The following is a 68,390-nucleotide window of genomic DNA, read 5'->3' on the forward strand; positions in this document are numbered from 1 at the left end:
TTAAAAATATTTTATTTATTTATGAGAGACACACAGAGAGAGGCAGAGACATGGGCAGAGGGAGAAGCAGGTTCCCTGCTGGAAGCTCGATGTAGAACTCGATCCCAGCACCCCAAGATCACAACCTGAGTGGAAGGCAGATGGCCAACCACTGAGCCACCCAGGTGCTCCAAATATGTAAATTTTAATGAAAACATGCAAAGAAATGCCCTGTGAGGGAAAGCATGGAGAGCCATTAGATGATAAAAGCAAATGAAGGGAAGAGGGAAATAAGGTTGGATAGAAACATCCTGCATTACCATGTAGTCTAATGAAGGTTGGACAAAATAGAGGGGGAGTCATGGAACCAAAATCCATGATCAGGAGAGACTTGTCTTGGGTGCCTGGGTGGCTCAGTCAGTTAGGAGTCCAGCCAACTCTTGATTTCTACTTGGGTTATGATCTAAGGTTGTGAGATTGAGCCCCATGTCAGACTCCGCCCTGGGTAGGGAGCCTGCCTAAGATTTTCTCTTTCTCCCTCTCCCTCTGCTTCTCACTGCACCCCCCCCCCCCGCCATCCCTTTCTTAAAACAAAACAAAACAAACAAAAACAAAAACAAAACAAAAAACAGAAGAAAAATAAAAAGAAAAGAACAGTCTTTCAGGAACAAATGTATGTTAAGTAACCCTGCCACAAGACACTGGCTGGGAGCAGCTGGTGGGAGGTGTGGTCTCTGCAAATGCAAGCTGGATTTTAAAGCCAGAAGCTGGGGCATTATTTGGTCAGTTATGCTCCCTGTGGTTGGAAGCTGGTCAGGCCCCCATTTCCATGGCTGCCACACCACACTAGAAAGCTTTCTGAAGAGTTGCTTTCTGTTTTGTTTTACCTCTTCTATTGTATACATGTGAACACTGAATTTCTGTAAAGCCCTACCACCTTTGGTATCACCTACCAAACCCCAGTAGAATGGAGTGTAAACAAATAAATATGATTATTTATTTATTTATTTGAGTCAGAGGGTGTGTGCAAGTGGAAGGAGGGGCAAAGGGAAAGAATCTTCAAGCAAACTCCTCACAGACTGTGGAACCCGACCCAGGCCATGATGATCCCATGACCCATGAGATCATGACCTAGGCTGAAACCAAAAGTCAGAGGCTTAACCAGCTGTACCACCTGGGCACCTCTAAATATGATCTTTTAAAATCTTTTCTTCTTCTATGTAGACAAGATGCTTCCCATTATTGTGCTTTCTTGAGCATTGTGCTTTCTTGAGCATCAGTGCTCAAAGCCTGGACTCTTTGGACTGATTTCTCTTCAGTGCTTTGGTGGCAGTATATATGTACTGATTATTATGTTTATCAAATGTACTCAAAAATTCTATTTTAAGGTCTATTTTTTTTTTAAGATTTATTCATGAGAGACAGAGAGCGAGAGAGCGAGAGTGAGAGTGAGAGAGAGAGAGAGAGAGAGAGGCAGAGACACAGGCAGAGGGAGAAGCAGGCTCTATGCAGGGAGCCTGATGTGGGACTTGATCCCAAATCCCGGGATCACACCCTGGGCCGAAGGCAGAAGCTAAACTGCTGAGCCACCCAGGGATCCCCTTAAGGTCTATTTTGAACAGACTCTTGTATAGCCATAAAAAACAGAATTAGTGCTTTTACTCACTAAAACCTTAAATCACTCTTGAAGTAAAAGTTTAGTCTTACTGTTCTTCTAGAAACAAGAGGCATGTCATGCAGGGCCATGGGGAAAATACCAGTGTCAAGAGGCAAAAAGAAATGAGAGGAGAGCACGGGCTAGAGTCTTTATTGGTGTTTCCATGAGAAAGTCAAGGCAGGGCAGGTTATACATTTAGGATTGGCTAGTTTTAATAATTCTGGCAGGCTTCACGACAGAGGAGCTTCCTTATTGCCTGGTTACCTGGCCCTGGAGTGATTGAGGGGCAGAGGGAATATTGGCTTGGTATGTGAGAGTTAAAGGAGGTGGTTGGGGGTTATGGAGAAAGATTGGTTTATATATGAAAGGTAGGCTCACTGACAAGTTCTAATTCCTAGAAACCTACTGTTTTTTAGGAATTAGCTAGTTTTAGGAAGGGCAGTCTCTCCCAGCAAAGTCCCCCCAAGATGTCAAAACATCATAAAATATAAACAAGAAATAAATAAAAAGGCCCCAAGAAAATTAGGAGGAAAACCATGCCTTTTAATTTTCTAAATGATCATCAATAGAATCAGAAAAGCAGAAGGTAGGTTTAGCCCATTTTTTCTCCATTCTATTAAGAGTGCAGGTAATTTTTTTTTTTTTTTTTTTTTAAGTAAGCTCTACATTCAATGTGAGGTTTGAAGTCATGACCCTGAGATAAAGAGTCACATGCTCTACTGATCAACCCAGCCAGGTGCCAGAATGTGCAAAGGATTTTATTTTTTCAATTTTTTAAAAATGCACTTTTTTCCTTAGATTTTATTTATTCATGAGAGAGAGAGAGAGAGAGAGAGAGAGAGAGAGGCAGAGACACAGGCAGAGGGAGAAGCAGGCACCATACAGAGAGCCTGATGTGGGACTCGATCCCGGGTCTCCAGGATCACGCCCTGGGCTGAAGGCGGCACTAAACCGCTGAGCCACCCGGGCTGCCCGCAAGCGATTTCTTTTTTTTTAAAGAGAAAACTTAAGTTACCAGAGGCTTCTATTCTTTACCCCATTATCTATGGTTTTCCAATCATAAGCTAATAATTTTAATTTTTTCAACTCCTTCTCTGCTTTTACATATTGCATTTTTGTCCTGAACTAGCTGCATGGACAAGGAACCAACATTTATGTTCCCATTAGCTCATCTCCTTACAATAAGCCTGTGAGGGGAGTATCCTGATCTTTCTTAAAATAAGGAAAATATGGATCAAAAGTTAAATAGCTTTATGATGGAGCACTGGTTGGAATCACGTCTGATGAAGCCCAAGTACTTTCCAGGGGTGGCTACCAAGGAAGCGAGTCAAGGAAAAATCATTAACATTTACGATTCAAGAAGCACTCTAACATGCCATTTTATTTTGATGGCATGATTTAAAAACTAAGCATAAAAAGCTAGCATTGCATATACTTCTGTAACATATTTTATATCTCTTCAAAATTTTACTTTTGTTAACATAAAATTAGACATTGCCTCTCCAATAAATAATATGCCCTCTCTTTGACATCTGAAAGAAAATTTCTTAAGTCCTTTACTTTTTTTTTTTTAATTTTTTTTTTAATTTTTATTTATTTATGATAGTCACACAGAGAGAGAGAGAGAGAGGCAGAGACACAGGCAGAGGGAGAAGCAGGCTCCATGCACCGGGAGCCTGACGTGGGATTCGATCCTGGGTCTCCAGGATCGCGCCCTGGGCCAAAGGCAGGCGCCAAACCGCCGCGCCACCCAGGGATCCCAAGTCCTTTACTCTTAATATTACTACAAGGGTACTTTTGAGAGTCAAAGAACACTAGAGTAAACATGTTATGAGTAACTTTCTGGTAATTAAAAATTTTTTTTAGATAGGTAACACTTCCATGTGCTTCAGACAAAAATATCGATTATATGCACATTTATACATAATTACATAACATTACATATGAGTACAGAGTGGCATTTCCTTTTTACTTGTTCCTCAGGCACTACCTCCCTTCTTCATATACACTAATGCTTTATTTATTCTTCTAGTTACTTTATGGACATACCAGTACATATTCACATATATTAATATGAATTTTCCTCCATCCTTTTTTTTGCATAACCATTTGGATGTATTTAAAATAAAACAAAAACAAGTTTTTGGTAAACAAAATTTAATACAACTGTATAGTCAAATAATAATGGTTAAAGGACATTTTATTAGATACAACTTTTAAAAAATTAAACTATGCACAAAGTATATTTAAACAAGGCATATTAGTATTAATGTGCTACAATCAAATTGAGAGCAAAGAAGTACAAAGCATTTTTCACTGTGAAGATACTGGAACCTCTCACTGAAAGCAAATGACATTTGGCTGCCATCGGTTTGTACAAGTTGTAAAGCATATCATGCTTTTTTTCAACACTGTAATTGTTGTCTTAGCTCCAGAAATTCTCAAAACTTTAAATAAAAGAAACTGGGGGAGGGATGATGGGGAAAGCAAGAGTAAGAACTTTTTCAAGAAATATAAATGAAAAAGCCCGTAGAAGGAAAAAAAATAGTACATAAGAATGGAACAAAAATAAGTACATTTACTTTTTTGACATTAGATGTAGACTTTGCAAATGATGTTTTCAAAAGTTTAATCAATGTTAGATGTTTGAATATCTTAAAAAGCACCTTGGTTACAAGACAAACAAAATCCCCGAATATAATAAAACTCCAAACACTCAACATTTCTTAACATTCTCATTCTGCCAAGCAACCACATGGTGCTTATTAAAAAATTTAAGAAGGGAAGTTTACTTACTCTGTAGGAAACAAATATGAAACTCACCTAAGGTAAGCTTTATTTAGAATGAAAAAAAAGTTGAAATAGCACTAGAGAACTTAAGGCACATAAACAAATTCAGATGTAGTTATTATGAAAACATTAAGTTCTTTTCTTTGGAACATTATATAAAATAAGTTATGACTACTGCTGTTTTAAAAAATTATTTATGATGATCATCTTTAGCACTAAGTAAATTTAATATCTAAGGCAATCACACACATGTAAAACATTCATAAAAAACATTAAAAAATGTCTGAAGTATGTTGAAAATGTCTCTGGAATTATCAATTCACACTCTGGCTCAAGTGGTTTCTGATGTCTAGCATTAGATGTGACAATAAGTAGAGCTACCTAGTCAAACCTACTTAAAAGCCAACCAAATTGCCCCCATTCTGGTTACTTGATATGGCGAATTTATTTACTTAGCTAGAAAGAATAATGGGGTGAGGTGATGTAAACCTGGCTTTCAATATAATGCACAAGAAATTCTAATAAGGCCAAAATTATGTTGAGGTTAACTGGTGTCTTGAGTTTAGTAAAATAAAGGCTTCCATAGGAAGCTTTTAAGAGACATTATCTTATCACTTGGCACCACATAAATAGCTATCTCTTCTCTTTGAAAATATAGTCTGGAGATGTCTTTTCCACATGTAAATCTCAAGACACAAAAGGCACACACAATTATTCAAACCCTCTACTCTTTTCATGAATGGGTTCTCACAGCAATTCTTAAAAAAAAAAAAAAATCTATTGCCATATCCAGACAACAGGAAAAAAAACCACACACACACACCTGGGTTGCGTATTGACAAAAGTAGTATAACTGAACCTTTGTCTTTCCTGAGTTTCAAAAGGGTATATGACAGTAGAGATACATAAACAATTTGTAATCACTAAGAGAAAATGTATCAGTCCACAAAACATTTTCATCTTTCTAAATATAAAAGAATGAATGTTCAACCACGGCCTGTGTGAAGCCCCTTTACCAAATTAGATTTACTCTAGGATCATGAACTGAACGTTATATAGTTATGGCACTTTAAACACCCCAAATAGGCAAAAATGACAAGTTAATACCCTCCCTGAGTATTTACATCATTTTTTTTAACACCTGGTTTAAATGGAGTAAATATCTATATTTCAGTCATCCAGGGAAACAAAGGTTACTGAAGATTGAGTAAGCTACTATTTCATACCTGTGCAGTAGTCAGTGGGAAGATTAAGGCTGAAAACAAAGAAGGTCCACTGTTGTAAAAATTAGACCACTTTATAGCTCACTCATACATAGGAAAACACACATTCATGAACAAAAAGACTATACTTTCCTATTAATTCAACAAAACATATGTTTGAACTGCTTTTCCCACTGAGGTATCAACAGTTGGGTTTAGCAAACTTGTCTCTACCTCCAATTTGTTTTCTGATTTTGTGAAACTTTATGTACTACATAGATTTTGACTGTACACAAGTCATTATACTAACACTCATCAGGTACTTTCAAACTTTTTAAAAGAAATCTCTACACCCAACGTGGGACTCCAGTGCACCACCCAAGATCAAGAGTCCCATGCTCTACTGACTGAGCCAGCCAGGTGCCCCTCAACATGTACTTTCAAATGTAAAAAACTATTATAAAAATACCCAAATAAAAAATCTTCTGGAATTGAATTTAAGAAAGTCAACCAATTTTTACTTTATGTGCTTTTTTCTGATCATCACAAACTGATCAAATTCTTGGTGTTTGTATATATGTGTGTACATGACCATACTATCTATCTACACATGTGTATAAATATATATATATATACTAATCCCAAAGGGTATATGAGCATCTCCTATCAAGAGAAAATCTGTCAACTATGTAATGACAGTATGAATATAATCTGACACAATTTGGTTGATGAATCCCTTTTGATATACTAATTATACCCTAAAATTATTTTATCAATGCTAACTCCTTTATTTATCAATATTCAGTAAAGGAAGATAAATAGTTAAAGGCTATTAAAAAAATCAGTTGACTAATTTCAAAAATTATTAATGTCATGGGACTTAAGCTAAGTTCTTGGTGGCCTACTTAATTTATGCAGTTTTAAGTTATGTAGAAAGAAATTAAACAATATTGACATGAGGTCTATGTTTATGCAAATTGTTTTATAGGATTTCATTTCAAATTTAGTACAATAAACACATGGATTTTAAAAATAAATGTATAAAGAAATACAGGTAAATAGTTATTACTTTTACAATAGACAAAGTACTACAATACAAGTGATCTTGAGAAAGTATTTTTTGTGTGTGAAATGTCTGTATTTATGTATGGGCATGATCTTACAGATACACATGAAAATAACAAGTATCATTTGTATACTCCTCAACATTTACAAAATACTTTTCTCATACATTATCACATCTACTGCAAAGAATTTCTGAACTAAATAGGTTCCATTATCTACAAAAGGTATATTGCAGGAGTAGATACTGACAGTAGGGATACTGTTTAATTTGCTTTAGAATTAAAACCAGTATCCCAATTGTTTTTGCAATTGTCTTTCAACAAAAATGATAGAAAATTGTTTCCTGAATTGCTTTTATAATTATCAGAAGAGTATATATCATTTCAAATTAAAATTTGGAAAATTAAAATTCCCTCAAAATTTATAAGATTTTTAGAGTTTTCCTCAGAATTCAGATTCCAGCTAAGCATTGATGTTGATGCCATACAGTTTATTAGAAATCTCTGTATCATTCGAAGATGAGAAAACAAATGGTCTATGTAAGGTTTTGATTACTAACTTGGTTTTAAGAGAAATATGGTGGCACTAAAATCACACATTTGCATCATCTCTCCTGTGACAAGGAATATGTATTATGATGTGAGATGACAATAGTGCCTGGGAAGTTGAAATCCAGCAGGCTACCTGAATATCCCTGGAATATCCCTAAAATGTTGTAAATTTTACCTGTTCACCCAGGAATGACAGTAATCACTTGGGCTACAGTTCCTGCCATTCCATTTGCCTTAAAAACAACTGTATATTCCTTTCTGAAAACTAGTAAGCTTATAAACTGGAGTTGAAAAATCTAGACAAAGCAATTTGTTGTAGAGAAGCTTGAGAATGTTGACTAGTATTTTCCACAATGGGTACCAAATGAAAGATTTCTCTTAAAAGACTGCAAATACTGCAGTTAGTTTTTTTGGGATTTTAAAATTTTAAAAGAAAAATGGACCCACTGAAAAGTGGTCCCTCTTTTATCCTTTAAAGGCAACTCAAGAGTGGAGACTCCAGGAGTTTTACCTGTTCACAGGAAAGGAGGATAACCAGGGAAGAGGTCCTCACCCAAAGCACCATACTAATGAAGCCAAACCCTACTGGGTTAGGGAGAAAAATCTGTCCTTGTTTTCCACAAAATAATATTGCAAAATGGATTTCAACTCTTTTGTCAGATTCAAGAAAAGGTGCTTCCTTAGAGAATTTAGAGATGATACATAAGTACTTTGAGAGCCACAGTGGGTCATTTTCCCTTCAATGGTCTTACATAATTTTTTTCTTAGGAATTAACCTATAATTTTAATCCCCATTTTAGGGGCACTTGCTTTTCTATCTCCTATCCAATGGTTTTCCAAAAATATGTTTAGTAGAAGACAGTTCTAAGAAGTAATGATAATTCAGTATAATACTCAAATTGTTGTCATTATATTTTTATCAATTACTGAAAAAAAAACCCTTCAATACAATTAATCCGTTTGAATATATTTTTAGTGAAAAAGATTTTTTAAACTGATTTCCCGCCCTTTGTAAGCACTCTAAGCATTATGTGATTCAAACTAAATGAAGCCTAAGTCATGCAATTTTCTATACATATATGACAAAATAAGGAATATATAGGGTTACAGATAAACATATACAAATGGAAAAACCATTCACAAATTCCTAAAAATTACACAGGCAGACATTATTTCCTACTCCACATGAGTTTCTTACAATACTTACAAAGGTACACTCTCAAAACCCAAGCAATAACCACTATTACTTTCAACAACAACATATTTTTTTTCTCCAATTATAGGAAAGGTTTTATTACAGTTTGAAAGATTGAATTTCAGGGGAAAAGGCACCACAATTATTATCTTTACTTTTTTGTGTACATGGCACAAAGGAGATATGTCAAGTTCCCACTCTGGAGCTCTTAAAACCTCTCATCTTGGATCAGTGTGGCTTCTTGGGTGAGGTATCCTGGCATTAGAGCTTAAAGCATTTTTCATTGTATCTATGTATAGTCACACAGCCGTGATAGGAGACTGGCCTGGGCATTGCAGCTACCCCTGTGATGATACTTGTTGCAGGATCATAACAGAGAATAGTGTCTGTGGCTTCTCCATTTTCCCGTCTTCCACCCAGGATATATATTTTACCATTACACACAGACATACCACAGTTTTCCTGTTGAACCAAATAAAAAAAAAAATTAACTCTTTGAGGGGATTTGCTAGCAAACTGAAAAGTAAAATATGCTTTAACAGACAAAAAAAGACGGCATGAAACAAGCTCCCTTTTGCCCAACTCCTGCTCTATGTGTGAGTGCTAGGTAATTTTGCATGAATGAAATGTTAAAATAAAATCTATACTATTGATTGGGGTCCAGACGTGGGAGTGAAGTGAGGGTAGTGGACTAAAACAAGTTTTAACTTAATAGCAGTTGAATGAAAATATTTTTGAACAGTATGACTTGCTTCTCCTCTTAAAAGGAGGTCCCTTAGTATAGCAAGTGGCTATTACATGACCAAGGAGTAGGAACATTATTCATTATGTGGAATTACCCACAAGTTCAATGAATGAATGAGAGCAAGATTTATAAACAAATTGACAAAGCACTGTTATCAGGGGCTTTGGCTGGGACGTAGAAACTCCTCAAATATTTTAACTTTGCACACAATAGGATTCTTAGCTGAATTTCCTCTGTCAATAACATAATTACTATAAAAAACAAATATTCTTGCAAGGATGAGAGTGATTCTTCAAATAAAGAAATTACACTAAAATTGTCCATTTCATGGATCTCATTATGCTGCAGGTCGAATATTCTATTTACATTTTACTTTAATTCAGAAAGTTATTGCACATTACTATCATCCTGTTTCATATAACTAACAATGGGATGGATTTTACCAATTGGTACAATAAACATCTTTAACTTGACTAGATTTACTGTGTATGTAAGTTTGCTCTTTTTTTGTAGAAGATTTTATTTACTTACTTGAGAGAGAGCAAGCGAGAGCGAGCATGAGGGGTGGAGGAGAGCAGAGGGAGAGAGAGAAGCAGACTCTCTGCTGAGCAGGAAACCCCATGTGGGTCTCTGATCCCAAGATCCTGAGATCATGACCTGAGCTGAAGGTAGGTGCTTAAATGGACTAAACTACCCAGGCCCCCTAAGTTTTGCATTTACAGAAGAAATTAAATCTTGGTAGAAATTAAATCTTTCTTCAGGTCTAAAAGAATTTGTGAGCACTTAAAAATATTTATATTAGAGTTTACACATACCCAGAATAATCTGGCTCGTTATCATTTATGAATGACAAACTTTTATCCAGAATATCACCCATGAATTGTACCAATTATGTGCCAAACTACAACATTTTTCTTTTTCTTTAATTTTATTTTTATTTGGCAGAGAGAGAGCAAGAGAGAGAGAAATCAAGAGAGATCGTGCACAAGCAAGGGGAGCAGCAGACAGAAGGAGAGAGAGAAGCCAGCTCCCCACCGAGCAGGGAGCCCAATGTGCAGGGCTTGATTCCAGGACCCCAGAATCATAACCCAAGCCGAAGACAGATACCTAACTGACTGAGCCACCCAGGCACTCCCCAGCATTTTTCATCTAAAGCACAGTAAACTTTTTAAATAAATTCTAAAAGTTCTGAATACAATAAAAAACAGTATCATCAGTTTCCAGATAGAACCTAGCCTGTAGAACTGAACCTTACAGTTACTTTAATGATGATTCTTAAACTATATAATTATAGGATCTTATTAATGTAATTTCAGATAATAATGCTCAGAAATAAATGAAGCAAGTAATCTTTAAATCAGTTTTTCTTTCATATCAGGAAATTGCTTTTATCAGATATAGTAGCTTATTTCACTGTATTAGAATGTAAGGAGTAATGACAGCTGGTAAGAAAATAGTTTATCAATACATGAAGGTTTCTTTTTTTTAAAGATTTAATTCTTGTTTAAGTAATCTCTACATCCAACACGGGGCTTGAACTCACAAACATGAGATCAAGAATTGCACTCAGTTGCAAACATCTGAGTCTCCTGACTCAGCCAGCTAGGTGTCCTAAAACATGAAGCTTTATTTTTTTTATTTTTTTTATTTTTAAAAAAAAATTTTTTTTTTTTTAATTTTTATTTATTTATGATAGTCACAGAGAGATAGAGAGAGGCAGAGACACAGGCAGAGGGAGAAGCAGGCTCCATGCACCGAGAGCCCGACGTGGGATTCGATCCCGGGTCTCCAGGATCGCGCCCTGGGCCAAAGGCAGGCGCCAAACCGCTACGCCACCCAGGGATCCCAACATGAAGCTTTAATGTTATTTTTCAAGACTGGAACAAAACATGATCCTAATAAAAAAAAAAAAAGTTGTCCCCTTAATTATAATTTTTAAAAAAGATTTTATTTATTTATTCGAGAGAGAGAGAGATGCAGAGAAGCAGGCTCCATGCAGGGAGCCCGACATGGGACTTGATCCCAGGTCTCCAGGATCACACCCTGGGCTGAAGGCAGCGCTAAACCGCTGAGCCACCGGGGCTTCCTTATAGTCTATTATCTCTTATAACACATGTTGCATATAAGACTCTTAAGATTAGGTCCCTTGTTACTACACTGTCTCATTTGTTTACTTACTCAATAAATACTTACTGAGCACCAACTAATGCAAGATACATAGAAAAGGAGTTAGAAAAAACAGTATTCTTAAGAAGACAGAATTCCAGTATGGAAATAAACATTTATACCCATAACAGAATATATGACTGCCATAATAGAGGTGTAAGTACAGTGACCGATTAGAAAAGGAGGAAATTAATTTTGAACAGGGGAAACTTCAGTTTGTTTTAACTATGAAGTGGTCCTGGAAAGTGTAGTAGAATTACAAGTAGAGATGATAGAAAGGGCATTAGAGCCTCACAGGACAGCATGAACTAAGGCAGGAACACATATGATGTATACAGCAAATGCAAATTCACAGGTACTTAATATAATTGTGATAAAGTTGCAGAAAGTGAAGCTGAAAAGGCAAGCAGAGGTCAGAATGCCTAGAACGAAGTAGGAAAACTTTTGGATTTTATTTAGTATGTTTCCAATCAGAGGAGAGACATAAGATTTGTTGGAAAATAGTGGCAAAATGGGTGAGAGAAGAGACATTAAAGAACACTAATTAGAATATTATTGCTTTTGTTTAGGAAGAACTGATAAGAATTGAACAAAAGCAGGAACCACAGGTATGGAAAAGAATAGGAGAAACTCTGAGGACACAGAACTGATATGCTAGATTGATTCAATTTAGGAGAAAGTGAGGAAAACCTAAGAAATTAAATCTAGGTATGAAATAATAGAAAAATATATATTGGTCCCTGCCCCCAGTTCCTGACAGAGTTCCTAAATTCCTTAGAATTTCCTGAGTGATAGGAAAATCTTTTTTTTTTTTTTTTAAAGGTTTTATTTATTCATGAGAGACACAGAGAGAGAGAAAAGCAGAGACACAGGCAGAGGGATAAACAGGCTCCATGCAGGGAGCCCGATGTAAGACTTGATCATGTCCTGAGCCAAAGGCAGATGCTCAACCACTGAGCCACCCAGGCGTCCCGAAAATCTTTTTTTTTTTAAATTTTTTTAAAGATTTATTTTTATTTATTTATTCATTTATGATAGACAGAGAGAGAGAGAGAGAGGGTGGGGGGGCAGAGACACAGGAGGAGGGAGAAGCAGGCTCCATGCTGGGAGTCTGACGCGGGACTCGATCCCGGGACTCCAGGATTGCGCCCTGGGCCAAAGGCAGGTGCTAAACCTCTGAGCCACCCAGGGATCCCCTCTTTTTTGTTTTAATGAGACAACCATTGGCAGGCTTCTGGAAGGAAGCTGGTCAACAAGATCAGGCCAAAATTAGAATCTTAAAATTTTTATCCCCACTTCCCATTCTCTGGAGAGGGGAAAGGGGCTGGATATTTAATTAAAACTACATGATGAAGCCTCCATAAAAAATTCCAAAATATAGGATTTGAACAGCTTTTGGGTTAGTGAACACATCCATGTGCCGGGAGGGTGGTGCACTTCAACCTGAGGACAGAAGCTCCTATGCTTGGGACCCTTTTGGACTTTATCCTATATGCCTCTTCATCTGCATCCTTTATAATATCCCTTATTATGTAATAAATCAATAAATCTAAGTGTTTCCCTGAGTTCCACGAGCTGTTCTAGCAAATTATGAACTCAAGGAGGGGGCTGTGAAAATGTTAATTTATATTCAGTCAAAAGTCCTGGGGACAAACTGGAACTAGCATTTGGCGTCTGAATCAGTGGCAGTTTTATGGGACTGAGCCCTTAACTTATGGAATGGGACACTAACTCCAGGTAGATAGTGTCAGAACTAAATTAAATTGCAAGACACTCAGCTGAAGACGGAAGATTGGTTAATGTTGGAATGAACCCACATATTTGGTGCCAGAAGTGCTGTGAATGTGAGTAAGGAAGAGATAGTTTTTCCATTCACTAGGCTGTTCGGAAACAGAAAAAGTATGCTTGGGGAAGACAGTATATTCTTTTTTTTTTTTTAAGTTTGAACTCTTGGAACATCATAAAAAATAACAAGTAGGCAGTTGGAAATTTGAATTTGGAGCACAAGAGAGGCTTTAATGAAGATAAAGATTTGAAGTCACCAGTACTGAGCAATAATTATGATTTACTCAGGAATAAAGTAAAAGCTAGGAAGCAAGTAGGAGAAAGAGACTCAAGGAACACCCATATTTAAGGGTTGGATAGAAAAAAATAAGAGAATATGAATATAGACTGAGGACATTATTAGTAATGACCTCTGGGAGTGTAACACACTTCTAAAGTGGTATAGGTAGATCCAGATTCCTAGCATCAGAACCATCAAATCTTTTGGTGGTAGGAAGGAGGGTAGAGACATGAATCAAAAGCTGAGAGAATCCTTTTTGGAAAGCAGGAGGTGGAGTAGGGGTATGGGTAGTGTGCGTGGGTGAAGGAGACCTGAGTACAGACATTTCTTTTATAATAAAAACCATAGAAGGAAAGAAACCAATTTGGGAGCATTTCTTCTTGTTCAAAATTTGTAAGAGATAGAGATAAGGACTGGGGTAGATTCTGAAAAAGGTCAAGGAAAACAAACCCCAGCAGTCCAAATGCAACTGCTCCTTCACCATGAGATGGTAGAAAACAAGTTATTTCAATAAAGCAATTCCCTAGAACAAGTTCAAAACAGGTATACCATATGACTTATGTGGTTTTAAAAATTCTGAAATAATTCATGCATACATGAAATATACTAACAGTGAAATTACAGTATATTTATAATGGCCATGTATTTGGTCCCTCTTCGATTGATTTTTCTTTTGGATCGTTTTATGTTATTACCTGTCGGCTGAATGTATTCTGTACGTGCATCCAGTAATCTTCAACTGGATCATAACAGTATATTGCCTTGGTCAGCCCACCAGCAACATATATCAAGTTGTTTAAGGATACGGCTGTTATACACCTCTTGGCAATTGGGATAGCTGCACGAAGTAGCCAAGAATTGGTTTCTGGATCGTAAGATTGAACCTAGTAATATATAGAAATATTTAATTAAAATTTCTAAACAACACTGCAAATTTAGTTAATAAAAAAATCTACCAATACATAGAAACATGATTAAAACTTAAATCCCATTAATTACATTAATTCATTCACATTAATTCATGGAATTAAAGGAGGTTAACTTGATAGGGGAATGTCTGAATTATAAAAATTCTCAAAAGAAATGAAAATTTATTACTATCAAGCAGAAGAGAGTAACACACACAGATTGTTTCCAGGATGAATGACTATGCTACCATGATAAATTTTCATTTATTTCCGTTAAAACTGACAGTCTAGATTTTTCTAAAGATTTAATTAATTAATTAATTTAAAAAAAATTATTTATTTATTCATAAGAGACAGAGAGACAGAAACACAGGTAGAGGGAGAAGCAGGCTCCTCATGGACAGCCCGATGTGGGACTCAATCCTGGGACCCTGCGATCATGACCTGAGCCAAAGGCAGATGCTCAAGCACTGAGCCACCCAGGTGCCCCAGATTTATTTATTTTAGAGAGAGAGAGAGAGGAGGGAGTGCATGCAAGCAGGGGGAGAGAGGCAGAGGGAGAAGAGAAAATCTCAAGCAGATTCCCTGTTAAGTGTGGAGCCTAATGCAGGGCTGGATCCCACAATTCTGAGATCACGACAGACTTAGCCACTCAAGCACCCCAACAGTCCAGATTTTTAAAAAATTGTGTCATATAGGATAACTATGCCTCAGTCTGAATACAATTTCTTTTTTTTTTTTTTAATATTTTATTTATTTACTCATGAGGGACACACAGAGAGAGAGAGAGAGAGGCGAGACACAGGCAGAGGGAGAAGCAGGCTCCATGCAGGGAGCCCAATGCGGGACTCAACGCTGGATCTCCAAGATCATGCCCTGGACTGAAGGTGGCACCAAACCGCTGAGCCACCCGGGCTGCCCTGAATACAATTTCTTTATACTTTTAGGAAGTCCTTTCTTCATAAGAACACAAGTAAACCTCAATTCAGTATACCCTGAATTATCAAAATTCTGAATTAATGAATTCTAAAAATGTAACATTATATTAAAATTTAATTAAATAATAATTGGCTGACAAAATTCAATTAACAATTGTGAAACAGATTAGGCCTCAGATAGTTGTTTCCAGAATAAACACAGTATTTTCTGAAGTGTCAGGATGGCAAATGTTTTGTTCCAGGAATTCAGTGAACTGCAGCAACTTTGAGCTATTTTCTATTTACGTTACAGAAGTTTACTTTCCTTTTTTTTTGTTGTTCTGAAACATACTTTTAAAGTATGCAGAACATGACCCAGTTGAAGGCAGTATAGTTACGGTATCATATCCTCTGCTAATTTACTTCCCATCTGTGTTTTTGTGAATAATTTTCTGTTTCTATAGACTATAGCAGTAAAAGGTTTACAACAATTTATTTAGTACAAGATCCCAATGCTGAGATTAGTTTTATTTAAAAAAGACTAGATAATGCTTTATACAGAAAATTGTTAGATATATTAGGATTTCACTTCAGTAACTTGAAACTCAGTGTTTTCTCCTTAAAATATAAAGTACTAGACAATTTTTAAAAGGTTTCTTACACTAAAGGTCCTAACTATTTGATAAGCCTTCTGTATTTTTCTTCTTGTGTACATCATTGGTAATTCCTGTAAGAGAACATGGCTTACCTTATCAGAACATGTATTATCATCAGGTCCTCCCCCAATCACAAACAATTTGCCTACACAGCTAGTCACGGCAGGAGAACTCACTGCTTCCTTAAGGGGAGCAACTTCAGTCCATCGATTTGAAAAGGAATCATAACATTCTACGCTGCTAAGTCTGTTTTGTCCATCATAGCCTCCAACAACATATACCTATATGTGGAATACATGGAAAAATTTTTAATTGTCAAAAGTCTGAATTTTTGACTAGTTGGCTAAGGAATTAGGGATCTGTCCCCTTTAAAAAGCCCTTTGGTAACTATAATTGCAATATATTTAGCTTGGTTTCTGAAACTTTTATTAGCACCCTATCATCACCACCAAGGAGACTTTTTAGTTTTTTTCATAATAACCCCCTCCAAGCAAGTTTTAATACCACAGATACATTGTATATCTTTTTATGTACTGTATGTTTATCTGCTTTACCTATGAAAGAGTACAATTTTTTTTATCCCCAAGAATGAATCTTTACCCCCTTAAGGGTCATACTGCATGTTTTTGAAAACTACATGATTGCTCACACTCATGGATGATGAAAATACTTGATTATTATGAAATAATAAAGCTATGAAACTAAACTATTAGGTAAGGAATACTAGACTCCAGGATCACTAAAGGCAGGACCTGTCTTGTTTTTCATTTCATTTATTTATTTTCTAAAGATTTCATTTATTTATTCATGAGAGACACAGAGAGAGGGGCGGGGGCATAGGCAGAGAGAGAAGCAGGCTCCATGCAAGGAGCCTGATGCAGGACTCGATCCCAGGTCTCCAGGATTATGCCCTGGGCTGAAGGCAGGTGCCAAACTGCTGAGCCACCCAGGTGTCCCTGTTTTTCATTTTAGTATCTACTCTGCTTAACAAAGTACCTGACACACAATGAACTCTATATTTCGAAGGGCTTTCACAAATATGAGGAAGGCAGACAAATTAATATCTTCATGTGACAGGTGAACTAATCAACAAGTCATTTATTAAATGACCTATATGCAGAATAATCCATTAGGAATCATGAGATAGGGCAGCCCGGGTGGCTCAGTGGTTTAGTGCCGCCTTCAGCCCAGGGCATGATCCTGGAGACCTGGGATCGAGTCCCACATCGGGCTCCCTGCGTGGAGCCTGTTTCTCCCTCTGCCTATGTCTCTGCCTCTCTCTGTCTCTCATGAATAAATAAAATCTTAAAAAAAAAAAAAAGGAATCAAGAGATACACAAGAAAACTCATAACTTATTATTTTTTAAAGACTTATTTATTAATGAGAGAGAGAGAGAGAGAGAGAGAGAGAATATGAGAGCGGCAGAGACACAGGCAGAGGGAGAAGCAGGCTCCATGCAGGGAGCCTGATTTGGGACTGGATCCTGGGTCTCTAGGATCACGTCCTGGGCTGAAGGTGGCGCCAAACTGCTGAGCCACCCGGGCTGCCCCAAGAACCTCTTAACTTAAAAGAGATTTCTCCAGTTTAATATCCACAATTCCTTTAATCAACAGTCATTATCAATTCCTCCCTCCATATCTAAATAACTGTTAAGTCCCACTGAGTCTTATTTCACAGCACAAATTAATTTTCTTAAAATATCTCATCAATTCCTTTTTTTTTTTTTCCTTTTTGAGATTTTATTTATTTATTCATGAGAGATACACAGAGAGAGGCAGTGACATAGGCAGGGGAAGAAGCAGACTCTCTGCGGGGAGCCCGATGATGGACTCCATCCCAGGACCCTGGGATCATGCCCTGAGCCAAAGGCAGATGCTCAACCACTGAGCCACCCAGGCATCCGTCCCTCAGCTGGAAGACTGTATGACAATTGTGGTACAATGTAGCAATTAAGGGCATGGTTTTGAAGTCAGGAGAGGCAGAGTTCAATATCTAGCATTGCCATGATATGTAAACCTTGGGTAGTTTATCTTCTGAGATTTAGTCTTTATTTACTCAATTCAAAAATGCAGACAATAATAGTATCACATATCATAATTTTGAGGATTAAACTTTATTGCCATTCTCCTGCATGCATAAACTGAAAATATATGTTGTGAGCATCGAGATGAAAGGCCTCTAGATTAAGAAAATCTGAATTTGTCCTCCTTTATCCCTTTCTGTATAACCTTGGGCAAGTGATTTGATCTCTTCGAATTCGGTTTCTATATAAATTGAAAAAGTTACATGGAATTTTATCTAAGATTCCTTCCTATTCTTAGATTCAGTATTCCAGATTATCTTACCGAGGTTTTCTTAATAGAGGCCATTTATAAATTCAAATAATTTTATATGTTTGAATTCAGTTTATATTGTTAATTTCTTATGATAATAGTTTCCATGATGTGAGTACTTGATATGTAAGGTAGAAAGATTTCTTTCATGTCTTGATTTATTGCTTCTAAGTCTTATGTAACTTCAAGGCAAATATACCAACACTTGTCAAAAAAAATTGTGTTCATCAATCCACACGTGATATTTGAGACATCAATCATTTTCATTTGCCTTTGTACCTTCAGGCTAAATGAATTTTTTTAGTCAGATCTCTTCTCTTTCCAACCCTTGAATATTTTAGCTGCCCCCTTTCAGTAATATTTTATCATTCTTGAGACATGGCTACCAAAACTATATATAATATAGTAGATACTGACAAACTAGTGACTTTGGAAAAATAACCAATAGAATTAGTATTTTATTTCTAATACATCTATCTCAAGGTCCTCATTATTTCATTGACCTTGTTGACAGCAGCAGCACAATAGATCAATATCTTTAGGAATTAACAGTAGCTTTCAAACTGTGCTTTCAGAAACTCTAATATTTTATAGTACAGAAATTTCAAGAAGCCTCTATGGAGAAATAGGGGAAGAGGATGAGAGCTGATGAGAGGCTGAGAAAGGTTCTTGAACCATCTCTGTTTGCATTAGAGCAATTCTGTTTTCTCCACAGGAGGGTCTAAGAGGCAGCAATCTTTTTAGAAAGTGGTATCAGGGAACCAGTAAAAAATACATGTGGCAAGTAAGTAGCTGCTTTTATTCAGATTGCTCATTAATTTAAGGTAGCTTTGGAGGAGCTAATAGAGATGGAGGCAGAGAAAAGCTAAAGAGCCCTTGGTATACTGCTGTATTTTTTACCTTTTCTATATAATGGCTTTTTTGTTAGATTTAATTTTTTTAACTTTATAAAAGAGGGTGTAGCTGCTTTTTAAAAAGTTTGGAAACCACTAATCTGCAAGTGTTTCTCAGGTTCCTAAGGACAAAGAATGGTTCTGAACCAAAAAATACAAATGTAAATATATAAAGTAGATTCCATACCCAGTATGGAACCCAACATGGGGCTTGAACCTTGAGATCAAGACCTGAGCTGACATCAAGCATCAGACGTTTAACCAACTGAGCCACCCAGGAGCCCCCCCAAATTATGTTTTTCTTTTTTTAAGATTTTATTTATTGATTAGAGACAGAGAGAGAGAGAGGCACAGAGACACAGGCAGAGGGAGAAGCAGTCTCCATGCAGGGAGCCCGACGTGGGACTCGATCCCGGGTCTTCAGGATCAGGTCCTGGGCTAAAAGCGGCATTAAACCACTGAGCCACCTGGGGCCGCCCCAAATTATGTATTTTAAAACATTTATTAGCTGCAATCAGTAATCAGTTTTCCTTAAAATACACTCATGAATTTATCTTAACACTCACTTTAAATTTGTTTTGTCCCTAAATTGTATAAAGAAAAAAGATAAAATAACATCAGTCTAGGTAAATATATCTCCTGCCTGACTGCCAAAGTCCGTAAAGGGAAAAAGACTGCTTGGATTAGACATTGGCCTGTTTTTGTACTCGATGTAACTCCTTTATTTTCCAATGCTTCTTAGGCATTCAGACTCCAAGGGAGCATGAAAAGAGAAATGTGCTTCACTGCCACAAATTCCAAATTGGGAGAACAAAATATCCATTCAAAAGTACAGTGTCAAATTGTTTATATCTTCAGTTTATCTAATGAGGTTAGAAATGGAAGGAAATACAATTTGAATCCAAAATACCCAGAGAGTGAGTAAAAAGAAGGATTTAGTTGTAGTATTTATTTTGGAAATGTGCCAGCAATAGTAATAAAAAGTGGTTTCTCTTACTTTACCAAGGAGGACAGCCATTTTGTGACGCCATCTGCCTTTATTTAGAGAAGCAACTCTGATCCAAATATTTAACTGTGAGTTATAAATCCATACATCACGCCCATTGATTCTTCCACCTTTAAATGAAAAACAATGTATACACAATAACAAAAATATCACCAAGGGGCTTATGCCCATGGCAAAGATAATTAAAACATAGGATTTATTCACCCAGTCTAAGAATTTTGAATTCAGTTCAATAAATGACACAAAGATCCTCTTAAAGGTTAATGGAAACAATTCCACAGAGCAGATATAAACTTTGCTGATTGTTATCTTGAAAAATATAGGCCCCAAATAATAAAATGCAGAGTATGATTTTTACAAACGTGTAAGCTTATTAACCTGAATCAGACATCAGAAGCACCAAAACAGAATTATTTTAAAAAGATTTTTAAAAATCACCCATCTTTTCAAAAGTATTTAATTACACAAAATAAAGTACGTGTTGTTATATTGTTCAACGTATAATACAGTAATTTGCGAAGCTGGTAAAATTGTTAACCAAATAATAGTCTTAGGATCATTGATAACGTAGTTATACTTTGTGTAAGCCTATCATTTCATTGTCTTAGATTTTAGATGTAACATCACATAAAAGTAGTTAAGAATTTTAAGGAAAATCCTATTTCATAAACTTTGGGTAGAATTTCAGAAAACCTGGGTAGATCAGAGATGCTTAATTAATTCTTTAAGTAATTTTCACTTTGCATACTTTACTGTGTTCCTTTAAACAAATTTAACAAGTAAAAGTTTTAAAAATTATATTCTATATGCATTTGAGAGCATCTGAAATATGATTAAAGGTATTTTTCTGACAGATATTTTATAAATTACTCTGGATCATCTTGAGCCTGTTTTTAAGAGAAAAAAGTCATTCTTGGTTTTATTTGTTGTATAAACTCTTCTGCTGAAAGTGGGCATATTCACTTTCACGGTTTTCTTCTGAGACACTACTACTTAAAACAGCCAAGCTGTGTTCAAATTAAAAGTAGCTACTGTAATTATTCTCCATTTACCTGAAACAAGAATGTCATTCCTTAGAGCACAGACTGCATACTCTGATTTGGTAAATTCTGGAAGCTTAGCCAAAGATTTCCACTCTCCTGTCACAGGATCATAGCACTCAGTGTATGGAAGATTAAATCCTCCAACACGTTCACAGCCTCCAACGACAACTATCACCTCAGAATAGCCAGTTGACCTAAAATAATTATTATAAGAATATATAAATAATAAAATACACTCAAGATTGTTGAAAACTCTAAAAACATATCATTATCATAAATAAAGTAAAACACTATTATAAAACAGTTAAGTTTATTCTCTGAGCATGTGCCAAATAATACAGGCTGCCAATGACTTTGAAAACAAACATTTGCAAGGGACTTAGTGACATCATTTTCCACAGAAATTCCTATGGATGGATCTTTTCTTTTCTATGGAGTTCTGCCTCAAAAATTGTAAAGCAGTCCAAAGATCCTACCTAACTAAACTGGAATCCTAGAATTAATAAGGGTAACTTTCAAATGCAGTCTTGTAGTAATTCAGATATGCATAGCCACACTACATTACACACTAATGTAGGAAAATGGTGCTTTTTCATCAGATAGCTAGTTCTTTTTTTTTTTTTTAATATATTAATTATTTATTTGAGAGAGCAAGAGCAGGAGGAGGGGCAGAGAGAGAGGGGCCCAATGCTGGGGGCTCAATCCCAAGACCTGGAGTTCATACTGAACCACCCAGGTGCCCTAGATTGCTAGTTCTAAAAAAATTAATTCATAGTATAATCTAAGTACCCTTTAAAGAAGTATATTTATTTGTTCAGAAACTATTTTTTAAAATTAATTAATTAATTAATTAATTATGATAGTCACAGAGAGAGAGAGAGGCAGAGACACAGGCAGAGGGAGAAGCAAGGCTCCATGCACCGGGAACCCGACGTGGGATTCGATCCTGGGTCTCCAGGATCGCGCTCTGGGCCAAAGGCAGGCGCTAAACCGCTGCGCCACCCAGGGATCCCTAAAATAATTTTTAAAGTAAATTAAACTAATCTGAATTAAAACACTGAGCAGTCACTTAAAAGTGTTAACGGGGTTTATAACAAAGAATGTGAAAGGAAAAAGCAACACAAAAAAATTGTACAGAAGGTCTGATCAATACTATGTAAAAACTGTGTCTGGAAAGAATATACCAAAGTGCTAATGATATCTCTAGATAGTATGGCTTCCTTTTTTTCTATCAACATGAATTTTCAAAATGATAATGAGCATGGACTATTTTTTTTGAGTGGAAAAAACATTTAGAGCACTAAGAGAATCCTAAGGTTTATGTTAATAGACTTTTTATTTTGTAGTTTAAATTTAAGATAGATAAGGAAAAACTAAAAGTTATCCAGGTTCTTTGTTACTCATAAGGCTCAATATTAAATTTGGAATTTAAAAATTTTTGGATTTTGTATTTTTTCACAAATATAATTGAAGTGAAAAAGTTCCTGTAACTACATTTTATGGTTGTTACAATTTTAATTTCATGAAGCAAAATGCTAACAATCCTTCTTCTCTTAACTTAAATGTGGAAGGAAAAAATACCACATCAGAATACTGATTTGTAGTTTTAGTCACTATGATGTTTCACAATTACAGTAGAAAAAAAAATCAAAATTAAGCAATACTGGTATGCCACTTTAACAGAGACACTATATTCTAGCTATGTTTACTCACAGCTTTTTCAGCTAATAATCATTCATCTGTCCCATGCCAGGCACACTTTTCCATTATAAAATCAGAAAAATATATTGTAGAACAGATTCTTGTTCATAGATGCAATAAAAACTACTTTTGGAACCCAGTAAATCATATAACCCTAATCTAGTATACAGTAAAACTTTATTAGAAGGACTGAAATATTATCAATGCTATTTTCCAAATAATTGCAAAATGAAACAAAGTAAATAAGGAATAACACCAGATACTTGATATGATTATTAACTTTTCCTTCTTTCCATAAAAGTTATCATTTCCTAAAATTATACTTAAAATACTTCTCGAACAAATTCATGTCATTTTCCTCAAAGCCTTATTTATCAATTGCTCAAAACAAAAGTTGCTAAACACTGTTATGGGGTTCAACCACTCCCAATTTTTTAAATATAAAATCAAGGGGGATCCCTGGGTGGCGCAGCGGTTTGGCGCCTGCCTTTGGCCCAGGGCGCGATCCTTGAGACCCGGGATCGAATCCCACGTCAGGCTCCCGGTGCATGGAGCCTGCTTCTCCCTCTGCCTGTGTCTCTGCCTCTCTCTCTCTCTCTGTATGACTATCATAAATAAATAATAATAATAATAAAAAAATTAAAATCAAGGTAACTATTATATATTATAGAATTGTGTTTTACACTTTCTTTATAACATTTTATTTTTAAATTCTTGTTTTCAAAAAAAAAAAATAAATTCTTGTTTTCTTCTTATAGACAGAGGGCAGAGCAGTGTGTGGGGGACCGAGGGGAAGAAGGAGAGAGAATATTAAGCAGGTTCCACTCCCTAGCATGGGGTTACACACTGGGCTCAATCTCAAAAGCCTGAGATCACGATGTGAGCCAAAGTCAAGAGGGGGACATTTAACCAACTGAGCCACTCAGGCGTCCCATATTTGATTTATTTTATAGTTTCTTTTTGCTTAAACTTGCTTGCCTTTTTCAAGACTTCTTAGCTTAATAAGCATATATTGTCTGTTTTTGTACCTTGGAACAAAAAGAGAAAATAGCACAAAAAGCTAATGACTAAAAACAAAACAAAACACCTAATGACTAAAACAATTGGTCCCACTAAATAAAGGATTACTTCAGTGTCTACCAGGAATGTGTTTTTATCTGAAAGGATCAACAAACTGTAGTTTTGCCTGTACTGAAGGTCTTATTTGCAACCAAATCAGAGACAAGTCTAGTATTCTCATTAGAGACTGTTATCCCAATAAAAGTTATTTTTAGAGGTGCCTGGATGGCTCAGTTGGCTAAGTGTCCAACTCTTGGTCTTAGTTCATGATCTCGGGTTGTGGGATTGAGCCTGAGTCATGCTGCCAGTTCAGTGTGGAGTCTGCTTGAGTTTTTCTCCCTCTGCCCCTCTCTCTGCTTGCATGCATATGCTGTCTCTATCCAAAAAAATTATTTCTTGAGCTTGGAAAAATTTTTATCTAAAGCAGGGAAAAGACTGCCTTAAAGGAAACAGGTCACTCCAGCTGATAATAGCACCTGGAAAAAAAGGCAGTCAAGATGATAGCATAAGATGAATAAAAGTCTGGATAGCCCATTCAATCTGTTTTTTAAAGTGAATGTTACTTTATTTTATTAATGCTTTAAAGTGAAAATTCTGATTTTGATGTGATAAAATATTTGCTGTGTTAGAATGGTTACATTATATGAAAGATAAAATAATTATAAATCCATAGGACATTCTAAACTGGATGAACAAAACATATAATTATCAGATTCAATTAAGAATCTCAAAAGGCAAAATACAGGACTTGTTGGCTGACATAACAGACCTACTTATTATTAATGCAATATATGCCAGAGACAGGTGAACTGCTAAACTAACTCTCATTAATAAAAGGAGTCAATGCAATGGTTAATGAGAAGAATAACTGAACATATTTAAAAAGCACAATAGGAAAGGCAGTGTTTCAATATAGCAGGATATTGGAAGAAAGAAGGGAAAGATATTAGTAATATGATCTACTCACCATTCCAAGACTCAAAATATCTGAAAACTGACCCATCAAACAAAATAAATAGAAATATGAGACTTGAAGCCCTAAAGAGACTCTATGGCTCTCTAGTCTGTAAGGTAGGACAGTTACTAAACTGTATGAATAGATCTAAAGAACTATGTATCAAAAAGAGGGATTGGTTAATCATAGATGCAACAAGTAAATGAATGAAAAAGTAAATAATCACAGAGGCAAACATCTCTTGTGCCTATTCAAGTTCTTGTCTAAGGGAAAGAGAATCTTAGTTAACTTGAACATTACTGGTTCTTTGGTAAGAAGATTTTTATGGTGGATGAGACTTCCTCAAGCTTTACTAGCTGAGAGGACTCCAGTTCTAAAGATCTATTAACTCCCTTTGTTTGGATTCCATACTTGCCAACAACCTTTGAAAACTTGGCTTCCCACTTAGTGATTTGTCCATAGTAAGAGAATATGCTGAATAGACTGACTTAAATATCTGTATGCTTTGATGTGGAATAATCTCCAAGACACTTATAAATCATGAAAACAAGGTGGAAAACTGAATGTATACAAAAAGTAGGGAAGTAAAAAAGTAGGGAAGTATTTGTGTGTATATATACACATCCACTTCCATATGCAAAGAATATTTTTAAAGAGTTCAGAAAACTCCTAACGCTGGTATCCTTTGGGGAGAACTGATATATTAAGGGTCGGATGATGGAGACTTAATGTATACTTTTATGAAAAATGTTTAAGTTAAAAATGAACATGTAGAAAAGTGGTAAAACTATGCATCCTATAATACAGTAGATTATCATTCTTAAGAGGGATTAGAACAGGGGCACCTGGGTGGCTCAACAGTTGAGCTTCTACCTTTGGCTCTTAAAAATAATATTAATTATAATATGGTTTGGCTTCCAATAGGAACTTGAACCTCATCTTCATTATGGACATAATTTTCATTATATATTAACTGACTGTTAGACATGAGAGTACAAAGTATTAAAAAAGTACTTAATTGACTCCAATCTCAAAATGACAAGCTTACTAAATCTTAGCTATCTCTATTGCTCAATGGAATGTGGCAAAGAGGGATCCCTGGGTGGCGCAGCGGTTTGGCGCCTGCCTTTGGCCCAGGGCGTGATCCTGGAGATCCGGGATCGAATCCCACGTCGGGCTCCCGGTGCATGGAGCCTGCTTCTCCTTCTGCCTGTGTCTCTGCCTCTCTCTCTCACTGTGTTCCTATCATAAATAAGTAAAAATTAAAAAAAAAAAAAAAAAAAAAAGGAATGTGGCAAAGAGTGTCAATTTTTTTTCCACAGGGATGAACAAATTATTCTTTTTTTTTTTTTTTAATTTTTTTTAAAATTTTATTTATTTATGATAGTCATACAGAGAGAAAGAGAGAGGCAGAGACACAGGCAGAGGGAGAAGCAGGCTCCATGCGCCGGGAGCCTGATGTGGGATTCGATCCCGGGTCTCCAGGATCGCGCCCTGGGCCAAAGGCAGGCGCCAAACCGCTGCGCCACCCAGGGATCCCTGAACAAATTATTCTTAAACCATTTGATATCAAGTATTTCTTGTCTTTCAAACTACATTTCCTATTCTGTAAAAATTTTGATTTTCCTTATGAAACAAGCAAAAATTTTTATGTGCATTTTTGTGTGAAATACCAGCTTATGTTCTTTTCATACTATATTTCCAATCCTCACAATTTTATGAGGTGGTATTATGCTTATTTTACAGATAAGAAAATGGATAAAGAAGTTGCAATGTTTTGCCTAAGGTCATGGAATAACTATTTGCAGAGCCAGATCCTAGTCCACACCTGATTCTGAAGCCATTACTCTGAACACATCATGATACTTGCACTTGTTTATTAAAAAATAGCATTATGTATTAGGAGAGATTTAAAGTTGCATAATAGATATTAATAGAAAGACAACTATTCCTAAGCTTTACTATTCTTTTTTTTTTAAAGATTTTATTTACTTATTCATGAGACACACACACACACACACACACACGCAGAGGCAGAGGCAGAGGCAGAGGCAGAGGCAGAGGCAGAGGCAGAGGCAGAGGGAGAAGCAGGCTCCATGCAGGGAGCCCAATGTGGGACTCAATCCTGGAACTCCCAGATTACGCCCTGGCCTGAAGGCAGGCGCTAAACCGCTGAGCCACCCAGGGATCCCCAGCTTTTACTATTCTTGAAGTTGCATAATAGATATCAATAAAAAGACAACTATTCCTAGCATTCCTATGATTGGTCTCTATTGTTTCTTTTCCCCAAGGGTTTACAACTGGTAGTGCAGATTATCAAAGCTTTTGTGCTCTTCAATTGGCTCATATCCTCTTTCTAGGTAACTGCAATCATACTCTGTTTTTAATATAATGTATGTTGGTGTTTCTCTCTTACGCTGGACAACACTTGGCACAGGGTAAACACTGAAGAAATACTGGCTGATGTGAGGACTATGACCTAACTATACAGTGATGGGAACAGACTGTTATCATCCCAATCTAGAGTTAATCTTTGCATCAGCAATCGTGGGACAACCAGATAGGCTGTGCCTCCTAATGCAATGCAATGCAATATACACATTACCTAGGATGAACTCTAGTCAAAAATATTTAACTTGTCTCCATCAAGCTGAAGTTTGTAGAGCTAACTTCTAGTTTCCAGGAAACACAGCTAAATTCAGCTAAGTGACAGCAGAAGGAAGCAACCTAATAGAAGGTGAAATATTTTTCTGGATAACTTGCCCTTCAGCAAGTTAAAAATCATGAAAAACAAACTGTTCTGGAATAAAAGAGACTTCATGGGAATAATCAGATGCAATGAGTAGTCCTGGATTGGATCAAGGTTCATTAAAGAACAGTTTGCAAAAGATTGGAGAAATATGGCTATGGACTGGGTATTAGTTAATATGAAGGAAACATTAACTTTAAGTGGGATGCTATTTTGACTATGTTACTGTTTTAAAGACACATCCTAAACTAAAAATAAACAGACAAATAAATAAAAATTTTAAAAAATTGGTTGAATGAGTAGATGAATAAATGAAAAAAAATCTGGACTGGAGTTATAGGTTTGATAGTCAATGAGCAGATGAACAAATGAAAGAAAAATCTGGACTGGAGTTATAGGTTTGATAGTCAATAGCATGCATGGTAATTAAAACCAAGAAAGTAGATGAGAACACCTAGGAAGATGTGATATAAGGCATGACAGAGAGATGTGAACCAAGGGGATCATCAACATTTCGAAGGCTAGATATAGAACCATCAAATGGAAAAAGAGCAGCTGGAAAAGAGGATCATGAGGAAAATGATGTTCTGGAAGCTAATAGAGGAGTTCCAAGAAAAAGTAAAGCGATTGATAAAGTCAATTCCTAAAGAGAGATCAAGGTGAATAAAGATTGAAAAGAGGCTAACAACAAATAGAAGGTGAAAGATGGCCTGATTGAGAGGAGTTTCAGTAGAGTGACTGCAGAGAAAGTCAAAAGAGTGAACTGTAGTTGAAGTAGAGACATCACTACTCTTTCAAAGAAGTTTGGAGTTTCTCAGAAAGAGGGAAACCTGACAAACAATACACATTGTTCAGATAATCAAATTCCTAGTGATTGGTACTAATATGCAATAACAGGTAAGTGAAGGAATATAAGGAATAGGAGGTGATGGTAGAGTTGTAAAATAAAGGATTTCTCTTTACATTCCTCATGCAATATCTACATAAAAGAGATATCTTCTATTATACTTATTACAATAGTCTGCAAATTCCATGTAACTATAGTTTGGTTTTTTTCCTACTTGCCCCCTAAAGAAAGATGACATCGCAATCATATATATAGATGTGTTTCATTGTATGAAATGGATTGATTTCCTTAGAAATTGGATGTAAAATACATTTTTACAAATCAAATAAAATTAGGGGTGCCTAGGCAGCCTCGGTGGCGCAGGGGTTTAGTGCTGCCTGCAGCCCAGGGCGTGATCCTGGAGACCCTGGATCAAGTCCCACGTCGGACTCTCTGAATGATGCCTGCTTCTCCTCCCTCTGCCTGTGTCTCTGCCTCTCTCTCTTTCTCTCTGTAATAAAATCTTAAAAAAAAAAAATTAGAGGTGCCTGGGTGGCTCAGTTAAGCGTCTACCTTGGGATAAGGTTACGATCCCAGTGTCCTGGGATGGAGCCCCACATTGGCTTCCTGCTCAGCAAGGAGTTTGCTTCTCCTTCCTCCTGCTCTTATGTGCACGTATGCTTGCGCATACTCTCTCTCCCCACCCCCCCCCCGAAATAAATCAATAAAATCTTTAAAAAATATATAGAAGTGAATTGAAAAATTATCTATTTATTACCTAGGCCTAATTAACTTTTTATTTTTTAAAGATTTATTTGAGAGAGAGAGATAGAGCCAGAGAGCTTATAAGCAGGGGGAAGGGCAGAGGGAGAGGGAGAAGCAGGCTCCCTGCTTGGGGAGGGAGCATGATGCGGGGCTCAATCCCAGGACTTTTGGGCCATGATAGGAGCCAAAGGCAGATGCCTAAATGATTGAGCTACCCAGGTGCCCCAGCCTAAAGACCTTTAGGCTGCAATCTTATTTCATTTAGGTCATATTTTTATAAATAATGTTAATAATAACTTAATTTGATTTTATAACATATATTCCTTGGTCTCTAATTCTAATCCTATGTATATATAGGAGATATACACAGGAAAGTTATTATCAATCCTGTTTGACCCAAAACCATTCTGTCTGCTGTAAGGGGATTCTGTTTGGAAAAAAAATACTCAATTTTCTTAATAGTCCTTAAAAAAAGTAACAACTTAAAAAATTAATATATTTATATAAGAAAATTAAATGTTTTCTGTCCTTTGTTAAAAAACTGAAAGTATACTTTTCTTATAAAGCAATTATTTTCACTAAATTCAGTTGACTTTGAAGAAAAACATGTACTGTAACCCAAATACAAAGAAATATTACATTAGTTTTTGTAATAATCACCCAATATCGTATCCAATTTATAAAAAGTTCAGCCTGTTAAGTACTGTACTGGGAGTTTTTAAAATTTATTTTAGAGAGACCACGTGCATGAATGTGCACGTAGGGGAGGGAGGGGCAGAGGAAGAGGGAAAGAGAGTCTTAAGAAGACTGTGAGCTGAGAGGGGAGCCCCACGCCAGGCTTGATCTCAAGATCCTGATAGGACCCGAGCGGAAACCAAAAGTCAGACACTTAACTAGCAGTGTCAACCAGGTGCTCTTGGAGTTTTCTTAAAGTCAGTCAGACTTAGGTTACCCTACATAAATAATAATTTTTAAGTACTTCTATGCACCACTTTCTATGATGAGTTGCATTTAATAGTTTCAGTGGCAGAGCCTGTGAAATAAATGATGCATTTATCATTAGGATGATTGCATTTAATAGTTTCAGTGGCAGAGCCTGTGAGATAAATACTATTTATCATCATTCTCATTTTAGATATGAGGAAACAGACTAAATCTTGCTATATTCAAACTAGTGTAGATTTTAAAGAGGTGCTATCTTCATAATATGCTGAATTTTAATCACATTCCAAAACAATAATAATCAATATCAAAGCTAAAATTTTGGTTTGAGAGCTATGTTCTAGTAAATTTATAGGAAAAGTGGAGATAATATGAGAAAATAAAAATCACCAGTTTCACAACAACGTGAATATATTTAACACTACTGAGTGGTATACTTATTGGTATAATAAGTGGTATACTTATCACTTATAAGATGATACATTTATGCTGTATGTTTTTACCACAATTTATTTCTCACAATAGCCATTTCTTGCTTATTCATAGTATAGTACACTTAATATTACTCCTTCAAATATTAAGACATGGATATTATTTTTCTATAGCTTATGAATTAAAATCTGTATGTTTTACTGAAATAATGTACTATAAGACAATACAAGTATAATACTGAACTAAATTCCTACTTCTAAACATAAATTTTCCAAATTCTCTTTAATAATATAATTTATATAATCAGAAAAAAATTGGGATGCCTGGGTGGCTCAGCAGTTGGGCATCTGCCTTTGGCTCAGGACGTGATCCTGGAGTCCCGGGATCGAGTCCCACATCAGGCTCCCTGAATGGAGCCTGCTTCTCCCTCTGCCTATGTCTCTGCCTCTCTCTCTCTCATATGAATAAATGAATAAAATCTTAAAAAAAAAAATCAGAAAAAAATTTAAAAATTGACATTGACATTAAATAACTGTGGCAATAAGAGATCTGAAACCTGGGTTTTACATCCAAAAATCCACCCAATATATACCAGCTTACTTACTTCATCTTTATATTTCAAGTCATCTGTTAGGATAGAAGGAAGTCTGTGAATTTGCCTATTTATCTATTTATTTATTTAATTTTATTTTATTTTAGAGAGACAGAAAATCTCAGACCTCAGAATGCAGAGTCCAATGTGGGGCTTGGTCTCATGACCCTGAGGTCATGACCTTAGACCAAAATCAAGAGTCAGATACTTAACCAACTTAGCCTCAAGGGCACCCCTGCCAATTGTTTTTTATTTGTAGAGGCAGTACAAGAGAGTCTACTAAAGTCTTTAGTCTACTTTATCTCCAAAGACTCTTTGGAAAGAAAAGTGGAGTGATTTGAGATCCTACAAAGATTAAGAGAAATAAGCAGAAATACGTTGAGGCATTCATAGTTGTAAAGACACTTTGGAATACCCCCTTCATAGCTCAGAATAACAAAGAATGCTACTGTTGAATCTAGTCTTCATTGGGAGAGACTTTTTAAAAAAAACTTTTAGGGGGGAAGGAGAGACATTTTAATCATTTACATAACCCAAAAACAGTATTATAGATTATATAAAGCCACACATAGACAATACATATGACTACTCTGAGATTTCACTCAGGAGGCTAAAAAATATTTTAAGAATAAAAACTTTTGATAATTATGTTGTAGTTCATTTATAAATCATTTTCTCACCTGCGTGGCCTAGTCCTTGGGGACATCATTTCATTCCCAAGTATGTGGTACCGTCTTGCTTCATGCAACAGCTGATAACACTCAGGAGAATTCTGGATCAACTGGTCCACCTCAACTGTTTGCACAAAGTAGTTAGGATGCAAAAGAGGGAGTCTCACATGTGTCAGGAGCTCATGTAACAGTGGTCTTCTCAGATCAACAGCACGATAGACCCAACGCATGACGGCTTCAAAAACCATCTCCTCTTTACCAATAACAAGTTCATCACTACAAATATAATCAATAAGCTCATCTTTGTCAAGCTCAAGAAATTCTTCATGCTGGGACACATCTTCAAACGTCTGTAATGCAAAATTCTTGCATTTTGTGAAGAGTGTTTTGAGAGAATGGGTATCAGCAAAGCGCTGGATTCCTAAGCAGTTACAAGGATCAAGTTGCTCCTCTAAGAACTTGGCACAAGCATCACGAAGAACACTAATCTGAAAGAGACTTGATGTTTCAAAAAGATACTGTACATTCTCTGTAGTGATCTTTACCTTTCCAGTATAAACATACTGCAAAAAACATTCCATGGCTTCAGCTAAAATACCATTGATCTCAACCAACATTTCTCGGCTTTCTCTGTGGTCATTACAAAACATAGCTCTGAAGTAGCTACTACAGGCTGAGAGAACAGCTCTATGGCAAGGAAATTCTTTGCCTTCCACACAAATGATGACGTCTGTGAATAAGCGGCTGTCTCGGAATTCATTGAATATCTGGAGTATATTTTCAGCATGGGATGATCCTGAAGAGAAGTCAAAAAACTCATGGCCTGTCAGAGATTTTGGGTCCATTTCAAAAACTTTACGCTTAGTTGCTGGGGAATCACGCACCCCGAGATCCTCTCTGTTTAGTCTTCGTCCCAATATTAGTACCATTGTTACATCAGTTGACTATATAATTGTTGAGAAATGACTGTTAAAGATCCTTTTTATGCGGCTAAAGGTAAAAAACAAAACAAAAACACATTTCAATATATAAAAAAATGCAGCATTCAAACTACATAGTCTCATTTTGGTGTAAACACTACAACAAAATCACATTATTAATATATCTTACTTAGAATACTCTCATTTTAATAAAAATTGATAAATAAAAACTTGTCTCCTTTTACACAATTGGGTTTTATCTACTGACCATAGAGTTAAGTTGGAATGCTATAAGACAAAGAATTTGACTACATTCAGAATCCTAATGTAAATGTTTATTATCTTAATATGGTATTGTAAAAGAAGAATTGTTATATCTATCAATAGCCTTTATTTTTTTTTAAATTTTTATTTATTTATGATAGTCACACACACACACACACACACACACACAGAGAGAGAGAGAGAGAGAGAGAGAGAGAGAGAGAGGCAGAGACATAGGCAGAGGGAGAAGCAGACTCCATGCACCGGGAGCCCGACGTGGGATTCGATCCCGGGTCTCCAGGATCACGCCCTGGGCCAAAGTCAGGCGCCAAACCGCTGCGTCACCCAGGGATCCCTATCAATAGCCTTTAAAGAAACGTACATTGGGGCACCTAGCTGGCTCGGTCAGTAGAGCATGTTAACTCTTGATCTTGTAGTTGTAAATTTGAGCTCCATGTTGGGGATAGAGATTACTTAAAAAAAAGTATATTGTTTGACCAGCAAGCCCCTTTCTAACAATCTATTCTCAGGAAATAATCAGGAATATGTGGAAAGATTTATCTACAGAAACATTCAATGCTGTATTAACAGAAAATACTTACAAAAATCTAAATGCCCTGGAATAGATTACTTAAATCCTACTGCATCTTGAGGTTTGAAGATAGTCTATGCAGTCATTTAAAATTATATAGACTATTTAATGACACAAGGAAGTATTAATCAGATAGTAAGTATAAAACAGATCATAAAACATGATAAAAAATAGAAAATGTATCAGCATATATTAGGGAAAGAAAAAGGGAGGCACATATGCCAAAATATTAAGTGATCTATATTTTTTTCTCTATTTCACTATTTCCTTTCCACTAGAATAATGTAGTGTTTTGTTTTCAGATCTTTAAAACACATGTATCTATATCCTTCTTTCCCTTTAGCTAATAAGAAACATCCCCAAACTGTCAGAAATGAATATGAATAGATAAACTAATGGACTGAGGCCCTGGGTTATAGCTACAATTCTCTTAAGTTTTGATTTTTTTTTTTTTTTTTTTTTTAAGATTCATTTATTTATTCATGGGATACAGAGAGGCAGAAACACAGGCAGAGGGAGAGGCAGGCTCCTCACAGAGAGCCCGATGTGGGACTCGATCCCAGATCCCGGGATCACACCCTGAGTGAAAGAGAGATGCTCAACCGCTGAGCCACCCAGGTGACCCTTAAGTTTTGATTCTTAAGGTGGTTCTCCTACTGTTACTTTCTTTTCACATCACCATAAGTTTGTTTTTTTAAAGATTTCACTTCATCCATTCATGACAGACACAGAGAGAGAGAGGCAGGAACATAGGCAGAGGGAGAAACAGGCTCCATGCAGGGAGGCTGATATGGGACTCGATCCCGGGACTCCAGGATCACACCCTGAGCAGATGGTCAAACGCTGAGCCACCCAGGGATCCCACACATCACCATAAGTTAATATGTGATCCAAAATGCTATCTGTAACCAGCTTAAGAGCACTCAGAATCTCAACTATTCCTATGCTCTCATAATCTCATATACAATTCCTTCTAAAGCTCTCAGCTTCTTTCAGAAATAGTTCAATAGTCAGACATCCAGGCCTAACTATGGCATCATAAAGGTTTATGGACATCAAAGATAACCCCCAAATAAAATGCTGTCCTACATTCATAAGCCACAAAAAATCAAGACTTGAGATTAACAATCTTAATTTAGGACTGTATTTTGTGGGGTTCCTGGGTGGCTCAGTTGATTATATGTCCAACTCCTGGCTTCAGCTCAGGTCATGATCTCAGTGGTCTTGATATCAAGACCCTCATCAGGCTCAGCACTCAGCAGGGAGTCTGCTTGTAAGATTCTCTCCCTCTGCCCCTCCCCCTGCTCGTGTGCATGCATGTACTCTCTAAAAATAAATAAATCTTAAAAAAAAAACAACCTGTATTTCGTATACCCCATCACATAAAAAATTGTACCCCCTGTTAAAAACCTTTATGTGACATAATAAGAAAACATGAAATAAAAATCAAGAAGCAACTCATTCTATATTTTTTTCATATGATTTATTATATTTGCCTTCTTTTCTCAATCAGTCTAATGACTCAGATATCCTTTTTAAATTTTTTTTTTTTTTAAATTTATGATAGTCACACAGAGAGAGAGAGAGAGGCAGAGACACAGACAGAGGGAGAAGCAGGCTCCATGCACCGGGAGCCCGATGTGGGATTCGATCCCGGGTCTCCAGGATCGCGCCCTGGGTCAAAGGCAGGCGCTAAACCACTGCGCCACCCAGGGATCCCATGACTCAGATATCCTAGTCACAATATTCACTACTTACTTCCAATTTTCATCAATACCCTCACTGAGTTTGTCACTTCCACTTCTAGCATCATCAACAAATACTTGTTAGCCTACCACCGTCAGGATACTGTGCTCTGTCTATGGTTTTCAGAGATGTAAGATATTACTGTTGAGTTTTTAAAAAAAATATAGTTGAGATAAAGCATATTCACAAAAAGATAAATAATAAGGTAGCATAGGTGATATGATGCCACACTGGTATAGACAGCACAGTTCCCACTTAAATTTCCATGAAATTTTTATCTCTTCATATAAATTAGCACTTAATCTTCCTCAAGTCTAGATGATAGGATTTTCCCTGGGCAGATGTACACCAAGCTATTCCTACTGTTAAGGAAAAGTACCTGGTTGTAATAACGTGAAGGACACCTAAATATTTGCACGCACAGCATCTTTTTTTTCTTCCATTCCTCTATTTATCTCCTAATTTTGCAGGTAAAACCAGAAAAAAATTCAAGCAATTTTATCAGACAAATGGAATAAAGATGCAAGTAAAACAAATACTATTTTCACTTGGGATCACCAGGTGGGGGAATTCAGAAGCAGAATGCTGATAGAGAAATTCCTGCTGTGTTCATATGGACTGTGTGGATTTAAAAAGTCCTAAAATGAAGGAAGAAGAGTTATTTTGGTTCCCTCTAAGAATTCTGGTAAAAACTGAGGAAATTCTTGGAAATCTACCAGGTAAGGCTGTGGGAACTAGTAAGAGCCAAATCTGTGTGTATTAACTGGTTTGACAATATCATGGGGGCTGTATTTTCTTATATACATTAAAATACAAAACACAACAACACTAACCTTTTTTTTTTTTTTTTTTTTTTAAACTGCTTGCTGTGTGCCTGGCACTTTCTAAATTCTCTTTTCAAAAAAAAAAAATTTAGGGATCCCTGGGTGGCGCAGCAGTTTGGCGCCTGCCTTTGGCCCAGGGCGCGATCCTGGAGACCCGGGATTGAATCCCACGTCGGGCTCCTGGTGCATGGAGCCTGCTTCTCCCTCTGCCTGTGTCTCTGCCTCTCTCTCTCTCTCTGTGTGACTATCATAAATAAATAAAAATAAAAAAAATTAAAAAAATTTATTTATTGGGGTGCCTGAGTGGGTCAGTTGTTAAGTGACTGACTCTTGATTTTAGCTCAGGTCATGATCTCAGGGTCATGAGATCAAGCCTCACATGGGGCTCTGTGCTCAGAAGGCAGTCTGCTTGAGATTCTTTCCCTCTCCCTCTGTCCTTCCCCTGCTTTCTCTTTCCCAAATAAATAAATCTTTAAAAAAATTAAAAAGATTTCCTTATTTGAGGGGGGAAGGGAATCCTCAAGCAGATTCTCCTCTCAGCAGAGAGCCCAACACAGGGCTTGATCTCACAACCCCTGAAATCAAGACCCCAGCCAAAACCAAGAGTTGGACACCCAACCAACTGAACCACTCAGGTGCCCCAACTTTCTAAATTCTTCATATAAATCTATTAATTTTAAAAAAAGATTTTGTTCATTTATTCATGAAGAGACACAGAGAGAGAGAGACAGAGGCAGAGACATAGGCAGAGGGAGAAGCAGGCTCCCTACAGGAAGCCTGACGTGGGACTCGATCCTGGGACTGCAGGATCATGCCCTGAGCCAAAGGCAGATACTGAACCGCTGAGCCACCCAGGCATCCCTCTTCATATAGATTTAATTTAAACATCCCAAAAACCTTATGAGGTTGTTACTACAATTAACAAAAGAGTTGGTTTACAGCCTTAGGACTTTATATACGGGATTAAGACAGATTTTTCTAAATAGGCAGGAACTATTTACCAAGTAGGTGAAAGACTGATAGGGATAAACTTTACCCCCATTTCTAAGTTTAAGAAAACAAACAGAAAATTCTAAGTATTCAAATATATATATGTTGGGATCCCTGGGTGGCTCAGTGGTTTAGCGCTTGCCTTTGGCCCAGGGTGCGATCCTGGAGTCCCGGGATCGAGTCCCGCGTCGGGCTCTCGGCGTGGAGCCTGCTTCTCCCTCCTCCTGTGTCTCTGCCTCTCTCTCTCTATCATAAATAAATAAATAAATCTTTAAAAAAAATAATAAAAAACCAAATATATATGTCATTTATTTTCTAAATGTGTAACAATGTTTATAATATAATGAAACAGAGCAGTGGAAACTCATGTAGAAGGCCTATTTAAATAAACACACAAAAATAAACCTAAGAGAATGCTTACGAATAACTGGTTTTTGGAGCAATGTCAATTACTGGATAAATTTCTTCATTTTGTAAATTTTAATACCTACATGAATAAAATTACATAAGTTTAAAATATTTTACTATTAGTTTTTTTTCAAATGAGATCTTTCCTTTTTTTTTTTTTTTTTTAAGATTTTTATTTATTTATCCATGAGACACAGTGAGAGAGAGAGGGAGGGACACAGGCAGAGGGAGAAGCAGGCTCCATGCAGGGAGCCCGACGTGGGACTCAATCCCAGGTCTCCAGGATCACACCCTGGGCTGAAGGCGGCGCTAAACCACTGAGCCACCCAGGCTGCCCATACTATTAGTTTTAAAATGTATTATATCATGAACCAAAAAATGGGAGAGGTTTCTTCCCATCTCTTTTGAGATTTTCTTGACTAGAATTCATGTTTGCCTCACTGCAGGTCATTCAACTTCTTGGGTTATGCATGTGTGTGCCATCCACAAATACATGCATATATACATGGGTTAAACTGTAAAAATTCACTTATAGTACAAATCATCACTTCTAAATTACAAGCTCTTCATGGGCAGCAGCACATATCTCAAATATGCTTTTAATCTGAAATTATCTCAGTAATAGTTCAATATATAGAAACTGATCTCCTGTGCCTGAAGCCAATTTTTTATTGTTGAAACAGAAAAAGGTTCAAAGCATGTAATATCACAAGTGCTAACCATTCAATTATGATAAACATAAACAAACATGATACGGAATATAACTTATTTTAACCTTAATGCTTTACACCAAGCTAGATTCAAATCATGGTTGATTTAGTCACAAGTCAGCTTCCCAAATCAAGAATTTATCTTTAGAGTAGCCTCGGTGGCTCAGCGGTTTAGCGCTGCCTTCAGCCCAGGGTATGATCCTGGAGACCATACATCAGGTCCCATGTTGGGCTCCTTGCATGGAGCCTGCTTCTCCCTCTGCCTGTGTCTCTGCCTCTCTGTCTGTCTGTCATGAATAAATAAATAAAATCTTAAAAAAAATTTATCTTCAAATCAGCTTAATTTAAATTCTTATTGCATTTCAGGTTCAAAAAATTCACAAATTATTTTTTTGACTAGTGATGTTATTACTGGCATTAATGACCACAAAAATCTTGAACTTGATGCCTTTTCTGTTCTACATTTTTGTACTTTCAGTATTTAAAGATTTTTTTATTTATTCACATATTTGAGAGAGAGAGAGAGAGAGAGAGAGAAAGTACAGGAGTGAGAGTGCTCATGAGCGGAGGAAGAGTAAAGGGAAAGTGAAGAGAGTGTCCCAAGCAGACTTTGTCCTGAGCACAGAGCCAAATGCCAAGCTCGATCCCACAAATCTGAGATCATGACCTGAGCAGAAATCAGATGCCCAACTGACGGAGCCACCCAGGTGTCCCTTCTCAGTGTTTAATGAATGCAAGACAATGCAAAGGAATACATACAAAGTGCAAAACAAAATAACATACTGCAAGAATTTTCCTTCTGGCTAAAAGGGACAAGTAAGAAAACAAACAAAAAGATTCTCTGCTTTTGGTATCCAATAATCTTACTGTGTCTGGTATTTGTTATCTGGTATCTATATCCGATAAATTTAGGGATAGCAGATGGAGTTACGTATTATACAAAGCTGATGAAAACTTTAATAGCAGTTAAGGGCTTATCTTTTTATCCTATTTTCCAAATGTTATCCTCATAGCTGGTTCCTTCACTCTTGACTGATGAAAGGTCTTCCGCTGCTTTCACCCAGTGTAAAACTGAAAATCTTGGATTAGAACAGCTATAAAATCATGTGCTATTACAAAGTATTCAACAGCAACAAGATATTTTCCTGTTTTGTATGTTAAGAGAGGCTATCTCATAGATACGAGCTGTTTCCTTCTTTTTTTTTTTTTTTTTTTTTAAGATTTTATTTATTTATTCATGAGAGAGAGACAGAGGCAGAGACATAAGCCGAGAGAGAAGCAGGCTCCATGTAGGGAGCCCGATGCGGAACTCGATCTCGGGACTCCAGGATCACGCCCTGGGTCGAAGGCAGGTGCTCAACCGCTGAGCCACCCAGGCTTCCTGAGCTGCTTCCTTCTAACCAGCTTTGGCCTGGCTTTTTGTACATCCTCACTTTCTCTAGCCATTCTAAGAACTCTCCCATTAACCAGTCTCCACAAGACAAAATGTAAAACTCTTCCTATTGATGATAGAGTAAATAAGTTACACGGGAAGGTTTTAGAAATATGAGCTGCATTTCAAAGTGTGTCTTTTGGGGTTCCAGATGCAATTTGCAAGCTTTTGTTTTCCCATTTTACACAAATGAAGTATTTTAATTATTAATAGTTAAAAATTTAAAGACAAGTTTAACCATATCTGAGTACAGTATCTAATATAGGTTCAAGATTTATAATAAACGAATTCATACATCATCAAGCAAACATAAATGACAGAATTCTTCTAAAAATTAAGCAAATATTGGGACATGGGTGGCTCAGTGGTTGAGCGTCAGCCTTGGGCTTAGGGCGTGATCCCAGAATCCGGGATCAGGTCCCGCATTGGGCTCCTTGCACGGAGCCTTCTTCTCCCTCTGCCTGTGTCTGTCTCTCATAAATAAATAAAATCTTAAAAAAAATTTAAGCAAATATCAAAGCATCATCATTCCCTGCAGGAAAACGTAAGCAATTAAGCAAGCATCTCTAGACAAAATAAGAGGGGAAAATGTTTGTTCCAAAGAAATATAATGACAAAGTTTTATCTAGGTAAAGGTAGCAAATGCAAGGGTGATCAGACTGTCATGTCAGGGGCTGATTGCCAGAGTCACTTGATTGGTCTAGAAAAGCTAGTATATTTCTTTCTCTCCCTCATTTCTTCAGGCGCTTTTTTCCTGAAGTGATACTCTCACTTGAAAGGAAATTTTTTCTTAACAGGATTCTTCTGGTTAAAGAAACTCTAGGGTTCATTTCCAACTGAACTCATGTATGTTGTAGACTCATGTATGTTGAATCAGTTCCTGATTGCTAGGTGGATTTAAAATTGTTTCGGGGGATGTCTGGGTGGCTTGATGATTGTTCCTCTGTCTTCAGCTCAGGACATGATCCTGGGGTCTTGGGATTGAGTCCCACATTGGGCTTCCTGCAGGGAGCCTACTTCTCCCTCTGCCTACATCTCTGCCTCTCTCTGTGTCTCTCCTGAGTAAGTAAAATCTTAAAAAAAAAAAAAAAGAAAGAACGAAAGAAAGATAGTTTTTTGCCTATGTCTCAGAAAACTGAAGATCAGAAATAACTTATTTTAGCATCTCTAAGGCTAGAGAAAAACGTAGAAGAGGGACTGAGGATATCAGGGAGGAGCTACAAAGAGTAGATACTTTATTTGGTATCAGAAATAACTAAGACACTGTTTTCTTTTATGATCTTGAGGACAGAATTGTTCCCCATTACTCTGATTGGCTTAAGTAATCCCTGGTTAAAGAAAGGAAAATGGTTTAGATTCTCTAATAACAATGTTCAGGTTTTTAAAAAAGATTTATATATTTATTTTAGAGAGAGAGAGAGAGAGAGAATACAAGTGGGAGAGGCAGAGGGAGAGAGAATCCCAAGCAGACTCTACTCTGAGCATGGAGCCTGAAGCAGGGCTCAATCTCATGAACTTGAGATCACAACCTGAGCCAAAACCAAAAGTCAGATACTTAACCAACTGTGCCATCCAGGAACCCCTTAGATATTTTATAAATCACTATAAATACCTTGTTAGCATTTGCTTGATCAAATCCCCAGTCAAAATAGTTGTGTTGTTTTAATTTCCACACCTAAAATAGAGAACAGCAATATATTATCAGATATTAATCACTTAATGCATAGTTGGCATTATTTATTAATACATTGAAAAAAGTTTTTAGACTTCAGTTTCTGACTTTTGCATAGGTTAAAAATTTACTTTCCCGTAGAAAATCATTTCTGAATGACAATTCCTTAAAGCAAATTAATAATTTTATGCTATCTTATATTTATCAGCTTCCTTGACAATATCATCTTGGAATAAAGTTTCTTGAAAAATGATTAAACAAAGATTTGTGTCAATAGCAAGCCAATTGGTGGCCCTCAGAGGACAAAATATATATCCTATGATAACTCTGCAATGGATATTTGAAGAGTGTCTGGTAATTGAGGTCTCATCTGAGTTTGGGGCCATTAAATAATTCTGAGTTGGTCTATCAACACTATAAAAATGGACAGTTTAGTCATTATGTATTATAAAACTATGGAATCAATTTGAGAGTATCAGAAAATGTAATTCAGGAAAGAATTTTTAGTTTTTAATCTTTAGTTATAAAGATCCATACAGACTCCCAAATAATTATTTTTAAAACCTTTTAATATATAATTGCATTATTTCTTCTGCTTTGTTAGACTTTATTTTTTTTTAAATTTTTATTTATTTATGATAGTCACAGAGAGAGAGAGAGAGGCAGAGATACAGGCAGAGGGAGAAGCAGGCTCCATGCACCGGGAGCCTGACGTGGGATTCGATCCCGGGTCTCCAGGATCGCGCCCTGGGCCAAAGGCAGGCGCCAAACTGCTGCGCCACCCAGGGATCCCTTTGTTAGACTTTATAAACTTTTCTTTTGGTGGGTGGGAAGGAGATAAATGCTTAAGAGAAAATACTACAACCTTGGAACTGTGCACAGAATAGCAATAGTATTTAAACACAAATAGGGGATCCCTGGGTGGCGCAGCGGTTTGGCGCCTGCCTCTGGCCCAGGGTGCGATCCTGGAGACCGGGGATCGAATCCCACATCGGGCTCCCGGTGCATGGAGCCTGCTTCTCCCTCTGCCTGTGTCTCTGCCTCTCTCTCTCTCTGTGTGACTATAATACATAAATAAATTAAAATTTTAAAAAAAATGTTTAAAAAAAAAAAAAATAAACACAAATAGTTCTGGTTTCTGGCCCAGATAACTACAAACAGAACTCATAAAGTCTTAACAAGTTAAGGCAAATAACAAAAGTTGATCACAAAAACCAAGATATGGACTACTGACTTTTTCCTACATATGTACACAAACACATACCGCTATGCCCTGATTATGCTACAATTGTGAAGCTACTTTGAAATGTTTCCTTACTCTCAGAAGTAAGTCTAACATGTGTTTACCCTTGGTATTAGAGTATTTCAACTAGGTCAAATTAGGAGATTGTTAATCCTAGCTAAGTAAGTGTTTTTTCCCAGGGGACAATAAAATTCCGGGGCAATGCAGGCATCCAAGTCAAGTGAAGAAACATTTGTTTTTCTGTCTGGCACTGGAGTTGCAAAAATTGGATCCAAATCTAATTCAAGACGCTGAGGGTTGGGGTACCTGGCTCTGTCACTAGAGCATGTGACTCGATCTCGAGGTTGTGAATTCGTGAGCCCCCCACTAGGTGTAGAGATTAAATAAATTTAAAAAGATAAAAAAAGAAAGAAAACAGAACTCCAGAACTGATACTAAAATAGATTCAAATTTTCAGTGTTTTGCTGAAAACACAGATTGGAGATTTTCTCATGACTGATCTGGTCTAGAATTGTTACCTTAAGGAGGACAAGGGCAAGGCAATTCATTAAGGCATTTTGAGCAGAGTCTTAGAGTAATATTTACCGACCTAATAGGTAAGGGCAAGGGACAGAGGAGGTCAGTGTACAAAGTCCAAAGGAGCTATAATATCAGAATTGATCTAGAGTGTAGCTATACTGCAACCAAGCTTAATTTTCCTTTAGGATGCAGGAATCCTATACAAAATTAAGAAATTACCATCAGTCTTTTTTTTTTTTTAATTTTTATTTATCTATGATAGTCATACAGAGAGAGAGAGAGAGAGAGAGAGGCAGAGACATAGGCAGAGGGAGAAGCAGGCTCCATGCACCAGGAGCCCGATGTGGGATTCGATCCCGGGTCTCCAGGATCGCGCCCTGGGCCAAAGGCAGGCGCCAAACCGCTGCGCCACCCAGGGATCCCTACCATCAGTCTTAAAGATGGTGTGAATTAAGGAGGAGCTTTAAAGACTAATAAATACCAAAGAGCAAAGGAAACCAACATTTTCACTAATGTGGTCCCTACAACTAGTGGTAGTGAATTGCCACATACTATGTTCTACATTACTCCATTTTCTCAAATTTAGAGTGCAGGAAACATAAAGACAATCAGAAGACTAACCAAAAAGAGGTTTATCTTTAAAGATATATAAAGCTATAAAGATATAAAGTAAAGCAAAAGAAGGAAAGCCAGAAAAGTACAACACAGTAAGTTTATTATTTAAAATAACTAGATTATACTGAATACGGCACTACATAAAACCATGCAGTTTTTACAAATTTCAGATATTTTTACACTATTTTCTCAAAAGCTAATTTATTTGAAACTTTCTATTTAATGACTTTTTAGAAACTATAAATTCATACTCTTAAAATTTCAATTTAAAGCTTTACTCGTAAAAAAAAAAAAAAAAAAAAAAAAAATAAAGCTTTACTCGTAGTAGTGAGCGGTTCCTGAACCAAGTTTTGCAAATACAGTATTTAAAGTCCAGTCTTTAAGATGTTCTGTTCTTTTCTTTTGAGGAGAGGAAGAAGAGTTTATTTTACATAGCTGAATGAAATAATTTAAGAAATAGTAAATAAACAAGATGTTCTTTTCAACATTTTAAATTTCTTAATGGAATCACCAAGAATATATTTACCCACCATAGCCACCAGAAGCCAACTGACACTTAAATTTCTTTGTCTAGGATTATAGCAAGTAGTGATTATCTTGTTTACTAGAGCTCAAATGGTCAATACACCGACTGTCATTAATGAGAGAAAAAAATAAGAAGTGTCTAATGATGAAAAACTTAGCAGTGGGGACGCCTGGGTGGCTCAGCAGTTGAGTGTCTGCCTTTGGCTCAAGTCATGATCCTGGAGTCCTGGGATCCGACTGAGTCCCACATCGGGCTCCCTGTGAGGAGCCTGCTTCTCCCTCTGCTTGTGTCTCTGCCTCTCTCTCTCTCTCTCTCATGAGTAAATAAAATCTTAAACAACAACAAACTTTAGCGTCAGACTTAACAATATAGTTCTATAACTAAAACAGATTATGATCTTAAATCACAGAACAAAAAAAAACAAATTTCTCCATTGTTTCTCTCTTGCCTTATAAGTTTTGGTTTAATATTCCCCAATCCACAAAGGAAAAACTTTGTTAATTATCAAATACCACACCTGTTATCAAGCTGCCTATTGAGCCTACTTGTGGTTCTTGCTAGACTTAATGTGTAAACCTAACATCATTTGGTTTTACCCTGCTTACATGTTTCTTTTAGGTATTTAATGCACTGTTCTATTTCAAAATTAAACTAAGGACACTACTCTCTGCTCTGCCACTCAAACAAGTCTGAGACCTAGTATTTCAGATGACTTCTCTATGTATAAAAATACCTTTAACTCAGTGATTTTTATTTGCCTTAGTGGTGACACAAATTATTTACAGAAATAATGTTTAGAAACTATTGAGTAGGGATCCCTGGGTGGCGCAGCGGTTTAGCGCCTGCCTTTGGCCCAGGGCACGATCCTGGAGATCCGGGATCGAATCCCACATCAGGCTCCTGCATGGAGCCTGCTTCTCCCTCTGCCTGTGTCTCTGCCTCTCTCTCTCTCTCTCTCTCTCTCTCTCTCTCTCTCTGTGACTATCATAAATAAATAAAAGTTAAAAAAATTAAAAAAAAAAAAAAAAGAAACTATTGAGTAAAGAGTAAAGCCTAATCACTTTTTTTTAAAGTGGGCTCCACACCCAGTGTAGTGTATACTGCAGGGCTTGAACTGACAACTCCAAGATCAAGACTGAGCTAAAAATCAAGAATTGGGACACTTAGCTGCCTGAGCCATTCAGGCGCCCCAGGCATAATCACTTTTAAACATCAATTTAGTAGACTTTAAGATGTGCCAAATGCTGAGAAATTATAAGCCCTTGGGTGATGAATTTAGGCAGTGACAAACTCATCAATTAAAAGTTTAGCTACTGTGTTTTTTAATAGTAGAAAGAATAAGGATTTAAAAATGTCAACAGTTGTCAGATGGCCACGTTTTGTTTTAGTCACACAATTAGAATTACACAAAATGTATTTTTCATATATTTATATGGATATACCTATGACGTTATTTTATTTACATTTTTCAGCACAGTCCATACCTAAATATTAATATATTTTTGAAATTCGAGTGAAGATGACTACACCAGAAGGGCAGCTTCTGTGATCCCCAACTATCTCATCACTTGTGCACTGAGGGCATTTAATACATCTAAATAAGTACAAAATGCAAACCTTGAAAAAAGATGTCTCAAATTTCTAGGTAAAAGTATCCACAAAAATAACTGCGATCATTTATTTAATAAATAGTATTTATTTTTCACAGTTTTGACTTCTGGGTTTTCATGACATGACAGAAAAACAAGTTAAAAGTTTTTGAAAAAGCATTAAGGTTTTATCAATTTGAACAAAAGCTAGTAAAGATTTAAATTAAAACTTACAGCCTTAACTCAAAATATTTCTTTTTCCTTTTCGGAGACTAAGTCACAGGCTTTGTCTAGATAGGCAGGCTTTTGAATGTTGATTTATTTATTTATTTTAATTTTTATTTATTTATGATAGTCACAGAGAGAGAGAGAGAGAGAGGCAGAGACACAGGCAGAGGGAGAAGCAGGCTCCATGCACTGGGAGCCCGACGTGGGATTCGATCCCGGGTCTCCAGGATCGCGCCCTGGGCCAAAGGCAGGCGCCAAACCGCTGCGCCACCCGGGGATCCCCTCTAACCTTTTTTTAAATCAACATTCAGGGATCCCTGAATCCCACGTCGGGCTCCCGGTGCATGGAGCCTGCTTCTCCCTCTGCCTGTGTCTCTGCCTCTCTCTCTCTCTCTGTGACTATCATAAATAAATAAAAATTTAAAAAAAAAATAAAAAAAGGTTAGAGGTTTGCATTTTTTTAATTTAAATTTATTTTTTATTGGTGTTTAATTTGCCAACATATAGAATAATACCCACTGCTCATCTCATGTGTCCACCTCAGTGCCCGTCACCCAGTCACCCCCGCCCACCTCCCCTTCCACCACCCCTAAGAGGTTTGCATTTTGTACTTATTTAGATATGTTAAATGCCCTCAATGCACAAGTGATGAGATAGTTGGGGATCACAGAAGCTGCCCTTCTGGTGCAGTCATCTTCACTCGAATTTCAAAAATATATTAAGAATGCCTAAGAAATGCGAACTGCTCATAATATTCAGTTCCTGCTTCACCCAGGAAACTCAATCTACCTTCTACAGAAATGTATTAGGTCTTGGGTGAATTCCTATAAATTCAAAGGAAAAGAAAATTTGATAAAGCCCAAGTACCCTATTCACTCCAAACTGCATCTTCAACACATTATGGCTAAAATGATTTCCTGAGATTTTATTAACGTCCTCTTAGTTTCCAATTTTAAAACAACACATTTGAAATTTACTCAAATTCTGAATTACCGTGGGCTTAATATAGAAGAGTGGACCACAGTCCTCTAAACCAGGAAAACAATTCATCTAAACCGGGGTACGTCAGATACTTCCGTACTCTTAACTTTTAGGAAGATACCCTTAAGCTATCTTTTTTTTTTTTAAGGAGAATGCTAATTTTAATCACAGTCGACACCAGGCAGGTTTTAAACCTATTTTACGTTCCTAATAAAGATTAAACTCAGCTGGTGGACCGCAAAGACTAGCTACCAACTACTAAGGCGTAATTCTTAAAAAGCCGCTTGAAACCAAGTGATTAGTCACTAAGATCAACTGTGAATAGCGACTGCCTGCCTCATCGTCCGTATTTCGCTACTTAAGCCTGGTTCACAGAAGCAGCAAGAACAAATTCGTCCGAGGACTTCCTTCCCACCACCTCGGCAATGAAGCGACGCTCGGTAAACGGGGCCAACGTTCGGGTCCTCCCGGGGCCGCCCGGCCTGCGCTGCAGCCCTTCCGCGGGGAACGCGCGCCGCGGGCTCCCGCGCGTCCTCCAGATCACCTTCACGGGGGCGGGGGGAACGGCTTGGGCAGAGCGACAGGACAGCCACCAATCGTCACCCGGAACACGCCCCGTCGCCCCGCCCGCAGCACGCCGCGGGCGCCCAATCCCCGCCGCGGTAACACTCTGCGCCCCGAGCGTCCAGAACTCGGGGGCGGGGACGTTAGGAACTAAATTAAGGAACCGCGGCCGGGACTGGTAGGAAGGTGGGGAGGCTAGGCGGGGACTCCGCCGGCTGAGCGCCTGCGCCCCCGCCCGCCCCGACTCCCCGGGGACGGTCGCTCTAGGGCCGGATTCCCGGCCCTGGCTCAGCCGCCATCCGTGGTAAACAAAGGCTCGCGGGGGGTGGGGGCGGGGGTAACGGTCAGGTGACGGTGCCTAGCACATTTCGCAACCGATTCCCTGGGACCCACCTTGACCCCGTCAGTCCTCCCCAACAGGACCAGCGGTCGCCCCGCCAAACCAAACGGCCTGACTCGAGACCTTCGCATTCTCCGTGCTTTCTTCCATTAAAAAAAAAAAAAAAAAGAGCCGCGCCGGGTTCAAAGCCCATGCGCAACATGCGGGACCCGTCTGCCCAGCTCTGTCCGCCAGCTGCCCCGGCCCCCGGGGCGGCGGGGTGACCCGCACCTGCTACCCCCAGCCCCCGCGGCCATGCTCCTCCCAACCCGCCCCCGGCGGGCCGCGCCAGCCACGCCACGGTTCCGGGGCGGTAGTGCCAGGAGGCGGGGGTGCCCTCCCTTGAGGACTGCCGTTAACTGCGCTAACTGAAGAGCCCCCCCAGGGTGCCCCGGAGACCCCGCACCCCAGAGACCCTGCAAGTGCCAGGCGCAGTCTCTCCTCAGACCCCTACGTCTGGCTGCGAGACGCCGGCCGACGCTGGCTTCTCTCCTGCAGACACCCCCACGGTGGCGACCTCAGCTGCCCCTCCGCCCTCGGCTCGGGCCGGTTCCTCGCCTCTCGGCTACTCCCGGAGCTGTCATCCCCGGGTACCTCTCGGCGAAGGCTGGAAACGGCCAGCAGCGGCAGCCCCTGCGTTCCCCGAGCGGCCCGCGGCGCAGCGCTCTCTCCAACGCCGGCGTCTCCCTCCAGCCACCAGTGTTTGCCGCAGCTCACAACAAAGGAAACATGTGACCGTCCGGGCCAAAACACTGAGCGTCACCGACCCCGACGGCCAATCCGAGGGGGCGCCCCCGCCCCGGGGCACCCTGGGATATGTAGTTCCCACTCTGGGGGCGCCCACCGGGGCCACTTGGGTGTCCCGCTATAGGGCGGGTGTCGTGCGGACTGTGAGGAGACCCAATCCAGGGGTTGCTGATTCGGAAACCCTTTGTTTTAATTAGAGACGGGTTAAGGAACTCCATCCAGTTAGGAGCCTAGTGGGAAACCTGAGTCGTATGTTTATTGCCACGTCCCAAGGCAAGAGCACATTACCAAGAATTCTCAGAACCTTAGAGCGTGGGCCGAAGCATAGAGATCTTTTTATTGGACTCCTTGCTACACAATCGGGAAATTGGAGAGCCTGAGGGGTGAAAGGGACTAGAACTTTAGTCGCTAGACGGCTCGGGGAAACTGCAAACCTGTTCATGTCAGTCCTATCAAATCCTAGATTACCTTTTTATTTTAATTGTACATACAATGTTGTCGCAAATCCCTATTTTCCCAGGCAGATAGATTCCTCAAAGGACGTTTTTCTGTCCCTTTGTTTCTGCAAATATTTTTTTCAAGGATGAGTACACCTGCTTTTGAAACAACTAAGTTTTTGGCTTCTGATACCAGAATTATAACCTCTCTCTTCTATACTTTATGAATAGTCATGCCTTTGTTAAATAATGGAATGTGCTCCAATGACCAATGGTGGAAATAATAAAGAAGACATCTGTCCAAGCCTTTTAAATATGCTTTTTAGGCCTCTTTTCCATCTCTTTATTTAAAAAAAATTTTTTAAAGATTTTATTTATTTATTTGATAGCACAAGCAGGGGAGAGGGAGAGAGGCAGAGAAGTAGGCTCCGCACAGAGCAGTGAGCCTGATCGAGGGCTGGATCCCAGGACCCTGGGATCATGACCGGAGCAGAAGGCAGATGCTCAATTGACTGAGCCACCCAGGCTCCCCTCCATATCTTTATTAAAAATGCTCAGGGAAGCCTGGCTGGCTCAGTTGGAAAAGCCTTCATGTCAGCATGGTGAATTCAAACCCCCACCTTTGGTGTAGAGATTACTTATGGTAATAAAACTTTGAAAAGTGCTTACCATTAGGCTTATATATTAAGTATTTAATAAATATTGAATGATATTAATATTATTTATTAAGCTCCAGACTTAGTGGAGCTAAGCAGCCCGGGTGGCTCAGTGGTTTACCCCTGCAGCCTTCAGCCCAGGGCCTGATCCTGGAGACCCGGGATCAAGTCCCATGTCAGGCTTCCTACAAGGAGCCTGCTTCTCCCCCTGCCTGTGTCTCTGCCTCTCTTTCTCTCTCTCTGTCTCTCATGGATAATAAATAAAATCTTAAAAAAAAAAAAAAGAAAGCTGTCACCCCCATCCCTCATCCTTCCAATATGATTAGTGGTTAAATCATTATTGAATGTTTGTTATTAAGACTGTGTATTTATTATTCAGTGTTGAATCAAATAGTACACAATTTCCTTTCTCGTAGGGCTTTTTGTTTTTTTGTAGAGTATGAAGCCATGACCCTCACTGCTTTCATAAAGTCCTAAATCCCTGAGAATGCATACAAGATCCTTCCTGATGCACCCTGGGTTCTACCTCTGCAGCCTGAATACCAGTCTCAATGAACTACCCACAGTTGCCCAAAGGACTTTCTCCCCAGGCCATTCCCCTCTATACCTGTACCCTATGCTTCTTATGCCACCTTCATTCAATCTAATCACTGAGCTAACTCCTGCTTTTCCTTCTAGGAATCCTGGGAAAGTCTTCCCTCTCTATTGCCCTTTGGACCAAGTATCTCCCCTCTGTCTTCCCACAGCAGCCCTTCCTTACTCCTTCTCAGCAGTTATCACACTAACTGTCCATGTTTATTTACATGTCTCCCTCAACCGAGATCCCCGAGGTTAGGGATCATGTCCTTTTTTTCTTGTTTTTAATTTTATTTTTAAGTAATCTCTATGCCTAATGTGGGGCTTGAACTCACAGCTCCGAGATCAGGAGTTACATGCTCCACCAGCTGAGCCAGCCAGGCATCCAGGGATCACGTCTTACTAATTTTGTGTCATTGCATTCCCAGTAGATGTTCAATATTTATCTGTTAACTGATGGAATTATCTCTATTTCTTGAGGTTATGGGGACCTGAGTGAAAAAATAATTGGCACCAGATGCCTTAGGATCCACTTGGACTTATCTATATGAGAATATACTCAGACTCTCTTGGGGCAGATGGATGCAGGGTGATCAATCACAGTTCTGAGAATAGAAGAGATTGAGGGGACCCACAGAACAGGTAGCCCTCAAGCGAGGCAGTGGACTAATGGTGGGTGTGGGAGCTCCTCAGGCAGCCAGAGTATAGGTAGTTTCAGCATTAGTGGAGGGCCCTGGGAGTCAGACCTACCCTATGAATCAATGAGTATGGCCCGGTGGCAGCCTTTTCCTTACCTAATAGAAACAGAGCTGTCGAGTCCAGGGGGAATCTACTGAAGTTGAGTGAGATTAAGCTGTAACGTGATTCATTTTATGCAGTGTTTATAGTCCAGGTTGGCTTAGTCATATGAAGGAGATAGCTACTTGGAGTGGGGGGATCAGAAGTTCTTCAGACCTATTTCCTCTCTTTTCAGGGATTTAGCATATTGTGCCATATAACCCATGGCACTCTGTGTTTTGCTCTCCACTGGTCTGAAGGTGGCCTATCATCCATAGTTCTTCCAGCCATTCTTTTTTTTTTCTCTCCAGCTTGCTCCCCTTCTTCATACAGACAACCATCAGGACATAGTGAATCATCATCATTACCTAAGCATATGGAACACTTTCAGATCTTTCTGCCTCCCCCCTTGGCCTCTCACACATAAAGTCCCTCTGCACTATTGTAGTAGAATTGTTGTTGGTCATTGGTTACTTCTCCTAGTGGGCCTCCTCTGATTCTTAACTCTTTCCTTGACCTGATGTGAGGCTGGGCATATGTCTCAGGTCTTCTGGAATGTGACACTCTCACTATGTTTATACTTAGTCCCTGAATGCAACTGGGTCATTTGATTTCCCCTGCGACAAATCCTAGTTGCAAAGCACTGATAAATGGAGAGTTTACTGAAGGTTTCACAAAGAATGATATGGAGGGCACCTGGGTGGCTTAAGTCGGTTAAGTGGCTGCCTTTGGCCCAGGTCAGATCCTGGGGTCCTGGGACTGAGCCCCACATCAGGCTCACCGCTCTCCAGGGAGTCTGCTTCTCCCTCTCTCTCTGCCTCCTGCTCCCTGCTTGTGCTCTCTGTCAAATAAGTAAAATCATAAAAAAAAAATCATATGGCATTCCACACTGAAAAACTCTGTAACAATTCCCTTCAAACATCTCTGCTCCCTCATCTCGGCTTCTCTTTTGGTACCAGTTACTACTCTTTTCCCATCAGACTCCCTCTCTCGGGGCCTCTCTCCAGCCACAAGTTTTAGCTTCCTCCCTTTTCATGATCTCTGCCGACTTCCTCCTGGACACCCCTGTCTCTTTTTTGGCAATTTCCATTTTTGCACTCATCTTTCTTTTATTTTTTAATTTTAAAAAAGATTTTATTTATTTTAGAGAGAGAGTGCACACACGGGCGCACACAAGTAGGGGGAGGAGCAGAAGGATCTGCGTGAGCACAGATCCCAACACAGGGCTAGATCCTTCAACCCTGAAATCATGACCTGAGCTGAAATTAAGAGTCAGAAGATGAACCAACTGAGCCACTCAGGTGCCCCACATATTCCTCATCTTTCAAACAAGAGTTCTATTCTTCAGAAGATAGAGAACAGTGGGGTGCCTGGCTGGCTCAGTTGGAGGAGCGTTCTACTCTTGTTCTTGGGGTTGTGAATTCAAGCCCCATGTTGGGTGTAAAGATTACTTAAATAAATAAAAATTTTAAAAAAAGATGACAGAGAATAGCATAAATAACAAATGATCTTTGTCCACCCCACCTCCATCTCATTTTCCTCCACAGACAATTTAACATCTCAGCAAGTCTATTACACAATACCACCTCAGAGTGTTGAGTGAAGGGAAGAGTAAACACAGTACATTATTTGCTCTTGGCACCCGAGTCTCCAGTCTTGAGGCCCACCCCTCCCTCCCTTCTCTGGTGAGGTTAGATGTGACTCATCTCTGAAGCCCTATGAATACAGAGGTCTGACTCTCCCTGGCTGTATGGTTACCGGAAAAAGGTCTGTGAGTTGCCCCCTTGAGGTCCCATGCCCATCCCAATTTAGACAGTCTTGTCCCACTAGGCCAGTTGAAGCTTAAGGTCAAACACAGTAGCATTAGGTTTCAACAAAGGAAGATATAGCTGGAAAATTCTCCACTTTGGGATCTGGGAAAAGAGGTAAGTCTGCCACCTGGAAGGTGAACTCCTTCTCCCATCCCTGAACTTTTCCCTCATGAGCAGTCTGCCACGAGGTGTTTTTCCTCACAACTGAAACAAACACATCTCTGCTGGTGGGGTGGGGTGGCAATTCTTGCTTTGTTCTTGAAATTATCACAGGTTAAGGTCAATGAGATGCTAGTCGTCAGTGCCTTGGTGGCTTCAGGATCCTGTTTGTTACCAAACTTGCTATACTACGTGCAGATAAGGGTGACTGGTCATCACCATGAGTCCCAGGCTCTGACTTCAGGGGCTGAGGCATACTCGTACCCTTCCTGCTCTGTGATGCCAAACCCTGCTCTACTCTTCATTTTTCTTTTTTGCCCAGAGGAGATCTGATTTCACCTCCGTTTCTGCTTCTTTAATTCCCCAGTAGTGAGAATTCAGGTGACTTCTTTGATCTCAGAAGAAACTTTGGGGCACCTGGGTGGTTCAGTCAGTTAAGCATCTGATTCTTGATTTTTGGCTCAGGTCAAGATCTCAGGGTCATGAGATTGAGCCCCACATCAGGGGCACCTGCTTAAGATTCTCTCTCTGCCTCTCTCTCTCTCTTTCTCCCCCAGAAGAAATCTGACATTCTGGAAAAGTTTTCTCATAAGTTACTGCTGGCCTGACTGCCCTAGGTAGACCTGATTCTCTGTAGCACCCCATAACCTCTTTATACATAGCTTGCTGCAAATCCCTCTCAAGTATGAACACACATAAAAAGTATCTTCTTTTGTTCATAGTATCCAGTCCCAAGCTTAGGTCAGTTAAAAAAATGACTCCCGCTCTTAGCTCTGCTCAGCAATCTGTCCCACAGATGGTTGAGTCCATATAGAATTCCTGTTGCTGGCTTCAGTGGATTTTTAAAAATTTTTTTATTTATGATAGTCACAGAGAGAGAGGCAGAGACACAGGCAGAGGGAGAAGCAGGCTCCATGCACCGGGAGCCTGACGTGGGATTCGATCCTGGGTCTCCAGGATCGCGCCCCGGGCCAAAGGCAGGTGCCAAACCGCTGCGCCACCCAGGGATGCCGGCTCCAGTGGATTTTAACTCCATCTCTAGTTTCTTGCTATCCTGTGACATTTAAGAGGCATATATAATTCCAACTCAATCTTTCACTGCTATACCTGGCACTGCTCTCCTTCCAAATGACTGCAGTTTCTGAGATTGTCTTGTCCATCTGTGTGGTTCCCTTTTGCCTGATGGGCAGCCCTCCCAGCAACTGAGCATATATGAAGGGTCTGAACCTGTCCAACAGTATCTGCAGCAGACCTCTCCTGTTCTTGAAAGACCCCATCCAGTTTCTTTTTTTGTTGTTTTTAAGGATTTTATTTATTCATGAAAGACACAGAGAGAAGCAGAGACACAGGCAGAGGGAGAAGCAGGCTCCCTGCAGGGAGCCCAATGTGGGACTCGATCCTAGGACCCCGGGATCACGACCTGAGCCAAAGGCAGATACTAAACCACTGAGCCACCCAGGTGCCCTGCTCCTATTCAGTTTTTTTTTTAAGATTTTATTTATTCATGGGGGGGGGGGGGCAAAGACATAGGCAGAGGGAGAAGCAGGCTCCATGCAGGGAGCCTGATGTGGATCCCAGGATCCCAGGATCACACCTTGGGCCAAAGGCACATGCCAAACCGCTGAGCCACCCAGGCGTTCCCCCATCCAGTTTTTAAAGAAATTGTGTCTGTTGAGGTTGGCATACTAATCTCCGGCCTGAGAATTCTCTTTCATAAGCTTACTTGATGCTATGCTCATCAGATTGTGTCTCTCTGATGCCCTCCTTTTGAACTGTGTAATCTCCCCAAAGCTCTAATGCAGATCTTAGAGCAGTTCCCATACACTGATAGGCCAGGGACCATCCTGACTTGTGCTATGTCATTTTTCACTTCTTCCATAAGCTCAACACTCTCTCCCTAGGAAGACTGAAAATCCATTTAGAGTTGCAGAGTCTAGGTTCAAATTTTGGCTTTGTTTCTTAGTAACTACATATCCTTGAGTAAATTACTTAATCTTTCTTGTCTGTAAAAAGAAGAATAAAAACACCTACTTCCTAGAATTGTTGTGAAGATGAAATGAGAAGAGCAAAAAATATATACAATGCCTGCAAGATAGTAAGTGCTCCATAACAACCAAAGCAGTTACTGCTGTGATTACAGTCCCCTCCTCCACCATTTCTAGCTATGTCCTCTATGCTTTGTCCTTTGCTCTAAGAATAGGAGGGGTAAAGAAGGAAACAAAGGAAGAGTAACAGAACTTATAACCTCTGTTACCTGTATTTGAAAAACAAGCCAAAGCAGCCTTTCTGAATACTTACCAGGGTCCGTCCTCTAACTTCTTTTGTCTTTCCTAGTGGGCATTTGTAAGATTAAAAAAGAGAGACTGGGGATGCCTGGGTGGCTCAATGGTTGAGCGTCTGTCTGCCTTTGGCTCAGGTCGTGATCCCAGGGTCCTGGGATCTAATCCCACATCAGGCTTTCTGCAGGGAGCCTGCTTCTCCCTCTGCCTATGTCTCTGCCTCTCTCTGTGTGTCTGTCATGAATAAATACATAAAATCTTTTTTAAAAAGTAATAAATAAATTAAAAAGAGAGACTGACTACCAGATGTAGGAAAGCAGTTTCCTCTGCTCTTAAAATATCCATACTCAAAGACTACGTAGCTGGGCATAAACTGTGGTTGCCTCTGAGTTGCAGATCAAGGGGCTAGTAGTCAGGGGTTGAGGGAGACCTATGACTTTTTCAGTAAGCTTATGACATTAAAACAAAACAAAAAACAAAAACACCATGTGCACACACACACTTTTTAAATTAAACAAAAATGTTTTTTAAAAACCCTTGTCTGACAAATGTGATCAAATAAGCATCTGGAGTTCACCATTGTACAATCTCCTTTGCTTCCAGCCCCAGATCTCTCTCTGTGACTGGCCTAGAAACAGCAGGCCTCCCAGGTCACCGGTGCACAGGGACAGATACTCTTGACCCTGCTTATGACAGCATCACAAACACATGCCTGACATACTTTGGATAGCCAGCCTGGTTCTATTACTGGTACATGAAAGTTTTGCTCCGGCAGCAAATCTCTAAATTTAGATGCTTTTCAGGATGAACTCTGAGTGATCTTTGTCCTGAAGACTGGTAAGGAATTGGAGGGCACCTTGCTTTTTATTTATTAATTCAAGTGCCAGAGTAGATGTTTCATAATATGAAACTTATGAAGATTGCCATAATGGAAAATAAAATAAAATATAGGAAGTATCTAAGATTTATAATTCTCATAAAAATTTTACCCTGAGTTTCTTTTTTTTTTAAGATTTATTTATTTATTTGAGAGAAAGAGAGAGTGAGCAAATGGCGAGGGGCAGAGGAAGAGAGAGAGAGAGAATCTCAAGCAGACTCTATGTCTACCACACAGCCCTATCTCATGACCCTGAGATCATGACCTGAGCCGAGATCAAGAGTTGGACACTCAACTGACTGAGCCACCCAGGTGCCCTTCCTTTTTTTTTCCACTTCAGTATGCAAAGCATTACCATATTATAGTAATACATCACAGTAATAACTTTGCACACTCAAATGAAATAAAAACTAGTCCAGGGTAAAAATTCTTCTCCTGATAAGTCTATGGAGATATTCAGAATTAATATAATTCAGGAATTTAGTTCTCATATAACGTCAAAAAGCTTAAATGTTGTCATTTCCATTAAAGAATAGACAATTTCACAAATGAGAGAACTTTAGGGAATGATAAACTTACTTTAATAAAGAACCAGCTCCTTGAAAGTCTAGCCACACCAGAGTTTTTTCTTGTATAGTCAAAATATTTTTATGTATTTATTTTAAAATTTCTACTGGGATATATCTGACAATTAAAAATTGTATGTGTTTAAAGTATACAACAAAGATTTTATATATATATATATATAATGTATAAATGTATATATATATATATACACACACACACACACATTGAGAAATAATTACCACAATCAAATTAACATAACTGTCACATCAGATAGATACCATTTTTTTAAAAGAATGGTACCCAATGTGGGGCTTGAACTTACAACCCTGAGATCAAGAGTCACATACTCCAGCAACCAAGCCAGCCAGGCACACCACTATTTTCTTCTTTTTTATGTGGTAAGAACACTTAAGAGCTTCCCTCTTAGCAAATTTCAAGAATACAACAAAATATTGTTAACTGTAGTCACATTGTTGTACATAAGATCCCTGGACTTACTCCTCATCTTGCCTAACCAAAACTTTGTACTTTGGTCAACATCTTCCACTTTTCTCAGTCCCCCAGCCCCTGGCAATCACCATTCTGTTCTCTGCTTCTATAGATTCAACTTTTTTTTAGATTCCATATATAAATGAGGTCATGTAATATTTGTCTTTCTGTGTCTGGCGTACTTCACCTAGGATAATATCCTCCAGATTCATACATATTGTTGTAAATGGCAGAAAAAATATATGTATAATATTCCATATTATATATTCCATAATATATAATATTCCGTATTTTATATATAACAAAATGTATATATACACATACACATTCACACATTTACCAGGGCTTTTAAAAAATATTTATTTACTTTAGAGAGAGAGAGTGGTGGGGAATGGCAGAGGGAGAGGGAGAGAGAGAGAGAGAGAATCTCAGGTAGACTTCCCACTGAGCCCAGAGACTAATGCAGGGCTCGATTTCATGAGATCATGACCTGGGCCAAAATCAAGAGTCAGGTGCTTAAGTGACTGAGCCACCCAGATGCCCCCTCAACCAGAGTGTTTTTATGGAGAGTCAGAAGGTAATTTTTGGATTTTAGATGGACTGGGTTCAGATCCTGGCTCTGCTACCACTAATAGTGGATGGATGGTTTATTTAACTGCTTCTTTGATGCTTTGTCTGAAAATACATTCTAATAATGTATTTTGTTATGAGGAGTAAATGACATCTTATAAAAGGAACATATAGGCCTCAATAAATAGTATTATTCAGTCAGGACATAATGGTAAGTATTATTCATCAAGATATAACGATAGGTACCAATATGACAGGAGCTAACGTTGTGTTGATGTGTCCTAGTGAAGGAAGATTCTTCCTGTTTAACAAGGAACAACACAGGGTAATGAAAAAACACAGAAAAAAGAGAAATCCTGAGGGGACCCTGCCATACCTTACTCAGTCACCCTGGACAAATCATCTAAACCCCTTGGGATCCAATTTCCTCATTTCTAAAAAGAGCACAGTACCTTGTGCCTATGAGGACATTTGGCTAAACTGTTTCCAAAGGCCTGCCCAGTTTTGGAAGTATAGGAAGTCTGCATATTTCCTTTTTGCAAAGACATCATTGGAAAAGTTCTTTTAGTTCAAGAAGCACCCAAATCAGGACATACCTGATATAAGTACAGGGTGACAAAAAAATTCTTTGGGAAGGAATTGGATCCTATAAGAGGTTACACATGACCAGAAATCAGGTTGCAGGTCTGGGAGTGGAAAACCTGGTTGACAGGCTAAGGAAACTAGGGAAGATAAATTTGCCTCCTCCACTGAACCTTTAAAACAACTCAGTTGTGAAGCCCTGCCCTTCACAAAGCCTCTTTAAGATGCATCCCTGGCTGAGCATCTCCTCCCCATGCAAGTCCCTCCTCCTCTGAAGGGGGAGCCCTGAGCCAACCTGCCCTCTCTCCCAGTCACCCTGCTCCTGTTTTGAACTCCAGTTTGCCCGGCTCACAGCCTTTCTTGTGGGACTTGTTGCCACTCCAAATGCAGCCCCCAGCTCTTATTATTTTTAGCTCTCAACTCAGGGACTTTTTAGAGTAAACAACCCCATGCACCAGGGAATTCACGACATTACTGGCTTGCGCTCTCCCTCTTACACTCTCATTAATCCCTTGCTGTAAAAAGAAGAAATTAATTTTATTTATTTATTTTATTTTATTTTATTTATTCATAAGAGACACACAGAGAGAGGCAGAGACATAGGCAGAGGGAGAAGCAGGCTCCCTGTGGGGAGCCCAATGAGGGACTCAATTCCAGGACCCTGGGATCACGCCCTGAGCCAAAGGCAGACGCTCAACCACTAAGTCACCCAGGTGCCCCGAAATGAATAGTTTTTAAAATTCTTTTTTCCCCAATTTAAAAGTATTACATGCCAAGTAGACAACTTTTGAAAGGACTAAAAAGAATTTGGGTGTTATCTGTGATCTTTCAACCCAAAGATAGCTACTCTTAGCAGTATGTTTCCAATCTTTTACTTCTTTATGTTTATATTGATACATCTATAGCTATTTATACATATTTTTTTTGCATATTTACTACTATATATACAAAAAAAACATATATTATTAACATTTTATATGTGGCTTTCTATTTCTTTCTCTCTGATCTGTTTCCATCTACTTCTTGGAAGTCCCAAGGATGCTGACCTGTAGGTTGGAATTAGCTTTCATTAGTATGTTATTACTAAATATTGAAATCAGTTGGAGTTTTATATGCTAAAAAAATGATGTCTCTCCACAAACTGAAGATCATATAGGCTCATCAACTCTGCAGACATGAATCCCAGGACAAATTTATTTTTGATTTTTTTAATGATTTTTTAAAATTTTTATTTATTTATGATAGTCACACAGAGACAGAGAGAGAGAGAGAGAGAGAGAGGCAGAGACACAGGCAGAGGGAGAAGCAGGCTCCATGCACTGGGAGCCCGACGTGGGATTCGATCCCGGGTCTCCAGGATCATGCCCTGGGCCAAAGGCAGGCGCTAAACCGTTGCGCCACCCAGGGATCCCTATTTTTGATTTTTAAAAAAGATTTTATTTATTTATTTGAGAGAGCGAGTGCACAAGTGCGTGTGGGCAACCAGGTGGGGGGAGTTTAGAGAGAGAGGGAAAGAGGATCTCAAGCAGACTCGATGTTGAGTGCTGAGCTAGCCCCAGGACTTGATCTCATAAGTCCGGAATTATGACCTGACTGGAAATCAAAGAGTAAGATGCTTAACCCACTGAACCACTCAGACACTCTATCCTGACATTTAAAATTTTTATATTCCTCCGTTTCCTTTTCTAGTAAGAGAGAAATTTGCAGTAGGATTAAAATAAATCTTTCATTAAAATATAATTAATGGGGGATCCTTGGGTCGCTCAGTGGTTTGGTGCCTGCCTTTGGCCCAGGGCGCGATCCTGGAGTCCCGGGATCGAGTCCCGCGTCGGGCTCCCGGCGTGGAGCCTGCTTCTCCCTCCTTCTGTCTCTGCCCCCCCCCATGTCTATCATAAATAAATTAATTAATTAAAAAAATAAATAAAATATAATTCATGGGACACCTGGGTGGCTCAGCGGTTGAGTGTCTGCCTTTGGCCCAGGGTGTGATCCTGGAGTCCCGGGATCAAGTCCCACATCAAGCTCCCTGCATGGAGCCTGCTTCTCTCTCTGCCTATGTCTTTGCCTCTCTCTGCTTCTCATAATAAATAAATAAAATTAAAAAATATATATATATATTTCAAAATGTCATTATGCTATCAATATGACTATTTCATATGTATTACTCATGGGCTCAGAATTTGTTTACTTACTATTTTACATATTTTTTTTTTCACTTAATACTTCACTGGGAACATTTTCTGTGGTTTAAGTGCACCCAGTTAACTTCACATTAACAATGAGAACAATAACGGCAACATTCTCTGAGCACTACTCTAGGTGTTTGTTAAGCGCTTTACCTGAAGTACCTTATTTAATCTCCACAACAGCACTGAGATAGCAACTATTATTAGCTAACTCCACTTTTAAAAAAAAAAAATTTTTTTTTGAGAGAGAGAGAGAGAGAGAACATGAGCAAGGGGGCGGGGCAGAAGGAGAGGGAAAGAATCTCAAGTTGATTTCCCAAGGAGCATGGAACCCAACATGGGGCTTGATCCCACGACCCTGAGATCATAACCTGAGCAGAAATCAAGAGTCAGAGGCTCAATCGACTGAGCCACATAGGTGTCCCTGAGACTCAGGAACAATAAGTACTTTGCTCAAAGAATGAAGCTTAGAAATTCTGACTCTACTCCAGGGTCTGTGCTCCTTCTGAACCATTACAGCTCTTTTTGCTTTATAATATACATTGGTAGATGGGCTATATTTTGCTCAACTACTCCATTGGTTTTGGGTACTTACATTGCATCCAGTTTTTTCCTCCAATTTTGGTAACTCTGTAAAGGACATCTTTCTGCATATAGTTTTTTGCTTCTACTGCATGATTTCCTTATGGTCAGTTCTCAGAAATGGAAAGGGAAAATAATTTTCCTCAAATGCTTTATTCAAAGGGACCTTATTGGAAGAGCTATTGAGAGAAGACAAGGAAAATTTATTCAGTTCTTTCGCCACAGGCTCTGAGCCTGAGCGCACCCCGCCCCCCAACTTTAAGTGTGGGAGACAGGAGACAGTACTGAGGAATCTTGTCCCTTTCATGCTGTGTTTGGTGTCTCTCCCATTACAGAACAGTGGACTTCCTATTATCATAACATTTATTTTTTAAAGATTTTATTTATTTATCTATAAAGATTTTATTTATTTATTCATGAGAGACACAGAAAGAAAGGCAGAGACAGGCAGAGGGAGAAGCAGGCTTCCTGTGGGGAACCTGATGCAGGACTCCATCCCAGGACCCTGGGATCATGACCTGAGCTAAAGGCAGACACTCAACCACTAAGCCACCCAGGTGCCCCTATCATAACATTTATCTCAGGCATTTCGACATTTGTATTATGTTACCCTCACTTAAAGGAAAAGCCTGTTTTTCATCTTTGTACCCAGGATTAACATAATCTCCAGTACATAGTAAGTGCTTAATAGATGTTTGTTGGGTGAAGAGATGAAGGATAGAGAAAGAATTCTTGTAAATGTGAGCTCTCAGTTCAATGGAATTAACTATGATAGTAAACATGAATACTTCCTAGGGTATGTATTAAGTATTGAGGTATGTATTAAGTCTTTTATTAAAAAAAATTTTTTTTAAAGATTTTGTTTATTTGAAAAAAAAAAAAAGATTTTGTTTATTTGAGAGAGAGAGAGAACAAGAGGAGGGAGGGGAAGAGGGAGAGGGAGAAGCAGACTCCCCACTGAGCAGGGAGCCCAACGTGTGGTTCTATCCTAGGACTCAGAGATCATGACCTGAGCAGAAGGCAGACGCTTAACCAACTGAACCAACCAGGCACCCCAAAGTCTTTTTATTTTGAAGCTTTATGGGGTCGTGCCTGCTAGAAGATGCTGTCCCTCCCAAGGTTAGCAAATTCCTACAGATAGCAAACAACTCCCTTAGGAGAGTATCTTTCATGCGTAAGACCATTATCTCAACCTCCTGTCTTAGCAGGTTCTCAAAGGGGCTCTCACCTTTGGGCCACTGTTCCCATCTTCATCACCCCAGACCTAGGTTTCAGGCAACTAGAGACAGCCCCAAAGCCCTAGAGTTTGCTGAAATTATTTAAACTAGCCAATTCTAATCCTGCTTATCCTGCCTCACCTATTCCTTCCTGTTCTTGGCCATTTTTCCCCCCTTGCTTCCTCTGCCTTCTGATTGGTTCTAGTGCTTCCTCATGTAGCACTGTGTGGTATATAGTGTGCCCCCTTTCCTTGGGAACTATGAGTAACTATGTTTTCAATCCAGTCATCTCCTCATGTGTTGGCCTCACTATACTTGAATAATAATGAAACCTACATTTTTAGACAAGGTACTAAACTTGACAATGGCTAAGATAATGGTAGCTGAAATATTGTGATAATGGAGGGGAATAGTAGGGCTACAAAATGTAACTGACAGTAATAGTGGCATTAACTACAGAGTATAATGGGTAATGTCTAGGGAGAGGACATGATAATTATGATAGTTGTAGCAATAATAATTTTATAAATTTATAGAGCACTTCAGTAATCTCAAATCATAATCTCACTGCTTTACACTTTCATGAATATTATCTAATTTGCTTTTTACAAACATACCTTTAGGCAATATTATTATCCCGTCTGATTACAGAATGGGCTAGGTCTTCTGGTAAGTTCATAGAACCAGAAATAAAATTGAAGAACATCATAATCAATCTCCTCATTGGAAAATTGAGGAAACAAAGGCCCAATGAAGGTCTGATGGTTAATTTTAAGTGTCAATTTGATTGGGCCATACGGTGCCCAGATAGATATTTGGTCAAATATTATTTCTAGGTGTGTCTGTGAGGGTGTTACTGGATGAGATTAACATGTGAATCTGTATACTGAGGAAAGCAGAATGTCCCCTCCAAAGGGGGTGGGCCTCATCCAATCAGCTGAAGGCTGAAATAGAACAAAAGATGAAGTAAGAGAAAATTCTCTTTCTGCTTGATTGTCTTTGAGCTGGGATATTGGTCTTCTCCGGCTACTGGGTCAGACTCAGACTGAAATTATACCATTTGCTCTCCTGGGTTTCCAGTTTGCCAAATGCAAATATTGGGGCTTCTCAGCTTCCATAATTGTGTGAGCTGATTCCTTATTATCTATCTATCTATCTATCATCTATCTATCTATCTATCTATCATCTATCATCTATCTATCATTTCCCATTGGTTCTGCTTCTTTGGGAAACCCAAAAGAAAACAGACGGGAAGGAAGTCTGGTTTGGTTGATCCTATCCCTCCCAATTGTCATCGTCTTAGATGTCCCTTGCTGACTAACCCCAACCTAATTTAGGAGCCATCTCAGAGCCTGGCAAGAAACAGGGCAAAGCGCCAGCAGCTGGTAGCTTGGGATCAGCTTCTGAGTCTCCCTTCCCGCTGATGTCTGGCTGACACCTCCTGGTTAGTACCCAAAGTCAGGCTCCATGCAGGGAGCCCGAAGTGGGACTCAATCCCAGGTCTCCAGGATCATGCCCTGGGCTAAAGGTGGGGCAAAACCACTGAGCCACCAGGGCTGCCCGGTTTGGTCCTTTCACCTCTGCTCACAACATTTCACAACAGCATCCATCACTGCACCTGAGATAGTAGCTGAGGAGGACAAGGGTTTCCTACAAGATAACTGCCTTTATGTTCCTGGGATGTCAGGCTGGCTTTGCCTTGGGGACCCAGAGAGGGAGTTAAGGTCACCTGAAGTTTTAAGACAGAGGCTTAGTTACAAGCCATTCCCATTCTTTTAGCAGGTTCAGAATGGAACCGGCCACCAAGCTAGGATACAGAGATTTGCCCTGTAGGGTAAGGTTATGCTGAAGCTGTAGCCAAGAGAAAAGTAAAATTTAAAGCACCGCAGAACAGGGAGCTGGGAAGTGCTGCTGCTGGAGACATTGCCCTCCACTTATTTCATAAGCACCAAAATTTTATTAACTATTGGGATCTGAGGCATTTAAGGCCTGGTTGATGGATCTGACTCCGTTCAGAATCAGAGAGCTTTTTTTTTTTTTCCAGAGAACTTCCATATGAAACAAATTTAATGGTAACAGCAAAGCTTGTGGGGGGGGGGGGGGGGAAAGAGGCAGCAGCAAGTACAGACAAAGAGAAATAGCAAAAATAGAGAGCACTCGAATTGTCTGAGCTAGTTTCTGTGTTGTTAACTATAGCCAGGAGCTACTCTAACTCCTCCTGATGTCACCACCAGAAATAAAATCTGACTTCTCCTCTGGATCGCTACTTTCACTAACAAATGTTGTGTCTATAAAAGTGTGCTGAAGACATGACCAAGAGCTGCTGCGAGGGTGCTGGATGGGTCAGTGGCCAGCAGGGAGCCCGGAGTCGGGGGCATGGTGGAAGCCAAGGGCTGGGTCACTAACAGGCTCAGACAGGATCTGGGCAAGCTATGGGCCTAAAGAGGTATCAGATCAGTAAACAATCAGAGGGAAGCCAGGTTCTCAGGTTTACAAAGAGATTCTGAACCAGAGGAAAGAGTAAGGCTGAAATGGAGACTGGGGGGCAGAGATGGTACCAGGAAAATTTCAAATTTCCCTGAGAGAAGGTCATAGCCCTTAGCCTTGGAACAGATTTTTTAAAAATGAAATTGAATTAATTTTAATTAATCAGGGATGACTCAGGTTTTTTTTTTTTTTTTAAAGATTTTATCTATTTATTCATGAGAGAGAGACACACACAGACACAGAGGCAGAGACACAGGCAGAGAGAGAAGCAGGCTCCATGCAGGGGGCCCAACGCGGGACTCAATTCCCATTCTCCAGGATCATGCTCCGGGGTGGAAGGCAGGCACCAAACCGCTGAGCCACCCAGGGATCCCATAGGTTTTTACATTTTAAATTAAATTAAATTTTACGGACAGCTGCACCCACAAGAGGTCTTTCTAGAAGTTCAAGGGACTAGACCCCAATGCCCACCTTCATTCACTTCCCCAGAGGTTCATGACGGATGACAGGCTGTGTCACTGGGCAAAGCGAATTCATTTGAACCTCAGGGATCATCCTTCAATTTTTCCTTCAGAACCAGCCTCCTACCTCTTGGGATAGATACAAAGAGTGGAATTAGAGAAAACACAGAAAGAAGTGTAAAGAAGTGGAATAAGCCAACCACAAGTCCATCCTTCTTCAAAGCAGTCACTCTGCTTCTGCATCTGTGGAGTGGGTATGATTATTATAACAGGACTGTCATACCAGATGAGGGCAGAGCTATTTTAACATTTCGGTACATTTCTTTCTCATAATTTTTTAAAAACAAGATTTATTTATTTGAGAGAGAGAGAGAGAAAGAAAGAGAGAGAGAGAATGTGTGTGAGAAGTGGGGGAGAGGCAGAGGGAGAAAGAATCTTAAGCAGACTCTGCTGAGTACAGAGCTCAATGTGGTCAATCTCATGACCTTGAGATCACCTGAGTTGAAATTAAGAGTCGGATGCTTAACACTCCTTCAACTGAGCCACACAGGTGCCCCTCATTCTAGTCTTTTTATTAAGCATGTTAACATGATTGGAATCACACTGTATATATAATTTTTATCCATTTTCCCCCTGATAATATATCATGATTATTTTTATGGTCACAAAAATACTGTATATGAGGAACACCTGGATGGCTCAGTTGAAGGAGTGTGCAACTCTCAATCTTGGAGTCAAAAATCATATGCTCTTTCGACTGAGCCAGTAAAGTGCCCCTTGGCCTCCTTGTTCTTACCAATTGGTCATCTCTTCTCTGTGGAGTGGAGAGTGTGAGAGAAGGGAACATAGGAAGAGATTGTAATTTCTTTCCTCCACCCTAGCTGGTACTGTTTCGTCAAGAGCCCAACCTATGTTCTGATCTTGTCCTAATCTCTTAAATTCTTTTCCCTGGAAACAGTGCGCTATAGAAAAATCTTTGGATTCTGGAGTTAGAGAGAATGGGATTCAAGTCCCAGTTCTGGTACTTACCTAGCTGAGTGATCTTGGACAAAAGTTCTTCGATGTGTCTGAACCTCAGGTTCTGTATCTGTGAAATGGGCACAATAATAGAGATATAGTGAGGATTAGATAAAAGAAACAACGTGAAGCATAGGGTCTCATGTATATGATGTATTTAATGAATGTTAGTCCTTCTATATTCTTTTTTTTCTTATGAAGGGCCTAGATTGGGCCTGGAGTTACTATCTCAGATGAGGCACTGGAATCACATTCTCATGACTGGAGTATGATTTAATGTGACAAGAAGGACATATTTTTTCCAGGCCCTTGTACATTTTGTTCCTTAGCCGAGGACAGTGACTCTCAAACTTTACCAGGTACCAGAATTGCTTGGAGGACTTGTTAAAACAACTATTGGTGGGCCTGGTTATCTAGAATTTCTGATTCTGTTGGTCTGGGGAAGGGTCTGGGAACTTGTATTTCTAACAAGTTCTCAGTTGATGCTGTTGCTGCTGGTCTGGAAACATATTTTGAGAAGTGCTGGTCTAAAACATTATATTAATCTTCCTATCCTTCTGGCTAATTCCTATTTATCCTTTAGGCCCCAGCTTTGATTTTATCACCTTTAGAAAGTCTTTCTTTAATGCTTTATTTTTTAAGTTATTTCTATACCCAACATGGGGCGCAAGCTCACAACCCCAAAATCAACTCACATGCTCTACCAACTGAGCTAGCCAGGTGTCCCTAGAAAGTCAGTCTTTCTTTCTTTCTTTTCTTTTTTAAGATTTTATTTATTTGATAGAGAGAATGAACATGAGCAGGGGGAGGGGCAGAGGGAGAGGGACAAGCAGACTCTCCACTGAGCAGGGACCCAACATGGGTCTCCATCTCAGGACCCCAAGATCATGACCTGAGCTGAAGTTAGTTAATTGACTGAGCTACCCGGGCACTGCCCTAGAAAGTCTTTCTTAAACCTAAAGTCCAAATGAAGCACTTATCCTCTGTCTTTTCAAAGGTCCCTAGGCTTGCCAGCTCATAAGACTCACCACAATGTTATGTCATTGTCTTACTACTTTTCTATATCTCCCCCAATAGATTGTAATTACTTTGGGACAGTGACTATGTCTGTTTTATTCATGGTTGTATTTCCAGGACCTTGCTCAGTATCCAGTACATGAATGAATGAGCTGGACCCTGGGTAATTGGAAGCAGTCTGGAGACTCATGAGGGTGAGTGAGATAGGTAAAGAGAATAAGTTCTAGTGGCCAGTGGTCAGGCAAGTCTAGGAATTCAGTGCCAGGGAGATAAACAGAGCAATGCAGGAGTTATAGGTACAGGAACTGGACCTTAGGGGCTTGGTCCACCCTCTGGGGTATGGAGAACAGGGCAGCACCCAGTATCATAGAAACTGAGCAAGGACTTAAGACTCAATTTCCGATTAAGACGATTGATCTATAGATGGATATAGAGGACATCATGTGAAATGAAATAAGTCAAATGGAGAAATACAAATTCTATATGATCTCTCTTACATGGGGAATCTAAAAAAAACAACAAAAACCCCTCAAGTTTGTAGATACAAAGAACAGATTAGTGGTTACTTGGAGGTGGGGGTAGGGTGGGAGAAATGGGTAAAGGTGGTCAAAAGATAGAAAGAAAAAAACGTATATATAATATGTGGCCATGAGTGGACATTGTTATCTGGAATTTGGAACTTCCTATTGTTCTGGATAAAAGATATTTGTGATGTCTTTTTGTGTTTAACATCATTTGAGAGAATATTCATTTAAATATAAAATATTCATTTAAATATTTTAAAATTTGTAGTATTTGGCATTTTCATTTTCTGCTGTATACACAGAGTG

General features: G+C 38.9%; 1 protein-coding gene across 12 annotated transcripts; it reads right to left on the bottom strand.

Annotated features, from left to right (window-relative positions):
- Positions 1 to 3,776: 3,776 nt before the first annotated feature.
- On the bottom strand, positions 3,777 to 48,848 carry KLHL24 (kelch like family member 24). Of its 12 annotated transcripts, none has more exons than XM_072752575.1 (9): positions 48,661 to 48,807; positions 41,363 to 41,425; positions 37,343 to 37,446; positions 31,874 to 32,854; positions 21,182 to 21,366; positions 20,121 to 20,239; positions 15,989 to 16,177; positions 14,111 to 14,299; positions 3,777 to 8,901 (listed from the first exon to the last, which is right to left on the bottom strand). In XM_072752575.1, exons 4-9 carry the CDS (start codon positions 32,791 to 32,793, stop codon positions 8,701 to 8,703), a joined length of 1,803 nt encoding a protein of 600 aa, XP_072608676.1. In that variant the 5' UTR covers positions 32,794 to 32,854; positions 37,343 to 37,446; positions 41,363 to 41,425; positions 48,661 to 48,807; the 3' UTR covers positions 3,777 to 8,700. The 12 variants fall into 12 exon arrangements, with proteins under 12 accessions (XP_072608676.1, XP_072608680.1, XP_025863026.1 ...); XM_072752579.1 differs by lacking the exon at positions 48,661 to 48,807 and adding an exon at positions 47,542 to 47,631; XM_026007241.2 differs by lacking the exon at positions 37,343 to 37,446 and having other exon boundaries at positions 48,661 to 48,848.
- Between the last annotated feature and the right edge of the window lie 19,542 nt (positions 48,849 to 68,390).

The sequence above is a fragment of the Vulpes vulpes genome, chromosome 3, assembly GCF_048418805.1.
Source record: "Vulpes vulpes isolate BD-2025 chromosome 3, VulVul3, whole genome shotgun sequence".
Taxonomy (NCBI): domain Eukaryota; kingdom Metazoa; phylum Chordata; class Mammalia; order Carnivora; family Canidae; genus Vulpes; species Vulpes vulpes.

What these genes read in the sequence shown, in the direction of transcription:
- KLHL24 (XM_026007241.2), bottom strand. Translation starts at nt 32,793, where the DNA reads ATGGTACTAATATTGGGACGAAGACTAAACAGAGAGGATCTCGGGGTG. An exon ending in TGGCTGTCCTCCTTGGTAAA is followed by an intron (nt 16,178 to 20,120) that starts GTAAGAGAAACC and finishes TTCCACATATAG; the next exon opens with GTATATGTTGTTGGAGGCTA. An exon ending in ATAATACATGTTCTGATAAG is followed by an intron (nt 14,300 to 15,988) that starts GTAAGCCATGTT and finishes ATATATTACTAG; the next exon opens with GTTCAATCTTACGATCCAGA.